We start from the raw sequence: 72,089 nt of genomic DNA, 5'->3' as shown, positions 1-72,089 counted from the left end.
CTGTGTCTCCCTCTCTCTCTGCCCCTCGCCCGTTCATGCTCTGTCTCTCTCTGTCCCAAAAATAAATAAACGTTGAAAAAAAAATTTTTTTTAATAAATGTAATGATTACTACCTATATGCTTAGTATCTTAAGTATATACTAAGCAATACTTTTATACTGGGAATGCTTTTTTTTTTAAAGTTTATTTATTTATGGGGGGGGGGCATGTGTGAGTGGGGGAAGAGCAGAAAGAGAGGGAGAGAGAGAATACCAAGCAGGCTCCGCACTGTCAGCACAGGGCTAGATCTCACAAACCGTGAGATCATGACCTCAGCCAAAGTCAAGAGTCAGATGCTTAATGGACTGAGCCACCCATTCCCCTATACTGGAAATACTTTTATAATGGACCCTTACACGAGGCCTCAATCAATTTATATACTGCTAAAAGAAGTATATTTTATTCAACCTTCACCTCTATCAAAGCTCAGAGGTGGTACTCAAATGTGCATTAAACAAACAAATGACGGAATGAACACAAAAATTAAGCACAGGATGCAATTTCAACATATTAGGGGAAGGAAGCTGAAGTTCTTGTACAAGCAATGTGGAGAATTTAACCAGAGAGCCTCACACATCTCTGCACCTGGGGAGCTAATGAAGTAGTTTCTTGAAAGAATCATGGTGCTATCAGCTTAGGACTAAAAAATAACATCTGGAGTATACTGATTTGGCCCTTCCACTTGCCTCTGAATTTTATCCCAATCATCCCAAATAAATCAGAATGAATATCATTAAGGTCTTACTTTTTAAGGAGATGCCACATGTCCCCTTGGAAAAGAATTCCATGTACCTCAGACCTTACAGTTGAAAACTTTTGGAAGTCTGTTTGAAATCCTCTCTCCTCCAGGACAAACCCAATTCTATTTTCTATTAAGAAAAGAAATGAATCTTTGTTAAAGAAGCCTCCTCTTTGCAAAAATACACGCTCTCCTTTCACAATTTTATGTGAAGTCTACTCCAGTTAAATAATCTGAATATTTTTAAAAAGGAAATTTAAACAATCCAAAACTAGAAACAACCAAAATGTCTATAGAGAAATAAATTGTAGGAATTCACACAAAGAAATACTAAATAGCAATAAAAAGAAGAAACTACTGAAATACACAAAACCATGGATGAATCTCAAGACACTGTTTTGTGAAAGAAGCTAGACACAATGTACACACTGGTTCTATGTATGTGAAATCCAAGAACAGGCAACACTATGGTTATGGAAATCAAGATACTTGTTTTTGAGGTCTGTGTGTGGAAAAGAGGGAAACCCACTGGAAAGGGACAAGAGGTAGTGTTCTGGGTGACAGAAAAGTTCAGATCTTGGTTTGTTTAGTAGTTTCATCAATGTATACAATTGCCAAAATTTATTGAACCGAGCACTTAATATATGTACATTTACATATATGTAAATTAAATTCCGAACAGAAAATTTAGAAAAGAAAGGGCTATCAGACATTGCCTATAGCCTTGCTAGCTAGCACTTTCCATAAGGTAAGGACCCTTAAGTTTTAATTGCCTTCCTGAAAGCTGAGAAGTTTGTAGCTTAACAATCAGTTTCTGGCTGGCTATAATATTTCTCCTCTGGAAGTAGTAAGGTTTACCAGAAGAGTAGGTGAATCAGGAAGTCAGTTTACAAATAATTCCATATTCCTAAGTGTGCTGGGCTCTGAAGGAAATAAAAGCCAGTAATGAATGGAGACATGCCCTCTATTAGCCAGGTTGTTTTTCTGATGTACTTCTCAAATAGGTCTAGAGGGCAATTGGATATGAACTTTTCACAGCTATTCACATCAAGGCACCAGATCAGTGAGAAGATTTCTCCAGTTGATAAGAAAATTCATAGCTCACCTTTTTTTTTTTATTTGCACAAGTACAGATCTTTCCCCAAGGTGGAGAAAAGGAGCTTGCTAGTAACTAATTAATCCCAGCCAGAACACCCCAGAATTTATGGGATGTACAAAAATACTCCTGTTCAATATTAATGACACTGTGCCAGTTTCCTTAAGTAGAACAGGCTTTGAAGACAGAAAGACTGTATACCACTAACTAAACAATAGTCTTGGCCAAACTTTTTCAAATGCCTCCACTTATTAGAGTGACAGTGTCCTGTCAGGCTCCACAAATAAGAGGTTGTTGGAGGGAGACTGCAAAGCTAGGGTGGAAAGAAGACATTCCTTTTGGTTCCAGCCAGCAGGACCCCCTGAACTTCTTTGATCCAGACAAGTAATTCATTCCATAAGCAATGGTTGGTTCTTGTTAGCAGATTTTCCAGGCTAGGACCTCAGAGCCTCATGGCATTCACTCAGAGACACCACTACCAGTTTGCCAATGTTGTCAACTGCTGATCTGTGTTCCTATTTCACTGTGGCACCTTCTCCAAGTTCCTGAGGTACAAGCGCCAGATAGGCAACCACCACTGAGTTCTGAATTCCAGATCCATGGGACAACAGCAGCATTTGGACAAGATGCGTGCCTCTCTTCTCTCCTTCTTGGGTTAGTATCTTTTTCCTTTTACTTTCATAACATTGTCTTGGCTTATATTCATTTAAATAAATAATAATGTCGAAGTTTAATATGGAGGCCATAGGGAGAAAGGAAGAAAACGAGGTGAAGGAGAAGGCACTGCTTCTGGAGTGAGCCAAACACCCTGGCAGGCCTAATGGAAGCTCTGGGGTCTTTGCAGCTTTGTAGCAACGGGTCTGATTTGGTCTGCTCTGGTTGATCCATTTTCCTCTCTCTTTCATTCAACTCAATTACCTGGAGCAGACACTCACTGAGGAGGTACTCAAGCCATCTTGCCAGTCAACAAGGGGATTCACAGATGAATAATAGCCCAGCTCTGTCTATCCAGAGACACGCCTCTCACATGCACGACCGCAGGAGACAGGATGTGTGCAAGGAACCAACTATGCAGTGTTTTTCAACATGTGTCACATACTGGCAAACAGAAAGTGCCTATATATATGCGGCACACTCATGTATAGTGACAGGTCTGATTAAAGCTGGAGGCAGCCTTGGGATGCCTGGGTGGCTCAGTCAGTTAAGCATTTGACTCTTGATTTTGGCTCAGGTCATGATCTCACAGTTCAGGAGATTGTGCCCCGTGTAGGGCTCTGTGCTGACAGTGCAGAGCCTGCTTGGGATTCTCTCTCTCCCTCTCTCTCTGCCCCTCCCCAACTCAAGCGTGTTCTCTCTCTCTCTCTCTCTCTCTCTCTCTCTCTCTCTCAAAACAAATACTTAAAAAGCTGGAGGCGACTTGACTGGGGTCATTCCAGATCTCAACACATACCTGGAGACCATTTGCTAAATCACCAATGTGTTCTGGTATACACCAACTGAAAAGCTATGCATTATTTTACATGAAAACAAACACATACATTATGAAGTGTGAAAAATATCATTTCCAAAAAGGTAGGCCAGATTATTTCAGACCTATGATCTCCAGGACACAGATTTATTTTCAACCATGAGGGTACTTAAACAGAACACCATATGTAAGAATGGGAGTCAACCCCCTCAGACATACAGCACAGGGAGGTGCCCAAGAGACATGCAGTCCTACCTGGATGATGAAAACAGGCTTTGTTGTGGATGTGGCATTTTCCAAGAGCCCTAGTGAGCAGTGCATTTTTTTTTAGCAGTGAATTTATTAAACCCTCATTTCAAACCTGAAAATACTACGAAGCTTCCATCAGGCCTGCCAGCAGGTGAGGTTTATTCCAGAAGCAATGCTTTTGCCTTTTATCCTTGGAGATTGGCAGAGAGGGCATCAAGAACATTATGCAAAAGCATGGGAATGGAAAGCTATGGACATATTGGAAATTTTCAAGTAAGTAGTATAAGCACCTAAAGATTAGCCACGTGTTCAGGAAAAGAAGAGGTTGAGTATGGTTGGATTGTGGAATGCAAAGAAACAGGCCCAGTACTGTGTTGTATTCTGGGCTTGCATGGCAGAACGAGGCAGTACTCCATCCACTGGCAAACCAGAGACTGGAATGTGGACTGGGTGAAGCCAGAAATTACAGATATACTTAGTCCCAAGTGGTGAAGAGCAATACCTCTCAACATGCTGTCTTTTCTCCACTGTCTCTTCCTCCTGCTTTCCTGATATCCCTTCACTTCATCACTTTAGATACAGCTCATAAAATAAATGGTCAAAGAGGTTATAGTTAAGAAAGTTAGGTATGAAATGATTTAAAGCCACCATTACTCATTCCTATATAGGGCAAGCCCTTGGCTTGGGAGCAGTTAAAGCCTTAAACTTGGGAAAAGTCTGGAGCACAAACTTTTTACAGGACACTAACTATAATAACTGGCAATTTAGTTTTCCACAGCCAACATTTTCTAGTCACAAAAAAAGTGCCAAATGATATGGGTTTTTAAGAAGGCAGTTTGCTGGTTATTGTTTTTGAAGGAGAGAGATATATTTTTAAGTTGCTGTAATAAATTTAAAGAGAAAAAACATGAAGCGCTCTTATATTCTATGGTATTTACATTTTATTGCTTCAGGATTCATTTAAAAATGTAGCATTAATTGTTCCTGGAAAGTGATGTGACATGTTTTCTCTACTTAAAATGTCATTTCTCTTTCTGTCACTTTTTTAATGAAATATAAAATTTATAGATGTCTTTATTTTACTTTTTTTGCATTTTAAAAAATATAATTTATTGTCAAATTGGCTAACATACAAGTGTGTACAGTGTGTTCTTGGTTTTGGGGTAGATTCCTATGATTCATCGCTTACATACAACACCCAGTGCTCATCCCAACAAGTGTTCTCCTCAATGCCCATCACCAATTTTCCCCTCTCACCCCCTCCATCAACCCTCAGTTTGTTCTCTGTATATGAGTCTTTTATGGTTTGCCTTCCTCCCTCTCTGTATCTATTTTTTCCTCTTCCCTTCCCCCATGGTCTTCTGTTGAGTTTCTCAAGTTCCATTTTTGATATTTGCAGCTGCATGTCTTCCATGCTACATTTGTCCAAAGTCAGCTACTCATTGTATAGGAGACCTGGGTTTCAAATCCAGGTTTGTTAATATCTGAAGCTTGTATTCTTTTTTAAATGATACGGAGAATGGTGGGCAAGGGCTACAGCTGAGTATTTCATTTTTTTAATTGTTTTATTCTTTTTTTTAATATGAAATTTATTGTCAAATTGGTTTCCATACAACACCCAGTGCTCATCCCAACAGGTGCCCTCCTCAATGCTCATCACCCACTTTCCCCTCCCCCCCATCCCCCATCAACCCTCAGTTTATTCTCAGTTTTGAAGAGTCTCTTATGGTTGGCTCCCTCCCTCTCTAACCTTTTTTTTTTTCTTCCCTTCCCCTTCCCCATGGTCTTCTGTTAAGTTTCTCAGGATCCACATAAGAGTGAAAACATATGGTATCTGTCTTTCTCTGTATGACTTATTTCACTTAGCATAACACTCCCCAGTTCCATCCACGTTGCTACAAAAGGCCATCCTTTCTCATTGCCAACTAGTATTCCATTGTGTATATAAACCACAACTTCTTTATCCATTCATCAGTTGATGGACATTTAGGCTCTTTCCATAATTTGGCTATTGTTGAAAGTGCTGCTATAAGCATTGGGGTACAAGTGCCCCTATGCATCAGCACTCCTGTATCCCTTGGGTAAATTCCTAGCAGTGCTACTGCTGGGTCATAGGGTAGATTTATTTTTAATTTTTTGAGGAACCTCCACACTGTTTTCCAGAGTGGCTGCACCAGTTTGCATTCCCACCAACAGTGCAACAGGGTTCCCGTTTCTCCACATCCTCTCCAGCATCTATAGTCTGCTGATTTGTTCATTTTATTTTTAAAAGCAAACATTCTTGGGGCACCTGGGTGGTTCAGTTGGTTAAGCGTCTGACTCTTGATTTAGGTTCAGGTCATGATCTCACGGTTTGTGGACTCGAGCCCTTCAACAGGCTCTGTGCTGACAGTGCAGAGCCTGCTTGAGATTCTCTCTCTCTCTGCCCCTTCCCTGCTCACGCTCTCCCTCCCTTTCTCAAAATAAATAAACTTTAAAATAAGTAAACATTCTTTCTTCCAAATGTAGTATATTTTCATGTAGATGATATCTTGAGATAGTTTTAGTTCAATATAACCCCCCTGAAAACATTCTAAACCTTCCCTAACATCTTCTTTCTTTTTTTTTTTTTTAATTTTTTTAACGTTTATTTATTTTTGAGACAGAGAGAGAGCAGGAACGGGGGAGGGTCAGAGAGAGAGGGAGACACAGAATCTGAAACAGGCTCCGGGCTCTGAGCTGTCAGTACAGAGCCCGATGCGGGGCTTGAACTCACAGACTGCAAGATCATGACCCGAGCTGAAGTCAGACGCTCAACTGACTGAGCTACCCAGGTGCCCCGCTAACATCTTCTTTCTAATATTAGGAATGCACTTGTACCCCAATGCTTATAGCAGCACTTTCAACAATAGCCAAATTATAGAAAGAGCCTAAATGTCCATCAACTGATGAATGGATAAAGAAGTTGTGGTTTATATACACAATGGAATACTAGTTGGCAATGAGAAAGGATGACATATGGCCTTTTGTAGCAACGTGGATGGAACTGGAGAGTGTGATGCTAAGTGAAATAAGTCATACAGAGAAAGACAGATACCATATGTTTTCACTCTTATGTGGATCCTGAGAAACTTAACAGAAGACCATGGGGGAGGGGAAGGGAAGAGAAAAAAAAAAGGTTAGAGAGGGAGGGAGCCAACCATAAGAGACTCTTCAAAACTGAGAATAAACTGAGGGTTGATGGGGGGTGGGGGGGAGGGGAAAGTGGGTGATGGGTATTGAGGAGGGCACCTGTTGGGATGAGCACTGGGTGTTGTATGGAAACCACTTTGACAATAAATTTCATATAAAAAAATACTAGGTCACTTAACATTTTTAAGTGAGAAAAAGAGATGAAACTAGCTCTTTTTGCCATCACTTGACTGAAATGCCCTTTGGATCCTTAACTTTCACAAGATGTTGATACTGAGCAATGAGGTGCTGAAAACAGGAACTCCATCAGCATTTTGCCCACATATCCTGTACTAGATCTGAGTGACTTTCCTTCCTTGTGCTGAATGAGCATGGGACTCCAGGAATCAGCAGAGGGCACTGTGACCCAGCCGTGATCTTGGTGATGCTATCATGGGTATCATGGCATATGTCCAAACTCATCTAGATATATATACTACATGTGTGCAATTATACCTCTATAAAGCTTTTTAAAAACCCCAATTATCCAAGGAGATACTATGCTCATGTTGACTTAATCAGTTGAGTGAGAACCTGAGGAGAGGTCAGGTGAGAGCAATGAGACCATGTGGCACCATACCTTAAGTTGGAGAAAGCCTGCAATTTTGGAGGCTATTAAAAGCAAATTTGGGGCACCTGGGTGGCTCAGTCAGTTGAGCTTGATTTCAGCTCAGGTCATGATCCCAGGGTAGTGGGGTCATGCCCGGCACTGGGCTCGGCGCTGAGCATGGAGCCTGCTTGGGATTCTTTCTCTCTCCCTCTACCCCTCTCCCCCCTGCGCTCTCTCTTTCTAATATTAAAAAAAAAAAATTTTTTTTTTAAAGCAAATTTATATTGGAGAGCAGGGTTACATTTATACAGGAGCCTTTGTCACAAATATCACCTATGGCTTTAAATCTTACCTTCTAGATTCTTCTCTAAGAGCCATGCTGCTACCAATTCAAGAAGTGTTGTATTCATCACTTATATCTACTCAGAGATGGTGAGCCAGGTTCACAAGGCAGGAAAAGTTGGACTATTTGGACCATTTTAACTCTTTAACATCCACGCACTTTCCTTTCATACTAAAATAGTTGGCCATTGTTAAATTATACACAAAAACAAATTTATTTTGCTTAAAACATGTTTAACCCATAACTCAATAAAAACAATCTCTAGCAAACAATGAATGGTATAAGCGGTTTTTTTGGTATTATGAATCAGAAGACAGCATCCATTGCCAATGTAACACTAATGTCTGCCAGTTCTTTCCTTCTAACAGCATTCCAGTTTCATGTTTAGATGGTGACCATTGCTCTTTCCCCAGCCCTAAGTGATAAACCATGTTTGGTCTTAAGTTAATCATTCCTCTTTATCAGTGACTAGCCAAATGATAGCAATGTGAGTCAGGTCTGCCCAGTAATATTTGGCTGGTAGTTGGGTTTCCCCACCCCTCCCACCCCCACCACCCCCCCTCCCAGTTAAAAGAACAAAGCCTCAGATGGAGAAGTAATTTTGCCTGTTTCCATTTTTTTCCTGCTCGGGAAGGGTTGATGAAATCTGACGTCTACAGCTGTTGGTAGCCATCTTATAACTTATTTATTTATTTTGAGAGAGGCAGAGTGAGCAGGGGAGGGGCAGAGAGAGAGGGAGAGAAAGAATTCCAGACAAGTTTCTCATTGTCAGCACAGAGCTCAACTTGGGGCTCATACTCACAAGCTGTGAGATCATGACCTGATTCAAAATCAAGAATCAGACATATAACTGACTAAGCCACCCAGGAGCCCCTAAAATCATTTTTAACTGATAGAGAATTGTTTCTCTTTTTAGGGGAGAGGGTAAGTGTGCTTTTACTTGTTTGAAGGTTAGTGTTGTATTACTGTTGCTAGGAATTTAAAGTATGGAATAAGTGTATGTGTTGGACAGCCAAGCAGAAGACTATGGGAAGACCCACTTTTTGACACCAAATACCTTGTGCACACTCTTTCTGTTTGGAGAATTTCACACTTGAAGTCCCTGCATCTCCAAAATAGAACACAGAATCTCACTCTCTTGGCTTCCTTTGTGACTTGGGTACAGGTGTGACTGGACTGTTCCCTACTGGATGTACTCTTATGACAATATGAATTTTAAGTCATTGCTATGGAGGAGGTGCTACGTGTAATCTGTTCCAGTGAGGGCGATGGCCAATACCCCCCAGCTTTCAGAGGCACCAGGGACACCCAGCATCTAGGGCCAGTACTGGACACTGTTTGCAGCCATAAAGGCCACAAAAATTTGGAAAGATTCCTAATGCTCTTTAATAAATTCATCTTCTGCTGAAAATAGCTAAAACTGATTCTAAACACTCAGACTGATATATTTCATTAACAATTTAAACATTCCTGATTTATCCTTTCATTGTTTTAGTCCAAAGCCAATCATCTATCTAGTACTAACTGAACTCAACAGACCACTGATCCCAACTAATCTGCAGCTGAATATCAGGATCTCACAACCTGAGAGCCATCCTGGCCCCGCTCATCCTCTTAGAGGATCTAAGAGTAATACTGATTCATATTCCAAATCTTGCAACATCAGGTTTTAAAACATTCTCAGAGAGAAGAATTGAGTGTTGCATAATATTTAATATATACTATATATTATATATACTAGCACCAAGAGGTGCTAGTATATATGCCAATCAATTAGAGCAGTAATTCTTAATTACTCCAGGACTTAGTGTAATTAGGACCCATTCACTCTTAAAAACCACTAAGAACTCCACCAAGCTTTGATTATATAGATTATATCCACTGATATTCCCTGTATTTGAAATACTGAGATCAAAAAGAGTTAAAAAAAAAAGTCAATTAACTTCTTTGTCTTATTATGAAATGGTTTTTCATAATACATTGCTGAACCTCTAAAAGGATTTCAGAAATCCCTAGGGAACACTGATGCACTCAATGAAAACCATGGAATTAGGTATTTATTGAACACTTATTGTTTGCCCAACATTGAAATGGATTCTGTAACAAATCTGGAAGTTCATTCGAGGGCACAAGCAAAGGCAGAACCATGAGAATATGACTGGCATATTGGCAGAAGAGGAGGAAACCAACCAGGGCTGAGCACACTGAAGATGAGGAAAAGTAGTGAGAGATACTTCTCTGTATGATCTAAATTTTACCCTAAGTGCCACTAGGCAGTGCTATTTACCCAAGAACTATATATAGTTCTATATATATAGTTATATGTATATAACTACATAAGAACTATAAGAAAAAAGGACCTTTGTTTAAAAAATATATATATATACACACATATATATATGTGTATATACATACATATATATGTATATATGTACATATGTATGTATATATGTATACATACATGTATATATGTATTTGGTATTTATATCAAATAGCAAATATACATTCCCATATATATGGATTAGTATTTGTTTTTAAAGATAAAATTAGATTCAGGGTGCCTGGGTGGCTCAGGCACTTAAGTGTCTAACTCTTGATTTCTCCTCAGGTCATGATCTCTGGGTTGTGAAATGGAGCCCAAATCAGGCTTCCCACTGAAAAGACCCTGCTTAAGATTCTCTTTCTCTCTCTCTATCTCTCTGCCCCTCCTCTGCTCTCTGTCTCTCTTTTTCTCTCTCTTTCTCTAAATAGATAGATAGATAGATAGATAGATAGATAGATAAAATTGGTTTCAAGTGATACAAGGTGTGGTATATCTGTTGAGTGATTGTCATTTCCAGGCAGGAAGGGGAATAGTAATTTCCTTCTTTGAGCTCTGGTAAAGGGTAAAGAGATAAGCTAACGTGAGAAAATGTCACTCTTTGACATTTAGTTCATCTGGAATCAAGTGGATTATTTGTTTATTGCTAAAGGAAAGTGAAACTCTCCACCCCGATATTCCTCAGGCTTTCTGGGAAACCCCGTGCCATTTAGGTGAGGATCTCTTCTGCCAACAGCTGCCCTTCCCACCACCTCCTGGAGGAGCTCCAGGCTCAGCCAAGCACTAGGTGAGTCAGTGCCACCTCCATGGGTTTCCTAACTCCAGCTCATGTCAGCCAAATGAGGAGAGAAGACAGAACCTGGAGACCATCTGCCCCCCTCGAAAAGCCAGTATCAGAGGCTCACATCCAAGCATCATCAGGTCAAGTGGTACCTGGAGGTTTGTGGGAACGTCAAACCTGTTCAGGAAGCAAACACAGTTGTAGCTTCCAGGGGTCACTTTCCAGAAGGAAATGAAATTCTGGCCAACCACACAGGGTATCTGTACATAATAGTGTATATACATGCATGTATGGATGGTAAGATATATGTAAATTTTATTTGAAAAACTAAATGAAGAGTAAAATAAAATGGAGTAAGTAAAAAAAAAAAGAGTATTGAAATGTATATGTAACAAAGCCCAGAATCGACGGTTGTTAATCAATCTGTTTTGTTTAATTTTAAATAAAACATACGGCAGAATACAGAAAAGTTAGCTTTCTTTGTACTGAGTTCAAAGGTCACTGGTTTCCATATATCCCAAAGGTAATAACTAGCAAGCATTTAGTCACTCCTGATTTTCCACTGCCCTTTTCATTTCCCTTCGGTCTCTGAATTTTGTCTCTACACCACCACCTGCCTGACACTCACCTTTCTTTCAAGATCCGTGGCAGTTGGCCTCTTCTCCACGTAATCTTCCCCGGCTCCAGAGGAGCAGGTGCTGTGCAGCCTCCCTCCTGCATGGTTTATCTCCTGGAGTTGGGGGTCAGGAACCTTGTCTCATTTGCATTCGTATCTCCAACATCTTGTTGAATTCCACACAGAATTACTGGATGAACCACTGAGGAAAAGGAATGTAACAGTTTGTGAGAGATAAACACACAATTCCAACATACACCTATTTTCTCACCCCTTATAGGCCCGGCTCGTGCAGTGCCCTTCACCATACCTCACCGTCCCTTGGGCAGTTACCCTGGGATCCATGGTCCGGGTCTAACAAGTAGGGCAAGGCCTGTTCCTCATCTTCGTTTCCCTGAATCTGGCCATCTGATACCAGCCACTTTCCTCCAGACAACGGAGAGGTGATGTCTTCCAAAAGGAGGTATTGTGGTGTTTTGTTTTGTTTTGTTTTCTCCCTAATTATTTTATCTCTTCGTATGCACTGCCTTTCAAAGTTACAATCAAATCCTTTGTTAGAACGAGAACGGCAGCAAAAAGCAAGCAGGGGTTTTGTCATACTGCATTCCCCCCGCACCACCATGCAAGTATGCAAGTACGTTCAGAAGCTACGTGAGACCGCCCCTACGCGCCACACGCACGCGCACACGCGCACACGCGCACCTCCGCTCACGCACGCGTTTTCCGCACTTTGAAACCAACTCCGGGCAATCCGTGTTTTGCAGAGTAACGGCCCAGAAACAATTTGTTTTTCATCTTTGCTCTAAAAGAGAGCAAAGGCAAAAGGGCAAGCAAGATAATATAAACAAATGAGCTAAAATTAAGGACAACAGTCCTTATATGTTTTGTTTTCTTAAGCATTTCAAGAGCATAAAACAGCATCTGAGACAGAGAAGGTGCTAAGTATGTGATGAGACAGAAGGAATAAATTAAGGAAGAAAGGAGTGCAACACCTTGCTGTATGGGAAGGCTGTCACCTTTGGTATATACTTCTTAGGGTGAATCCAGGCCCGGCAACCCAGTCACCTGCCACTCATTCGCCCACTGGGCTTGCATAATATTTATGCTAAAGAGCAGGGTGTGACTAGGAGTGAGGAAACATGGGCCAGAATTGTAGGACAAGATGCCAGACTTGGAAAGTTCAGATGACGCAAAAGAGCCAAAATAAATAAGTTGTAAAGACTGGAACTGAGTCAGAGATAGTGGAAAATATTTAAATGGTAGCAAAAAAACCCCAACCAACCAACCAAAACTCTGATTGGGAATACTCATTGCTGGACATAACAGCAAATAAATGATATTACTAAAAATTATTTGTCTAGTACTTATACCACTTATTTCTTTTCAGTGAACATTAAGTCATTGTATCTACATATTTTGTGGCCCAAATAAATTACTTTTTAAAAATGGAGATGAAAACTGTTGTATATACCTCTTTACAGGTATTTAGTAGAATTCAGCTGGATAACTGGAACTGGGAAATTCAACATATAGAACAGACACTGAAAAAATTCCCCATAAAATTCGTTTTATAACTGATAAAATATCATCCATAAGCCCTTATACAACTGGAGTTGGAGTAGGGGGTGGGGGTACAAAATTACCAAATAAAAAGTATGCTATCTCTTTCACATTAGCCTAGGCTTTTTTGAATAGTGAAATTTAATGTTCAAAGTTTCTACTAAGTCGGTTTCTTTCTTTTCAGTGCTCTAATCTGTGGAGTTATTTCTAGAAAGTGTATTGTAAGTCCTGAAGGGTGGATGGGGGTAATTGCTGAATCGTCAGCAATGTTCTGGTCTCAAGGCTGCCATACATGATAGCATTATGAGAACAGAGCCCCATGATCCCCCCAAATGACAGTTAGATACAAAATCCCTTGTAACTTCCTGGCAGTCCTTGGAGCTGCATGTACTTTCTGCATGTTTTCACATAACCACCAGAAGATCCTTTGTTTTCTTGTTCTATGCCTTGATATTCTTGAATACTGATATCTGATTAAAAAAAAAATAAAATAAAAGCTGCGTGCAGTTTGCTGCTGCTGCTGTTTTCGCTGGCCGAAGCAGCCCTGCATGTCAGCTCAGTCTAAGTGTCTGAGAACTTTTTCTTCGGTGCGAGGCAACAAGTGGCGCCCGAAAGGCAGCAGAATTGACTGCCTCCAGGCTGTAGCTGCGCATCTCATCTCTCAGGCCCAAAAACGGGGAAAGGCCATCCGCTCATCCAGGTAGGAACTAGGGCACTCAATGCTTATAATGAGATGAGAAAAATATCCTTGATCTTTTCTGTTCCAATCAGGCGTGCACAATCCCTTGTCTTCTTGTTTCTTTTGCTCTCACTGTACATCCTTCCTAATAGACTCAGGTTACTCTAACTGTATGTGGGGGCCTCTCCCTCATTCATTACCTGAGTTAATTAGACTATGAGAATTGGAGCCAATTGTCTCTGGTTAGTCTACCTCAGGAAGGAGGTTTTAAGGAATATGCCTAAGCTGCTGAAACTCCTTTTGTTTCGGAAAACTTCCCATTTCCACACAAACAAAAAAAAAAAAACAACCCTGCATCTGCTTATCTGTCCTAGCTGACGGGCATTAGGACTGGAGAACCTCTTTCTCTGTCCACTGGACTTTTATCCACCTCCAGCCTTCCTGGAGGCACCTCACCTCTTCTGCCTTCCCTTCACCCTCCTCCGGTTTCTGCACCACCTTGGGTGCAGCCTACATCTTCCATGCCTCTGGAACCATCGACACCTCCTCCCTTGGCTGTCAAGGAGCAAAGAGCATCCCCTTAGACTTACTCTACCCATTTCCAGTCTCCCCACCAATGTCCCAGATAAAACTGACAATGGTAAACAAATTGCTTATTTTCAAATGGACCCAAATTGAACATATTTGGTAGTTAAAGTGATTTAAGTTTATTGTTCCCATTAAAATACACCTGTCTTTAGAATTATCAACATTAAATATAAAACTTTTTCTACCTATGTTTACTGAAGGTCAAATAAGCTCATGTTATCTCTGTTGCAATTTGTTAACAAAAAGACGACTTAAAATGCTGGCTAATTCTATCTCAAAGATTTTCATGAATAATTGTTAAGATAGCTCTCAGGGTCTTTGATAACCTAAAACTTTAAAGGTTTGCTTGGATAATAAATTAAAATTAAATTCATTGGACATTTAGGCCTTTTCCAAATCAGATGGAATGCTGAAGCATTAACTATTAAATGTAGGTTTATATTTTTGACTTATTACTGGAAAACTAAGGATATTTGGGCCTGCCCAAAAGCTTAATGCTTTATGCTTAAATGATTCGTAAATTTGCCATTTAAAGAATTCTAACATTACATTTAAAGAATGTAACAGTTCACAATTGGTTACTACTTCAGTAGTACTACTTCCAGTTTTCACTGGAAACTAAGGTTTCTAAGAGTTAAAATTCTGCTAAATGTAATTAAGGCTGATGAAAATAAAGCAACTCTGTATGTAGAAAAGTAGGAGATATGTCAAAAAAGGTATAAGAAAAGGAAATATATTTTTGATGAAGGTAAAAGAAAATAATTTTGTCCTACATAAGCCTGGTGGCTTGAAGAGAAATGGCTTGGGACAAAATCTAAATGCAAAGGCAAGTTACAGGAGGTTCGTGAAGGGAAGTCTGAAAAGGAATTTTATGTATGGTCAAGACTAAGGTTAAAATGAATGGATTTTTAAAATACACCAATACAAGATTGAAATTCTGCTTTTTTCACTGTTCAAAAGAGAAGGTGTTTTTTTTTTTCTAGGTTCTTTTTTTAGGAATATAATTTATTGTTAAATTGGCTTACATACAACACCCAGTGCTCATCCCAACGAGTGCCTTCCTCTCCCTATTTTCCCTCTCCCTTATGCCCCCCCCCATCCACCCTTAGTTTGTTCTCTGTATATTTAAGAGTCTCCTATGGTTTGCCTCCCTCCCTCTCTGTTTGTAACTATTTTTCCCTCTACCCTTCCTCCATGGTCATCTGTTCAGTTTCTCAAGATCCACATATGAGTGAAAACATATGATATCTGTCCTTCTCTGACTTATTTCACCCAGCATAATACCTTCCAGTTCCATCCACATTGATGCAAATGGAATGATTTCATTCTATCTCATTGCCAAGCAGTATTCCATTGAATATATAAACCACATCTTCTTATCCATTCATCAGTTGGTGGACATTCAGGCTCTTTCCATAATTTGGCTATTGTTGAAAGCGCTGCTATAAACATTGGGGTACATGTGCCCCTATGCATCAGCACTCCTGTATCTCTTGGGTAAGTTCCTAGTAGTGCTATTGCTAGGTCATAGGGAAGCTCTATTTTTAATTTTTTGAGGGACATCACACTGTTTTCCAGAGAGGTTGCACCAGTTTGCACTCCCACCAACAGTGCAACAGGGTTCCTGTTTCTCCACATCCTTGCTAGCATCTGTAGTTTCCCGATTTGTTCATTTTAGCCACTCTGACCAGTGTGACATGGTATCTCAGTGTGGCTTTTATTTGTATTTCCCTGATGCTGAGTGACGTTGAACATCTTTTCACGTGTCTGTTGGCCATCTGGTTATCTTCTTTGGAAAAGTGTCTATTCATGTCTTCTTCCCATTTCTTCACTGGATTATTTGTTTTCTGGGTGTGGAGTTTGGTAAATTCTTTATAGATTTTGGATACTAGCCCTTTATCCGATATGTCATTTGCAAATATCTTTTCCCATTCCATTGGTTGCCTTTTAGTTTTGTTGATTGTTTCCTTTGCAGTGCAGAAGGTTTTTATCTTGATGAGGTCACAATAGTTCATTTTTGCTTTTAATTCCCTTGCCTTTGGTGATGTGTCTAGTAAGGTATTGTTGCGGCTGAGGTCAAAGAGATTGTTGCCTGCTTTCTCCTCTAGGGTTTTGATGGTTTCCTGTCTCACATTTAGGCCTTTCATCCATTTTGAGTTGATTTTTGTGTATGGTATAAGAAAGTGGTCTAGTTTCATTCTTCTGCATGTTGCTGTCCAGTTCTCCAAGCGCCATTTGCTGAAGAGACTTTTTTTCCATTGGATGCTCTTTCCTGCTTTGTCAAAGATTAGTTGGCCATACATTTGTGGGTCCAATTCTGGGTTCTCTATCCTATTCCATTTGTCTGTGTGAAAAGACAAGATTTTCTTGGATTGTTGATTTGCTCTTGAGAAAAAAAAAAAAGTAAAAAAAGGTCTTTTCTCTTTTGTCTGCCAAAAAAACCAAAGCTTTATGTTTTGTCTTTACCAGGTCTTTGATTACTTAGTTAAAACTTCTCAATGTTAATAGAACTAAATTTTGCAAACAACTATATAACCCTACATATTTGTATTGAAAAAATCACTTATTGCCACCTTGGTTAAATAAATAATTAAGACTTATAATGATCTATTGTAATCCTATTTAGGATGTGCTTTATAACTTTCTAAGGTTTCAACAAACTTCCCAAGATTTAAATTATAAGTGAAATCTTTTGACCAGTTGGGCCTTTTTATTTGGAATGTTACCTGGAACATACCACTCCACTGGAATTCCTTATAACCCACAAGGTTATAATGATGACAATGACCCCTCCCAGCGGGATCAAATCCATAGAAGAAGACTGATCACTTAGCCAATGGAGGCATCTCCTGGAGATGGAGGCCAATGTTAAAAAAACTAACCTCACAGGGTGAAGAGTTTCTAATCAACACGGCCATGCCCGTGACCCCTGAAAAGAGATGACCCTATCATCTCTTGCCTTCCTGCCAACTGAGTAAAGGTAATATTCCTGCTAATATGTCTGCCTTCTTTACCTGTTGATTTTGCTCACTCACATTCTACTTTTACCTACGGAGCTTATCTTCTTAGACTTCCTGTGTTTGATCTAATTTCTTGGGAAGATCCCCAAACTCCTTTTTTGTCTAATGACTCCTCTATTACTGGAAGACATTGGATTCCCATTAATGCTGATGACTCATCTAACTATCCATCACACAGACTCTCAATAAATTGGTCTTTTCCTCACTTGGGCATCCCTCTATGTTTCTGTTATAATCCTAACACTAGCAATATTAACAAAAGCCTCTGTATCCCTCTTGACAAGTGGTGGTATATTAATAGCATACTTAAAACACCAAAAGATGAATCTTGGCTAAGTACTATCAAATATCAACATTTTGTTCTCACAATAGTAATAGGAGGAAACATGACTAAGGGAAAATGAACACCAAAACCTCCAGTGCCAATATGCACCAGACCCTGGCTAAAGATGGAGTCCTATGATGGCTTTTCATGGAACCTTTGCCATTCTCATAATTTTACCCAAATATCCCTATTTAACAACACAATTCTTACAAATTGGGGACCCTAAGGACTGACGGTGATAAAAAGTAATAGAACTTGGGAAGGACATACCTGGAATTGGTCACTTCCTTTCCATTATGATGCTTCTAACCCCAGATGGAATCCCGGATTTGTGGGTCTGATACTTGGATGTAAATATTCCACTAGTGCCTATTCCTCTATTAAAACTTCCTGTTGGAGGACTGGCCTACCACTTGTTCAAAAAAAATTTAGACATGGTCCTGCTACATTTATGTATGCATGGCAAATTTAACTGGTCCTATACCAATGAAATTAACAGCATTATTATGTGTACTACAAGATCATATACTTTCTTACTTACATCTGCAACTCCAGATTTTAATAAGATACATACTATTTTCATAGGAAACAAACATGGGTGACCCCGTTTCTCTACTACAAACATATCACATTTACATGTAACCTTTGTTTACATCGCCAAACAAAAAGCACAACTCTGGTTGCTGGTCCAATTAAATAGACCTTGGCAAAGGGGGTTCCCATTGCAACAGCTTATCTCTGCATTAGAAGAAAAAGAACCAAGAAGTTTCTGGGCCTATTATTGATGGCTATTATTACTAAAACAAAAAAAGGGGAAAGGTCACCCCTACAGCCAGATTAATGAGAGCCCTATTTACATTAAATTATTTACAACTAGAAATTTTCCTTCTGCTATGCTCAGGTTATTTTCAAATGACAAAAGAACTCCCAAAACCCAAAGTATGGTACAGAATAAAGGACCAACTTAGAAGGGTCCAGTACAATTGTTCTAAACATTGATACAGCACTTGCAGTAACAGCAAATACAGCAGCCACCTCTTTAGCTATCTCCTTAAAAACTGCACACCAAATAAATCAATATCTGCATAATACTATATTAGATATGGAAGAACAAATGAGAATTATTCAACAAATCCTTGCCCAACTTCAGCCATCAGAAACTGCTATTGTCTGGCTAGAACATCAACAAGCATTATGGACCTGATCACAACTTGTATGTGGCTCAAGTTTCACGATCTACTGTATCATTCCCATTTAATACAATGAGTCCTGGAATCAGATGCATAGACATCTTAATCAGGCATTTGACTCGCCCCTAAACGTCTTCATTAACAACTTGGAAATCAGATTGCACAATTACGAGAGCTTCAACAAGAAAACCAACAGGCCACAATTGACACTCTAATTCATATTTCTAACTGAATCAATCCAAAAAATTGGTTCTCTGGGTTTAATCTATACTCCTGGTTTAACACTATTATAATACTGCTAATGATCTTGTTTTTTGTTGAAGTTATCAAAACGATGAGATCTCTTTGCTCCCCTAACAAGTCACCCAAGATGTTCTTTAGCAATACCCAGTTGCTCACTTCTATGACAACTCTTGGTCCTGCTAATAAAAAACAAAAGGGGGGAGATGTGGAGTTACTTCTAGAAAATGTATTGTTAAGTCCTGAAGGGTGAATGGGGTAATTGCTGTATTGTCAGCAATGTTCTGGTCTCATGGCTGCCACACATGATAGCATTACGAGAACAGAGCCCCATGATCTCCCCAGATGACGGTTAGATACAAAATCCTTTGTAACTTTCTGGCACTCCTTGGAGCTGCATGTATTTTCTGCATGTTTTCACATAACCACCAGAAGATCCTTTGTTTTCTCGTTCTATACCTTGATATTCTTTAATACTGATATCTGATTAAAAAAATAAAAGCTATGTGCAGTTTGCTGCTGCTGCTGTTTTTGCTGGCCGAAGCAGCCCTGAACATCAGCTCAAAGTGTCTGAGAACTTTTTCTTCAGTGCTCACAAACACCAATCCACTCCCGTCTCCTTTCCAAGGTGGCATGTGGGTAGAGGGAAAGCCATCTGTGTTGCCAGATTCTCCCCGCCCCTTCCCTCCACCCACCATCTTCATCCTACTTAGCCTGTGTCCTGAATCTCAGCCGACCTTCCAACTGGTCCCTGAAGTAGGATGGTACCGCTACAGCCTCCTATAGGGTTACAGATCACTCTGCCAGTGGCTCTAGAGATAGCCTGTTGGCGCTATACTCTCAACTCTGTGCCTCATTTCCCTTCAAGAAGCAGGTGGAAACTTCCAGAGTTCTCCAAATGTCACCCACATGGAAATGTGTGTGTAAACTTTCACTGGCCTCTCCCTCTGCTTAAGTATGTCATTATACGGCCCACCCCTCAACTACGGTTCAAAGTTTAACTAGACTTGTATTTCAGGATTTGTTTAAAGATAATCTCTAATTAGTTTATGGGGAAAACATGCCAATTCAGAGCGTATTACCTTAAGTTTTGATCATGTATATTTCTAGCACACAAAAAAGTTCTAGTATATAGTAGGTCCTCAATAAGTATCTGATGAGTCAGAGGATGAAGAGATCATGACTATACAATTAGCCAATAACGGCAGCGAAAAGGAGATCTAGAGAACCTGACTGATTCTTGAGAAATCTGTGGATATAGCAGTAGGTAAAGCCAACATTATCCCTGGACTTTGTATTTGACACTCATGTATTTAAGTTGGGTTTCTGTCACTTGGAACCAAGCAATTAATAAAAAAGCATAACCCTAATATAACTTACATTAATAAATTTCAAAATCTAGATTAAAGTCATGATTTGCAAGGATGTTGTAATTTACCAATACTGGTTTGTGAAGAGATAGAAAAACAAATTAGTTCAGTAACCATAGAAAAAATTAAATGGGCAAAAATCTCAAGACTTTGTGCAAGGGGCGTCTGGGTGGCTCAGTTGGTTAAGCATCCCACTTTGGCTCAAGTCATGATCTCACAGTTCCTGAGTTCGAGCCCCGCAGCAGGCTCTGTGCTGACAGCTCAGAACCTAGAGCCTGCTTTGGATTCTCCATCTTTCTCTGCCCCTGCCCTGCTCATGCTCTCTCAAACACAAACATTAAAAAAAAAAAAAAAGACTTTGTGCAAGACTTTTCCCCTTTGACTAAGCAAGTTTTAAAAAAATACCAAGGATAGGGGCACCTGGCTGACTCAGTCAGTACAGCATGCAACTCTTGATCTCGAGGTCATGAGTTCAAGTCCCACCATGGGTGTAGAGGTTACTTAAAAAAAAAAAATCAAGGATAACTCTTTGAAACAGAAAAATACACTAGTTTCATCTTACTTGGAAACATTTCTATTATCCTAAGAATGAAAAATAACTTAATATTAGAAATCTTTGAATAAAATTCACTAAATGACACTATAGATACTGATCCTCCAATATATGCAGAATAATCACTTAATAAAATTTTATACCTACTAGTTTAAATTTTAAGTAGAAAATCATAAAATAGAACCGAACAAAGGATATCTACTAGAAATTCATAGCATATATTATCCTTACTGGTGACACATTAAAAGTTTTTTCACTGAAGTCAGTAGCAAGACTATTATTTTCTAGACACTTCCAGTATCCAACATTCTGTGCTAGATACTAGCTAAAGCAATCTTAAGAACAATTAAATAAAATACGAATATTGTATAGGAAATAATCTCATCAATTGGAAAAGATGGGATTCTTGTGGATTTTTTAAGAATGTTGACACTTTTAAAGGAGTTCTGCAGCATCATAATAAATTAGTATATAAAAACAAAATTGCTTTTTTTTTTTTTTTCTTTTTTTCTTTTTTTTAAATTTTTTTTTTTTTTTTCAACGTTTATTTATTTTTGGGACAGAGAGAGACAGAGCATGAACGGGGGAGGGGCAGAGAGAGAGGGAGACACAGAATCAGAAACAGGCTCCAGGCTCTGAGCCATCAGCCCAGAGCCCGACGCGGGGCTCGAACTCACGGACCGCGAGATCGTGACCTGGCTGAAGTCGGACGCTTAACCGACTGCGCCACCCAGGCGCCCCAAAACAAAATTGCTTTTGCCATCAATGAGCAATTATAAAATATATTAGAAAAAAGGTCTATTTCACTATAGCAACAAAAATTAAACACCCAGAAATAAATCTGTCAAAAATGCATGTAAAGAAGTCTTATTAAACCAAGTCCACAAAAGATCTAGTTTAATGAATTCATACTGTTCTTGAAGAGAAATACTATTGTAAATCTCTCCAAATCCTATTAATTTAGCACAAAAACATAACTTCAAGATATGCTCACAAACAGTCAAGACATTTTTGGGAAAAACATTATGAAGATGTTAACCCCAACAAAACTGAAACTACATCAGCAAACTAGAAACAATTTATTATTTATTGTTACTAGAAGCAATTTATTATTTATTTGGGATATCAAATATCTCAAAGAATTTAGCACATAATAAAACAGCATTTCCAATCAGTGAGAAAAGAGTGGAATTCATTAATGGTTTTTGAATTTTTGAATAAAAGTAGCTCTATATCTTACTCTTCCAAAAATCAAGTCTCAATGAAGAACTGATGGGATGCACACATGATAAATGTCTTAGAATAAAGAATATGTTTTATATTTTGAAATAAGTAATAAAAATTATCAACTTGTATATATAAATATAAAACATCTATTAAGAAAGACACCATAAGTAAACTTAAATACAAGTGATCAATGAGTAAACATTGGTAACAGACATAAAAGACTAATATCTACACCATATGAAAAACAACAAAAAAAAACCCCATGAGATAAAGACAAATCATTCAACAAAAAAATGAGCCATGTTGCCAAAAGGCAAGTCACATAAGATATAAAAATGGTCTAAAATAAACATGAAAAGATGCCCATCCTTACTACTGTCAGAGTTTTGAATTAAAACAATAAAAAAAAACAAGTTTTTACTCATTAAATAAAAAATTAAAAAATCTAATATCAAGTGTCCTAGGAAATGGATACTCCTCCATTGCTGCGAAGAAACTGCAAATTGATAACAGCCATTTTGGAAGCCAACTGAAGTATCTCTTGAAATATCCCTTTAAAACTGCCTGACTTGGGTCCAACAATTCAAAGCCTAAGCATATACTACAGAGAAATCCTTTTATGCACAGTGTAATACAGGATGATGTTCCTTTAGCATTGTTTTGTAATCAGGAAAAAACAAAACAAAACTCCCTTAAGTGTCCATTTTAGACTAAATAATTGTGGAACAATCTTTCTTTTTTTTTTAAACAAAAGTAAAGAAATTAGGTGTGATTATACTGAAATAAGCCAAGTAGAAAAGTTGTAGAATGATATGCATATATTTAGGTAAAAATTGAAACTATACACTTCATTTCCTGTGCTTATATATAGCATGTATATACATTCATGGAAAAAGGTCTAGGTAGAAAGTTAACAATTGGTGCTTAACAGGGAGGGTATTGGGATTGAAGGTGATTGTCAAAAATGGACTTTTCTCTGATGTATTTTACAAGTAAAATGCAGTCATATGCCACATTTGTAATATGAAATGTAAAGAAAAGCAGTATGCACAAACCAATACATTTTAAGAAAAAATATACACTCAAAATTATTCTCTGTATTTCTTTCTCCCTTCCTACTTGATGTGAACATACAGGAAAGATTCTGGAAGATTACCTGCCAAAATGATGTTAATACTATCTAAAGATACCTCTGATAGAAATGATACACTCAACTCCTATATTCTCATTTGAAAGAGAGAAAAAAGTTCAGTTCAAGATTTATAAAAGCAATACAGTATCAACTTAAGCTATTATTTTGTTTTTTAGTTACTTATAAAATTCACATGGTACATGGTTATATATTGACATTTTGCCATATCTTTAGAATATAGTATTTGGGGCAGAGGGAAATAGTTTTTAGACTTAAGTCATTATTAACATTTCAGTCACTAGTTTTATTAAGCTTATAAACAAAAATGCTTTGATATTTAAAGTTATCACTGATAATCTTGTGAGGACTATTCTTTCAAGAGATTATTCTGTAAAACCTTTTCTAATGAGAATATTGGTATTCAAATACAACCAGCTGCATTTTATGAATACTACTACTTTTGAATGTATAGACTAAAAATTGTTTTCAGAGAACTGTCCTTTTAGGAATTGCTTTATCTTTTTTAAGTAGATTAAACTTTACAAATATTACATTATCAATATGGCTTCCAAATGTTAAACAAATTGCCTGTAGTAATATAGTTTTTCACACCTCTACAAGGACAAAAAGAACACCAAAGCAGTCACATCACATTGTATCTCGAAGATCTACCATGTAAGTGGCAACTGTCCTCTGCTTTTTTCTGCTATTTGGGAAAGTATTTGCATTTGTGATAGCATAATCCCACTATTAAGTCCTCTATCAACTTCTCATACTGATGGGGCTTCAGTTAACGGATACGAAGACTGAAAAGTTCATTCACTCATTTGTGGCCTTAGGTCCATCCTAAAAGACTTTTTTTGGTAGTAGGGAAAGCAGACACAAATAGGAGGCAAAGCAGCTTTCATGATGACCTCCAGCACTTTTCAAGGAGGAGGAACTGCTTCTTGTTAATTCACGTTTCGCTCAAGTCTTAAATCATTAAAAGAAAACAATGATGAGAGAAACTTCCAGAGCTATCTGGTTTTGAAATGGTTAGGAGAGAAAAGTACATAGTCAGTAGTTTCTTCCCAAATAAAAGGGTCATCTTTAAGGAAAAAACATTTTTGAAGGATATCTTCAATGGAGCCCAGAATTTCCCTCCCCTATCTTAGGTATGTAATTCAACTGTCTCCTATAGCAATTTGCCTTGTGAAAGTACCTCTCACCTTACTTATAAAAGAACAAGTTCCTTTAGAAAGGCTCTAACGGAGAGGGCACTGGGCAGTGTTAGAAAATCTGGATCTGTCACTGAGATCCCAAGATGACCTTAGCAGCTTCTTTTTCTGCATTACAGGTGGGCTGCACTCATGTCTGAGTCAATGATCTAACTAAGCTCTAAGAGTCAATGATCCATGTTTTCATCAAAGGCCACCAAGGAAGGAAACATGCCTTTTTCCTTCAAATCATAAAGGCACTTTTATACTATATTATATATCAGTTTATTTTCAATTCAGCACTTTTTTACATGAAATACCTAGCATCTCTTACATTATAGGTATTTAAAAAATAGGAGCTGATGATGACAATTCAAAAAAGTCATATACAAGGTAACTGATGTGAAGAGACTTGGAAAATAAGTCATTGAGTAGATTCTATAAGTCTTTAAAACAAATGACAGGTAAAATTTTATTTCAAGATAATATTTAGCATTTAAAGTGAAGAATGACTGACTAGTTAGTAGCACTGGCATTTCTTTTCATATGAAACTTGGAAAGTAAGGTATGACTTAAACGGAACCCATTTAATACAAAAGTCTTTGATTTATTTGGTAATTTAAATTTGTTTTTATAACAAAGCACTTTTTATATAATTTAAAATACACATGCTTTGATTGAAGAGTGACTGTAAATGGATCCAGTTTTCTTCCACTTGTGATGACAACTTTGTCAATTCTTCTAGAAGTACTGGTTCTGAAGGAAGCAATTTAAGATGTAACTGAAAGAAAAATATTGTAACATTTAAGAAAATTAAAATTTTGTTTATTCTAGATTTAACCTTCTTACCAAGGAACAGCAGAAGATACTATTCTATTTTTTCCTTAGATGCTGGTTTATTACCAATTTCCATTTCCCTCTCTTCTATCGAACTTTTATTATGAGTTCCTTTATGGTATTGTCTCTCCCTTAGTAGAACTGAAGCTGTCATCACTCTCCTCTACCTAAGGAAAGTCCTAATATGGATGCAGAAACAAGATCCTAGTTCTAACACTAACTGTATTTCTGTGCTTCTTTAAGGTTTCTCTTTTCATTGGAACCTACTGGTAATGAATGATTGAGGGCCCTTTGCTTTATCTTCTAAAGATTTATGTACATTTATATTCAGAAACTATACTTGATAATTTTGGAAAAAGATAGAGAAAAAATTTGTGGCATTCTATTTTTTTCATCCTATATTCTACCATCTAAATGTATACTTTAAGTTGCACATAATTAGATCAAGTGTAAACTCATTTTAGATACAAATAGGAAAGATGAAGTATCATTATCTGTTAACACAAGTCAGCATCATCTACTTCCTTCAATACAAACATGCTACTGCAATAAACAGGAATTTTCCATTATGTTAGTCATAAAAACAACTGTTCTTGCCAAATTACTTGAAACTCCTTCAACCAGGATAGAAGTATTTTGATTTCAGCAGCAGAAAAAACAAAAGCAAACAAACAAAAAATCAACACAAAACCTAACGTTCTCTTTATGATCATAGAAAAACTGCCAAAATGTGATGACTTGAAAAAGTTAACATTTCAATATACTGAATCAAATGGAGGACACAGAAAAGTTAGGTGGATGAATCAAAATTGTGCTAAGTAAAAGAAAAGACTACAAAGTTGTGCTGTCCAGCTGTCCAATAGTACACACAGCTATTTAAACTTAAATTAATTAAATCTCTATAAAATAAGAAATCTGGCATCTTAGTTTCATTAGCCACATTTCAAGTGCTCAATAGCCAAAAGCTCCAAGTGGCTGCCATGCTGGACAATGCAGAATAAAACACTGTCATCCTTGCAGAAAATTCTATCAGACAGTACTACCCTAGAGGAAGGCAAGCTGAGAAGTACTGTCTTACATCAGACTTACCTTTAGAAACAATGCAAGATATGCCTGGGCTAACTCAAAATCACGCTTTCTGTCCAACATCATCCCGATCATTTTTAAGAAGCTCTGCATCACTTCTATAGACCCACCGCAGTCAGGAGACAAGCTGCGCAGCTCTGTTTCAATTCCTGATGGGCCTAATTCTTTCAGAAGGTTAAGAGCAGCTTCATCTGCATTAAGTTTTAAAAAGAATCTCATTACTACTTACAATCACTTCACTTAGGAAACTATAGCTTCATTTCATACCCAAGCTACATATATTTAAATTGCACAGGAAATTCTTCCTGTGGCTTTATTTTTTCCTGTTAAATCACAGAATGAACCCCAAATTAAGTAATAATTAGTACAAATGATGAGAGCAATCACTTTAGTACAATAAAAATACTAAAAACACTAAACTTTTTATATCTTATTAAGTTTGTTTTTCCCTGCTGTTTAAGAAAATCTAATCAATACCTAGCAACAGACACTTCAAGATGGTCTTACAACAATCAGATGGTCACATATCAATCAAGACAAATCCAAATTATTATTTTTTTTTTTAATTTTTTTTTTTCAACGTTTATTTATTTTTGGGACAGAGAGAGACAGAGCATGAACGGGGGAGGGGCAGAGAGAGAGGGAGACACAGAATCGGAAACAGGCTCCAGGCTCTGAGCCATCAGCCCAGAGCCCGACGCGGGGCTCGAACTCACGGACCGCGAGATCATGACCTGGCTGAAGTCGGACGCTCAACCGACTGCGCCACCCAGGCGCCCCAAGACAAATCCAAATTATTAACAGTAGTTGCACTGAGAACAGGATGAGGTGGGGGAATTTATTTTTCTTTCCTTTTATTGTTACAAAAAACTTTAAAGTACCATATGATCATTATGAAACACTAACAATACAGAAATATATAAAAGGGGAAAGACTCTACACCTCATTCTTACCCATCCCAAATTGATACCTTTTCTCTAGATTTAAGGATTCTTGTTTCTTGTTGCTGTTTTCTTAAATGTTTATTTATTTATTTTGATACATAGAGAGAACACGGGCAGGGGAGGGGCAGAGAAAGAGAGAATCTCAAGCAAGCTCTGCGCTGTCAGTGCAGAGCCAGGAATGGGGTTTGAACTCACATACCGTGAGATCACAACCTGAGCCGAAATCAAGAATTACATGCTTAACTGACTGAGCCCACCCAGGTGCCCAGCACTGATTTTTATATGCATCCTATGAATATATATTCTATATACTTACAACTATTTTTACAACAAGCATTTGATATTACAATGGCAATGATTATGCTTTTAGCTTTTAGAAAGGGAATGACGCCAATGACAAAAGTCTAATAAATTTTATTTTCTGTCTTCCAGTAGATACTAAATGATAGTATCTTCTTCCTTGTGCACCCCCATATAACAAGTTACTCCTTTTTTGATTCTGCTATTCTTCAGTCATCTGCAATGGCCCATCAGTAGCATTATTTGACTTTTCACCAATGTGGATTCAAGCGATACTGGTATAAAAACAAAGCATTTGGATCCAAAAAACAAGAGGATAAATCAAACAGGAGAGTGACTGTTTATCGCTTATAGATCTTTTTTAAAATTATAGTTCTTACTGTTTATCACTATTAGCTACAAACTGTATCTTTCAAAATTTAAATCTAGTAGTACAATAAATAAATTTTAAAATTACTTTTTAATGGGAAAATTTAGGAAGATCTAAAAATCAAAGGAGACAAAAGTCTCTGCCATATTACAAACTGTATTTGTAAATAAAAACAAAAGCAAGAGACGGGGGGGGAGCGGGGAGCCCACTAATTTCCATACAGAAAGTACGAGAGGTTCTTAAAATATTATAATATTGACATTCATCTGAGTTCAGTGTCACTTGTTAAAAATATAACGATACAAAAGCTAACATTATTTCATAAGGAAATCAAAATTTTGATCTTTTTTAAGATTTTACTATGTTCTTTCAGCTACTGAAAAATATGCTAATATTTCATTCAATTTCTCTTCACACAAAGTGTAATACGTTGATGACACTTGGTAAAAGATTTCACAATTTAACTTACATTTATTATTTACCAGTCCTTCTTCAAGTTTCAAGCAGAAATCTGATTTTTGAGCCAAAATTCCAAGATTCACCACTTTAGACTTAAAGAAAAACAAATGCACATTATTTCAAGAATGCAAATGAAACAAAAAAAATTATACCTTATAATTAAAAGCTATCATTAATGTACTTTGTAAAATAGGTCTTGACAGAGAACTACAAATGCACAACATAAAACACATCCCATATACTTAGAATGTTCCAATTTGGTTTTTACCTGATGGGGATCATTATTTTGTTCAGGTGCAGCATATCTGGGTACAAGGCCAGGAATTGTTGGAATAAAAAATGGTGCTGATTTGGGTACTTTGGGTGGTTCCTTTGGTTTATTCTTTTTCTGATTAAAAGAAAATCAGAAAGGGGAAAAGACTATGAAGTAATTATTGTGACAAAAGTTTCTAATGTTTAATTCCAAACAATTTTAAAACAAAGTGCAAAAAGTAAAATAAAAGAACAAAACATTTTCAAATTTGAATACCAAAATAAAATCCCAACCAACCAATATTACAGATATCTTTACACTGGGTGTTTCAAGGCAGGCCTCCAGTACCTTTGCTGGTAAGGCAGAAGAAAAATGACACGGTTCATGAGAAGCTCTATGAACTCTCTTTTTCCTCCAACATGATTTATATGAATATTTAGGTGAAGAAATAACAATCAAATAATTCTGAACTTCTAAAACCTTTTTCACAAAATGGGCTAGAAAGCAAAACTTACATAAACGCTCAACAGTTTCTCAAGTTTTTTTTTTTTTTCTCCAGAAGAAATATGGAGCCAAAGGTAGACTTTGCCATTAGAAATAATTTGATAAAATTTTCTTGTGAAGAATATAGCCTGATTCTTCTAGTTTGTTAAAATTTCTACTGATTTTCCCTTACTTTGAGTCTTTAAGAAGCAAGAGAACAATAGTGCTCATTTACAAAATATTACAAGTGTTAGTAAAATTCTATCAGGAAAACCTCCATTGGAATTCCCACTGACAGAACTTAGTTTTGGTGACCACAGGCTACACATCACTACCTCAGGAGCATCTGATGAAAGGGCCTTTCTGTGGTAAACTGCCCAATAAAAGTCTCACAATTTTACCTTACATCATTCCTCCATTCTCTAGGAGCTCTGTGACCCTAGAGAGATTCATTTTTTGAAAGAAAACCAAGGATACTTGTGGCCTTGTGGAGGCACAGCAAAAAAGAAAGTTACTACATGAAAACAGGACAAGGGAATGCCAACTGTAGCATACGCACAGCCCTTCTTGGGGATGCTGGAGACTCTAGTAAGAGTCACAGTTACCCTTGTAACTTGCTGTTCTTGAGTTGGAAGGGAGAGAGTCACTGAGCTGTAAATAAGAACAAAAATCCTTTTGCAAGTGCTCCACAGGGAGCACTAGAAATAGTCTCATAAGTAAAACCAAAAGGAGAAAAGTTACCAATAAGACAAAATTCTAATTTCTTTCATTCAGTAAAAAAATAAAAATATTGGAGATGTTAGCATATTTCTACCATAAAGATTATTCACTTGGTTTCTAAAACAAAACTGTATCTAAGCAAGCAACAGAGTAGTCCAAAACCTTAGTTCAATTAATTGGGCATTATTCTGACTGCACCCTTCACACTAACCTACTTGTCCTTTTTAATGCATTGCTTTTAAAGCTATTCCATAAAGTACTGCCTTTATAGCTGACACACTGGATAACATCATAGAGATTTTTCACAACTATGTTCCTACATAACATACCTTCTGTGAGGAAAACTAACACATGAAAACTCTTTTCTTACCCAAGATACACATGTCTTTTCTGGTGCTAAGTAATCAGTTACAAAAATACTTACCATACCTTGTCATAGTTATCTATGTAAGTGTTCTTACACTTTCTAATGCTCATAAGACATGTAAGACGTTCATAAACACTTACCCTTATTATCAGATGATAACCTTTGAAGTTTTCTACTCTAGTCTATTCCTTTTAATTATTTTTGCTACTCACAAATGGGGGCCAGAAAATATGCTTTGAAAAACACTAATTTATGCCATAATCATTCATTTTTCAGATAAAATTATAAATTTCTCAAGGACAAAGGAGCTAGGTTTGTTGGGTTTTTTTTCACTGCTGTTGTCCTTGGGATATTATTCAGTACTTAGTTCATATTAATTTATGTGCCTGTACTTAACACAGCAAACTGTGAAGGTCTTCTTGGAGTTGACAGAGTAAGGAATAGAATGGCAAAGGGAGGCTGAAGCTTAATTAAAAGACCAGAGAAAGTCTTCTAGTACTCAAATGCCTAGCAACAGAAATATCACACATCATGATAGCAATTTTTTTTCTCATTTTAGAAGTTAAAAAAAGTATATTATTAGGTTAGATTTAAAACATCCAACTTCTAATGGCTCTGTAGTTGCAGGCTGTACTTCTGCTATATCAAAAGGTCTGCTCAGTGCTCTGAAAGTCAATTTCAATAGAGAAAGAATCTTGTGATAATCACTGGATCCAACAGCATTCAACTAAATGGTATGCTCTACTACCTTGGGCATTAACTGCTCCTCCTGAAACCCTCCAAGTAGAAGAAGCTATCTCTACTAAAGAAAATCATTCTGGAATGTGTCTTTAGGAACCAGTATTAAGTGTACTACAGCATTACCTTAATAACATCAAGATTAAGAAGGTTTTTCCACCGTGATTCAGGGAGGAGTGACAGAGTCACCAACTGCTCATTCAACTGTTCTGGGGAATCATACTCTATCATTTCATCACTTGGTTCTATGGTTTCTTCTGATAATTCCACATCTTAAAACAAAAAAATTTCAGGTGAAACATATTAATGCAGAATAAGATTTTTATCATATAAAAGCAACTTAATTTATTCCAAATCCATTTGTATTTCATAACATGCTTACTCAATATAGCCTTAAAAACTCTATTTACTTTTACTTCCTCATCTTGTCATATTATCTACAATTCCCATCACCAGAAACAAAACATTTCTCCACTGGTATACTATTAATATCTTATCAATACCACAAATTATATTTTTGCATTAATTCATGACATCTTTAAAAAATATTTCCTATCAGTTGGAAAATACTTTGATTCAATGCATTAAACTTTGCCTTCAGTAGTAATATCCCCCATGTTAGGTTTATGAGATTACATTTCAAAAATTATTTTACTATGTTGTGATTACCTTGGGTTTGACAAGTACCAGGAAGCATCACTACTGAAGGAACATAATCTGTGGGAAGTGGGCGTAGTGAAACAACTGAATACAGTGAAACATTGGACCTGAGAAATAAAAATATAAACAATATTTTAAGACTTTTAAGTTTTTCCAGAAAAACTTCAATTACTGGTCATTAATAATCTCTGCAATCTTGAATTCAGCTTGGTTCCAATCACTTATAAGTAGAAAAAAAAATCTCAGATAGTATTAATTTGAAAATGCCTTGATTCAGGTCATAAATGTCATCGCTAGAGAGTTGTGCATAAACTTTATTTATTAATGGAATCTTTATTTTTTTACAGTTTTTATTTATTTGAGAGAGAGACAGAGAGAGAGCGAGAGAGAGAGCGAATATGGGGATGGGGTGGAGAGAGAGGGAGAGAAAGAGAATCCCAAACAGGCTCTGTGCTGATAGCACAGAGTGGTGCAGGGCTTGATCCCATAAACCATGAGATCACGATCTGAAATGAAATCAAGAGTCAGACACTCAACTGACTGAGCCACCCCATGGAGTCTTTATTTTAATATAGTACGAAAAGTATTTGAGAGATCAGTAATGAATACTTGCATAAGATAACATAACCTCCAAACATTTAAATTGTTTTGACAAATGGCAACCTTCATTTAGGGAAATCATTTTTTTTTTTTTTAAGAAAGTCTTTTTTTTTTTTTTTAATTTGTTAACATTTATTTCTTTTGAGAGACAGAGCATGAGTGGGAGAGGGGCAGAGAGAGAGAAAGGGAGACACAGAATCCAAAGCAGGCTCCAGGCTCCTAGCTGTCCACACAGAGCCCAACATAGGGCTTGAACTCACGGACCGTGAGATCACGACCTGAGCCGAAGCCGGACACTCAACCAATTGAGCCACCCAGGCACCTCCGTTTTGGGAAATCATAACTAAAGGAAAGATGGACTCAGTTAAGTCAGACAGCATATATGCTGTAACAGTCATGGTCTTTACCTTCTGTAGAACGGTCCTCTAAAGTGATCATGGTTCTGCTACTTGACCCTGCACCATAGCCTTGGATAACTAATCCAAGATACCTCCCCCAAAGGGCTAATCAGATTCTCTTCCCCATACATTATAAATCTGGAATGTCATATAATAATTGGGACTATCAGGGGCACCTGGGTAGCTCAGTTGGTTAAGTGTCTGACTTCAGCTCACAGTCCATGGGTTCAGGCCTCGCATAGGGCTCTGTGCTGACAGCTTGGACCCTGAAGCCTGCTTTGGATTCTGTGTCTCCTTCTCTCTCTGCCCCTCTGTCTCTCTCTCAAAAATAAATAATAAAAAATAATAATAATAATTGAGAGTATCAGGTTCTGAGTTATATTAAGCGTGACACTATATATTCCTGCTGAGGTCCAATAGGTATTCTACTATTTTCTTGTCTTGATTATTCAAGCTTCTTAGATTCCAGGAGATATTCCAATTTGCATGTTAAGGTGGCCAGAGTCTATTTCTATTATATATTGAATTTATTTTCATATCCTAAAAATCCAGTTATAAAATTTTATAATTAGAAAAGGGATCAATTTTTTTCTCTTCCTTAATAGTAAGAGTTAAAGGAATTATACAACTAAATTCAGGAAGCAGATAAAACTTTTCTAGACTCAGATGATGGACCTTTATTTTGAACTCTTACATGTTCATCATAATGGAGTTGGAAGATCATCATAAATACCATTTCATGGTTATAAAGAGTTATGTAACTAGAATGAATCTTAGAAAGCATTTTGCCCATACTTATGCCTTATTTTGCAGATAAAGTACGCTGAGTTGAGAAGTTGGCTAAAGTCATAAAGTGGTAATAGGGCTGTGGCAGGAAGGCCAGACCAGGCCTTTTAAATTTTAAAATTCACTTATCCTTTCTGCAAATAAAAACCAAATATAACTAAAAATCAGTCCTGTGGTTTAGAATACACACTGAAGCAAAGCTATCTAAATTATCAAGTAGATGTTAAATATACTCATGGTGAATTAACTGTTTATGTGAAATTTCCATTTTATAAATTAAAACAAAAACAAAAACAAAAACCTAAATGGCAATGTTAGCAACTATGATTTTCTGACAGTATCATCATCCTCTTCCCTACCCAGAACAGAAATGTATATAAGAACTTACCAAAGATAAATTCCAAGGTGGTCTACGTGGGAAGTAGCCAGAAAGTCTCCAGTAGGGGACATAGTAACATTGAGAGGAGCAGAGTCCAACAAAAAGCTGTCTATAAGGCTATAAAATGAATTAGAATGTTAAAGTATTTTAACAAATACCAAAAAAGGACATAACTCGCAAAATATATTTTTGCTAAAAGAACAAGGTATGAAAGATGAAGAAAATATTCATGTTTTATTTCACAAATCAACACAAGAAAGCCATCACTAACAAAGAGCTTTGTCAAATACGTTAATATGTGAAAATAATCTCTCTTAATGAGAAAGACCTAGAACCCTAAATAGACCAATTAACTAGAGAAAAAGTTTCAACAACAGGGAAAATACTAGAGGAAATGCTCTCTTTTTCTGGAAAGCCACTTTGGTAGACTGACTTGGGGACAAATTCTGAAGACGTAACACATTTAAAATAAGTCTTATTACCAGTACTCTCCTGTATTTTTGTTATTTCAGTGAAATTTTAAAAAGGCTTAAGCAACAAAAGAAAATAATGAAATGGCTGTGAATAAGATTAAGAAATAGTAACGGAATAACTGTTGTGCAAGTCTACCTATTTTTCTAATAGGTAACTATGCTATATGTGAAACATGAAAATTCAGTCTACAGAGCATAACCACAAAGCCTTATAGAGCTTATGGAACCCAGTCTCACAACTTTAAAATGCTGGAGGAGTTGAAAAGTTGGGGAGGGAGAGGAAGCAATTACACACAGGTAGGAGACACAGAACAGGATCCTCAGAGAACAAAGTGACAGAGATGAGCCTTACAAATGAACAGGATTTCAATGGATGCTGTTGATAAAGTATTTCCTGGCTGAGAGAAATGGGGAGGTCAAAGTGAGGTCAAAATACAATTGGGTGTAAGTGAGAAGTGGTTTGATAAATTAGCAAGTGCATAAGCATAAGGCTGCGTACAGCACCTTGAATACCATACATCTGAGTTTGCTTTTTATCTTTTAATCAAAGGAAAAATCACTAAAGGCTTTTGAGCAGATATTGGTGTAATCTTCACTTTCATAACAAAATGTGCCATCAGAATGTAGAAGATATGTGAACAGGAAATATATAGTGAGATTATGGTAGCAGTCATCTAACCAAGCAATAAAGAGCTGAATTAGAATGGTGGTGGCAGGAAGTGACACAAGGGGATCTAAGGAGCAGAAAGGTCTAACCCATTGGCATCTTGCAGTGGAGGCTTCTTACACTGGCTGAGTGTGAACACTTTGTATACTTTAAGAGAAGCATACTGGTTTTAATCATGGCTGTTTTAAATACTACTTTATTCACTAAAGCCAATACATTATCCACGAGAAGGCACAGCAAAATAACTGAAGTTTCAAATCCACATTAAATAAAACAAATTAAAAAATAACAGCAATTAACACTTTTTTAGCGCTCCATGTTAGAAAGTACTCTGAGCACTTAAGTCTACTCAATTTAATCCTCACAACCCTCTAAGGCAGATCTGTCCTTACTATACAGATCAGAAAAATGAAGCCCAGTAAGATTTAAAAATGTGCTCAAGATAGAAAGCAACTGAGCCAAAGATTGTCACCCAAGAAGTCTGAACACTTAATCACTATCAACTGAGTAAAACCACTACTGAAACTAAAGATACAATAAACATCTAGATAGCAATATAGAGACCCAGAGGATGCCTACACTGGTGATGCATGGAACATACTCTAAGCAGCTCAAATATAAATGAAGACTCTCCAGTGGCGACATTGAGTGACTTTTTCATGATAAAATCTTTCTTAATTTGCTCAGAGTGCTTGAAAATATAAAGTTTAAATAATGAATGCAAGATAGGAAAACAAAACTAAAATTAGGAGCAATGAAGACAAACACACAACAAAGTGTGCTCAGGACAATGACTGCTGTTTAATTCTTAGTTACGGGGGACAAGGATGAGTAATAACCTGTCTGATTTCTGTTTAAACCTACTTTGGAAGCTTACAAAAATGGCTGCTCTTCGATCAAGGGGACCTGGGAGAAAGGAAACGTTTGCTAAACACTTATTATATACCAGAGACAAATTATTTATGGTAATTCACTTAATGCCAACAACCCAGATGGAAACATTATCTCAGCACATACAGATGAAGATTAAACCTAAACACAACAATTTCAGATCTTACTATTTCTTCTTTCTTGATCAATACTTGCTCTTTAAAAGTTATACGAGGAGTGAAACTTCCTAACACATTTAGAATCGGTTAAAAAGAGAATCTAATGCTTGAGCAAATTTATGTTACTTGATACTGTATTTTGTCGAATTCACTGTGCAACTTGACTTCCACAGCTGTTATGTGTGGGTGGATTGGCTCTCCGTTATGTAAAAGCATCAAATTAAAGAAAGGTGGTTTCCACATACACAGTGTATTTTACACTGCCACCTTAGTTCATAAAGCATAAGTGTACAGGCTTAATCTCAGACCTAACGACCACACTGTCTTCTGCTAATCCCACAAAATGAAAAGCCCCAGGTAAATTATAATTTTTTTTGAGCAAACATTAACAAAACTTTAAGGGATCAGATTTTCAAGCACAGAGACTTGCATATACAGGTTAACAGTAAGTAATTTCTGATTATATTCTGAGCAAATGCAGACAGCATCTAACTGTTCAATCTCCAAAGGGACAGAAATAGCTTACAAAAGGCTCTTAAAGAATAGAAACAAAAGGGATGGTTTTTGCCTCAGTGAGAAATGCAAAACAATGTTGTATTCCAACAATTTTCATGTAATGCTCCACAGAGAGCAGGGGTCAGAGGGTGAGAAAGAACAAAATGTAAAATTCTATTAACTATTTACTTTTATATTTTCCTCACCCCAAAGGGGCTCAATCTGAATTTCTAATAGATGAAAAACAACCAGAAATAAGTAGTAGATGCCAGATAATTTCAGAGAAAAAAATTTCAACTCTACTTCTCTGAGAATCCTATAAACACAAGGAAATTTTCAGCACTTTAAAAACATTTTACAGAAAACAGTTCAGAATGTATGCCATTTGCTTTAGATAGGTACTGCAGATGGATACACATGTATGTTACCACGCCCAAAGGTTTGCTCATACTTTCACTTTTCAGACCGTAAGTCAATTCATTGTTTAAATATTTAACATGTTGTGTAAATGATGAAACTGCTTGTTGAGCAAAGAACTAGGAATATCCAAAAGTTACCTCGGGTTGTAAAATGAAATACTGATCCTCACTTCCTTATTATCTCTACAAAATCAATTCATCCCCAGAGCATGACGCAACTAAGCAAAGTTGATATCACAATTATTGGGAAATCTGTTTCTTTCTTCTGTGTTTATTACAGCAAAATGTCACTTACAAACTATGCAACCTTGGGTAAATGACTTCTCTCTGAGCCTCCATTTCCTCATTTGTAAAATGGGACTAATAACAGCAGTACCTACAGCTATTAGGATATGAAGGAAGATGGAAATACAAGCACATATGAAAGTCAGCTTAGCTGCAATCAGGCAGCAGCAGCTGTTTGACGTTGCTTTTCAAGCTTTCTCATTCACTGTGCCTCATAGCTGAACCAAGTAAGTATTTACGGTTTTCTTTATTAAAATATACTTTGGTCCAATCAGGGTAGAAATTATTAGATTTTCTTTTAACAATCCTTACATGACTGACTCATTTCTTGCCCGTTTGTTTCTCCCAGCTTCCCTCTGTATTCACTTAATGTGTCTCACAGTTCATCTAAAAATAAGGTATCAGAGTTGAAAACTGGTCAGATTTAAATCCATTCAGCTTTTTACTGAAATAAGAAATTTAGCAAAAAGGGTAAACGTTGAGTCAAAGACTGGTAGATTTGAATGCTGGTTTAAGAACCTAATTCTTACATTCCAAACATAAGTTTATCACTATTTATTTATTGTTTGTTTATTTTTGAGAGAGAGAGAAAGAGACAGAGCGTCAGTGAGGGAGGGGCAGAGCAAGAGGAAGACACAGAATGCGAAGCAATCTCCAGGCTCTGAACCGTCAGCACAGAGCCCAAAGCGGGGCTTGAACTCACAAGCTCCGAGATCATGACCTGAGCCAAAGTCAGAAGCTTAACCGACTGAGCTGCCCAGGCACCCCGTGTTTACCCTTTTATTTTTTTAATTTATTTATTCTGAAAGTGAGAGAGAGAGTGGGGGAGGGGCAGAGAGAAAGGGAAAGAGAGGATCAAGAGGATCAAGAGGACAAGCAGGATCTGCATTGTCAGCGTGGAGCCTGATGTGGGGCTCGAACCCACAAACCGTGAGCCCATGACCTGAGCTGAAATCAAGAGCCAGTTGCTTAACCGACTGAGCCACCCAGGTGCCCCTTACCACTTTTAAAAAACATTTTGCCAGTTTAGTACTATTCAACATTAACCCATCTCTCCCATCTAATGTGAACTGAAACTAAAAAGGTGTATACCTTGTACAACTTTCCTACTGTAAGGCAATTTAATTATATTGTTAATTTTTAGAAGATTGTGAAAGTCTGAAGAGCACAACCAATATTTCTAATGTAGCCTTCAAAAAAGGAGTTTTTAAAAATTAAGGAAGTACAAACTTTAAGTGAACTTTTAAAAGCTACAAGACACAGCCAACTAATTAGATTTTGTTTCACTATATTTTGAGTGAAAGAGAGACACACCTATAGAGAAGGTTCCTAGTTATTAGAGCTGGACCCCTTAGACACTCTTGTTGTGCATGTTCCAAATCTGGTGCGTATGCTGGATGGACAGCTGTGCCTCATTCCTATACCAACTTTAAAGGGAAATGAGTCTATCAGGGTTTCCTTTCTAAAGGTCAAACTGCTTTCAGGTATAAACTTATCAATTCCTGAGAAAAGAGGAAGTACAATTGGACAGAGCTTAATTTAGGAATTTTTCAGAGGTTTAAAAAGTGCCATCTTCCTTCCCATTTTTCCCCACCTTATAGTATGTTCCTGTTAAAATAGATACTTCATTGTTTCCATCACTACTTTCATACTCTAAGCAATTCTGTTAAGTGATATGATTTTAAATTGTATCTATTCCTACATAATTTTTAACAACAAAGCTAGCTCCCTTGCTCTCACTCTGTAGGTCTCCAATGTTCAAATTATTTAACAGAAGTAGGTAAATTTTCAATTTAAGTGCTGTTTTTGTAACAAGTTTCTATCTACGAAACCAAACGGATTTCTGCATCTGCATGCTGCTGGGTTTTACCCAAATTCTAAGAAACACGTTATCTAAAACAAGAATTATGTCAGACACAGAAAATACATAGTATATAAAAGTAAAGTTGGGTTTTGGACCTTTTAACTAAATACAATAACAACAACAACAAGACACTAAATAAGAGTTTCCAGTCCTAAAGTCTGAACTCTATTTTCGAGTATCAAAAAGGTCAAATGAGCTTTTTTAAAGTTTATTCAACTTGGGGCGCCTGGGTGGCTCAGTCGGTTAAGTGTCCGACTTCGGCTCAGGTCATGATCTCACGGTCCGTGAGTTCGAGCCCCGCGTCAGGCTCTGGGCTGATGGCTCAGAGCCTGGAGCCTGTTTTGGATTCTGTGTCTCCCTCTCTCTCTCTGATCCTCCCCTATTCATGCTCTGTCTCTCTCTGTCTCAAAAATAAATAAACGTTAAAAAAAAAAAAAAAAAGTTTATTCAACTCACTTTCTATGTCTCAATTTTGCAAGTACAGAAAACCTAAGAGAGATTGCATTTTCCTCACTATTACCTTTTATGGCACTACTCCTTCCCAAAAAACAGGTTTTTGATCTAACAGTAAGGTTAGAAAAATCCCCAAAATATATTCACATTCAAAAGGCACACAAACCATTAACTATAGGTAAAAGTTACACGTAAAGACGATGACTGAGAAATCTTCTGACAGAGGTTAGGGGTTTAAAAATAAACTCACCACCCAGATGGAAGGTCCCAAGTTCTAACAGTGCAATCCATTGAAGCACTTATTAACCAACGACCATCAGGACTGAAAGCCTTCAAATTAAAAGAAAAACAAGAATACACATATAATGCGTGTGTGCATTTATGTATGTATATTTGTGCCTGTATATTTAACAGCTTAAAGAATGCAAGAAATGAAAACAAGATGCAGGCTTCATAAAAAAATAAGTCTGAGTAAAGTTTAAATTGCTGCATTTTATAGAAAAAAATTCATTTCTTATATGCCACTGTTTGGATATAAATAAGAAATAGGTTTTTACATGTATCATAAAAAGTTTTAAAAATTAACAGTATCATCCAATTTTCAGTTTTTACTACATAACCACCTACATTTATAGACAGTTAACAAATGACTGCAAACATTTTCAGGATAAAACTGCTAGCTATTCTGAGAACATTCAATGAAATATTTTGTTAGCCTAATTTCAGTTATAAAGTTCTGTGAAAGAAACAAAACCTATATTTCACTAAAGAATCTATATATTAGACTGGCTTTCTTAGAGTCCAAAATGATTTTGAAAACAAGAATGCAAATGCCCTTGGGCGCCTGGGTGGCTCAGTCGGTTGGGCATCGGTTGGGCGTCTGACTTCGGCTCAGGTCATGATGGTACAGATTATGTGTTTGAGCCCTGCATTGGGTTCTGTGCTGACAGCTCAGAGCCTGGAGGCTGCTTCAGATTCTGTGTCTCCGTCTCTCTCTGCTCCTCCCCTGCTCACACTGTGTCTCTCTCACAAATAAACAAACATTAAAAAAAAAAAGGAATGCAAATTCCCTTAAAATATTAAAGTTACTACACAAGAACTTCTATTTGTCGCTTCAGTTAAAGATCCTTTTATAATGATGTTTTCATTCCAAAATGTGATTTAACACCACAGTAATTAGAATTGCAAAATAAAAGTAAATAATAAACTACTTATGGCGCCTTAAAGAAGCTATATATCTTTTCTGTTGATATAAATGGATAAATAGCTCTCATTTTCCTGTAGCATATAAGTGTTGTGAGGCTTAGATCAGGCCATATATGAAAGAAGACTCCCCCCCCAAAAAAACTTTAATGTTTATAATGGTAGATTATTCATCCAGGAGTTTAAACACACCACAAGGATTATCACCATCCATATTAACAGATGATACTGGGATAAGTGGACTCCAATCTGTTCATTGGGTTGTAGTGATACAGCAGAAACTCAAACCTTAAGGTACAGTGAGTTTAATTTACAGAATCATGTATTTAAGGACAGGGAAAATGACTCTGATAGGTAATCTGTGTTATACGCTCACAGATTTAACTGAACAGGAATAATTTATTGCTGAGTAGGAGAAATTCCAGACATACAAGTTCAAAATAAGGTTTGAAAAGGAAAGAAAGAAAGGGCAAGCTGGCACCGACTGGTTTTAAAAATGCATCAAAAAATTTCATCAAAATCACTCCACTCCTGCCCTCATTTCTACAGATGATAACACAACAAATTATGTTGCCAATTTCCTATCTGCAGAACAACAATTTCCTGGATTTTTCCCCTATATTTTTAAGGGAATGGATAAACTGCTGATTTTTGGTACAAGAATGGATAAATAAATATAGATGTTAGAATTGTCACTAAATAGCCCAGATTTTAATTTTTTCCTGTTTTCAAGTGAATCAAGATGTGAGTGACGAAAAATAACAATATATAAACTTAATGTAGCCTCAATATATATTTTTCAGACTAGAGTACTTTTTGTATCTTATATCCCACTATAAAAACGTAATAGTAAGCCAAAACACATTTTTATTGATTAAACTCTTTTAGAGTTAAGAAATCTAAACTCTAGAAATAACACTAAGCTAGAATAAACCAGATACCAGATATTCAAGGTCCCCTACTATTCATTTGTTATGCATTCAGAAAATAAGAAATGAATTCTCCCAACCTAGTTTAATACTAAATACTTATGTTTCAATAGATCATTTATTCTCCAAAGGATATTTTAGCGTTGTTTAGAGTTTAGGAGAAAAAGATGAACTCTGAGATTTATTTATACTTCAATCTGATGGCATTAACTTCTTTATATTCTAAATTTTCTTTAAAACTGTATTCTTTGAAAATTAATTTCCAAATTATTTTGAATATCCCATATCAAAACTTTAATTCTATTAAAGGGCAATAGTTTTAATATATTTTAACCTAAACAGAAACAGAAATTAGTCAAGTTTTATTTAAACATCAAAAGTTCGTTTTACCAGGTCATTTATTTGGCCGTGGTGTCCAGAAAACTCTCTGACAATCTTCCTAGTTTCAATATCCAGAACACTAATGGAGAAGTCATCCAAGGCAAGTCCCAGAATGCCACTAGTAAGATAAACACACCAGTTTTAATAAACAAACCAACAAACCTTTCACATTAAAATGTCATAGTCATTTTAATTTTTTTTTTAATAATCAAGCATACCTGTGGGGAAATTTAAAAAAATTCTGTTCCTTTACATTAAATGTATAATTTTCCCACCTGATAAATTATGTACTTACATTATGACTTTTACCAAAAACATCAAAAATAAAATCCGTAATCATTAAAGGAAAAACTTTACCTGTCTCTATGTAGCAGCATCATATTCGGAGACGAATCAAGGCTCATAGAGTGTATTAAAATTTTGTTTTTAAAGTTCCAGAACTTGAGTAATCCTTCACTACCAGTTGTAATTGTCAACTGGTTTAAGCCATCCACTGCAACACCTCTAACAGATCCTTTATGAGCTTTAAACCATATGTTAAAAGGAAAAAGACATTAAGAAAATGGCACTGCCTCTCTAAACACTACACAGAGTGATTCCTTCATTTAAATTTCTAAGTTCCCTCTATTTAGCTCCCTTAAAATCTTAAAATTAATCTGGATTTCAGAAGATTATTATATTGCTGTAATTAAAACAATATCAATCCGGTTGATGCCAGAAAGCTTAAGATTTTCTGCTTAATGAAAGGGGAAGAAAACGCAAATTTTAATTTGTATAATATCCACTTTCCTCTAATCTATCCATAACTTCATTCTATTTAAGTATTTCAACATGGTGTTTATAGTAGGTGTAATGGCAGTAACTGCTAGATAGGGTTGACGGTAACCCATCTACAACCTTACCAAAATGCCTGGCACTCAAGAATTTAATAAATGCCAGAGACAGTTAGTTATTAGCCTTGTATATTATTATTTTTTTTAATAAAAAAAGGGAAAAAATTCATTACCTTGATCCTCGCCAAAACTTCCTCGATGAATACCAGACTGCATATTATATACATCTACAGTTCCTGATGACAGACCAATTACAGCGAAGTTTCCACAAGAAGTTATATCTACTGCCTTTGGAAAAAAAAATTTTGTAACACAAATTATACAAAAAATAACTAATATTTTTACTGAACTTTATGGTTTCCAAATGTCTTTTCACCTACTAATTACCTCATTAAAAAAAAAAGAAGCATTCTAAATGAATTGCCTCATTAATTTTCGTAAAGATAATGTCATTGTACTTGGGTGTATAAGAAATAACTGCTTGATTCTATGTCCATTCTCTAAGAAGTATACAGAAATTATTATCCAAGAAAATAAAACATAACCAAAGTTAACTCAATTGAAATTTACAAAGTCAGAAGAATTGTATTTCAGCTGGCTTTCAATTTTAATTTATTCACAATACTGCTAAAGTCAAAGTATTCCACCGCCTAATTTCTTTACCTTACCTTATGTAATTGCTTCTACAGCAGATATAAAACTGAAAACATATCATTAGGATGGTCATCATTATTATATTAAGCTTCAACTTTATTGTCTATAAAAACAGGCTAACAACAGAAAACATCATAGGATTGTTGCAAGAATAATATAAAATAATGCCTGTTAGGGGCATCTGAGTGGTTCAGCCAGTTAAGCATCTGACTCTTGATTTTGGCTCAGGTCATGATCTCATTATCGTGAGACTAAGCCCCATGTCAGGCTCCACACTGTGCACAGAGTCTGCTTAAGATTCTCTCTCTCTCCCCACCCCCATTCTGCCCCTCCTCCCCTCACGTGTGTGCATATGCACACATGCTTTCTCTCTCTCAAAAAAAAATAATGCATGTTAGGCACAGAGCCTAGAAGAAAGTAAGCACACAAAAAATGTTAGCTGTAATTATCGTTACCACTACTAGTACAACAGCTACTCAAAACTGTGCAGGTAAACTTAAGGGGCTTAAGATAAAATCTCTATGGTTTACAAAAACAGTATAAAAGCTTAAAACTGGATTTTTGTACTATAGAGAATAGAGCATACATACTTTCAAAATGCCTTGTACAAAACAGAATCGACTATGTAATTATACTTTCAATAAGTTAAACACAGGTATTCACTAAAAAACAGAATAGATAAGTTCATCAAGGTTACATGATAGATCAGTACACAAAAATTAATTATATTTCAACACGCTAGCAATAAACAATCCAAAACAAAATTAAGAAAGAACTCCATAATAGCATTAAAAACAATAAGATACCAGAAAACCAAAGAAGTATGAGACTTGTACACAGACAACCACAAAATACTGCTGACAGAAATTAAGGATCTAAATAAATGGAAAGACATCCCATGTTCATGGATCAGAAGTAATATTAATATGGTAACACTCCTCAAACTGATTTACGGTATCAACAAAACCCCTACCAAAATCCTAGCTGCTTTCTTTGCAGAAATTGACAAGCAGATCCTAAAATTCACATGGACATGCAAGAGATTAGAAGAGCCAAAACAATCTTGAAAAAAGAACTTGGAGGATTCAATTTTTCTGATTTTAAAACTTAACACAAAGGTACCATAGTCAAGACAGTGTGGTTCTGGCATAAAGACAGACATATAAAACAATGGAATAGAACTGAGAATCTTGAAATAAAACCTCATATTCATGTCAAATTTATTTTTGGCAAGCATGCCAAGACTATTCAATGGGGGAAAGAACAGTCTTTTGAACAGTGATGCTGAGACAACTAGATATTCATATGTAACAGAATGAACTTGGACCCCTACATACATCATACACATAAATTAACTCCGAAAGGATTATAGGCTTAAATGTAATAGCTAAAACTATGAAACTCCTTAGCACAAATCACAGGAGTAAATCTTCATGGCCCTGGGTTAGGCAACAATTTTCCAACAACCATCAGCAAAAAAAAAAAAAGAAAGAAAGAAAAGATAGGTTGGACTTAATCAAAATAAAAACTCTTATACTGAAAATGATTATCAACAAGAAAACGAAATGACAGCCCACATAAAGGGGAAAAAACACTGCGTATCTGATAAGGGATTTAGATCCAGAATACACAAACAGCTAATACAACTCAATATAAAAAGACAACCCCTTTAATGCGCACAGAATTGAAAAGACATTTCTCCAAAGAAGACATACAAACAATCAGTAAACACATGTAAAGAGGCTCAACACTGAGTCCGAAACACAAATCACAATGAGATACTACTATATACCAACAAGGATGGCAATAATCAAAAGAGCAATCACAAGTGTTCATTAAAATGTATAGACATCAAAACACTTATACATTGCTAATGGGAGTATAAAAAGGTGCAGCCACTTTGGAAAACAGGTTGGCAGTTCCCCACAAATGTTAAACAGAGTTGCATTATGACCTAATGATTCCAGTCCTAGGTATAAATGCAGAGAAACAAAAACATATGTTCACATAAAAACTTATGTGTGGTAGGGTCCCCTCCCTAAGAATGTGAAAACAAAACAAAACAAAACAAAAAAACAAAAAACCTCAAGGCAACCTGGCTCTACCCATACATGATAACAACATCCCTCATGACCTTGTAACGTAAGACCACTTAATCAGACTGCATGTTTCTGTGTTACCATATATGGTAGACAAAGAAATAGAAAATGTACAAAACAATGCCACATGAAGTTTGGGGCTCAGTTCTTTGGGTACAAACCCAACTGAGCCATGCTGGCACAAATAAAGTTACTTCCTGGAAAGAAAAGCCTGGGAGTCACGACTTCTTTTGTGAAAATCCTGCTACAATGCACTAATGTTAGCATTATTTATAAGAGTCAAGAAGTAGAAACAACATAAATAACATCAACTAATCAATGGCTAAATAAAATGTGGTTTCTACACAAATGTAGTAGTGCCCACAATAAAACAAGTATGTTATAAATGCTATAACATGAATAAACTTTGAAAACATTATGCTAAGTGATGGAAAAGCCAATCAGAAAGACTATATCTTGTATGATTCCATTTACATTAAATGCCCAGAATAGGAAAATCTATAGAAATAAAAAGCAGATTGTGGTTACCTACGTTAGGGAGAAGGGAGAGAAGTGAGAGAATAGGGTTTCTTTTTGAGTTGATAAGAATATTCTAAAATTAGACTGATTAGATTTTAGTGATGATTTCCCAATCCTATGAATATACCAAAAATTACTGGACTGTACACTTTAAAAGAGAATTTTATGGTTTATAAAATATATTAATAAAACTGTTTCTTACAAAGTAGAAGGAGGGCACCTGGGTGACTCAGTCGATTAAATGTCCAACTTTTGATTTTGTCTCAGGTCATGATTTCATGGTCCTAAGATTGAGCCCTGCGTCAGGCCCTATACTGGGCACAGAGCCCGTGTAAGATTCTCTGTCTCTCCTTTGCCCTTCCCCACACAGATGTGTGCTTTCTCTCTCTCTCACTAAAACAACAACAAAATCCAAAAAAGAAGCAACAACTCTGCAAACCAGAATATAACAATGCTTCTTTATATCTGAAAATCTGACGCAACAGAAGTGGATTAACATATTAACAAAAGCAAACAGAAACAAAAAATTTCTAAAGAGGAGTAAACTCTTAAGTAAACACTGGAATTTAAAAGCTGTATTTAAGGGGCACCAGGGTGGCTCAGTTGGTTAAGCGTCCAACTCTTGGTTTCAGCTCAGGTCATTATCTCACAGTTTGTGAGTTTGAGCCTGGCATTGGTCTCTGTGCCAAGAGTGTGGAGCCCGCTTAGGATTCTCTCTCCTTCACTCTCTCTGCCTCTCTCTCAAAAATAAAGTAAAAAAAATATACATAAAAAATGAAAGGTATATTTAAGAAAGGCTTAGAACTCAATTAGAATTTCTCTATAAGGCACTTCTCAAGAGACAAATATAAGAAAATAAAGGCTTTACATAACTTCTATACCTATAAGTCATTAAAGAGTTAGCTAAATCTTACTCCTATATCAGAAGAAATCAAGAAAGAAAAAAAAAACCCTTAAGATTCACATTCATTAAATATAGTTCTGTATACTCAACATAATTAAGGTAAGAAAGTTCATTGATAAATGCTGAATTCATCTTCAGAGGGTATTCTGAGTAATCCTACTTAATTAGAAAACTAAAGCAACTAATATACATCTAATTAAGCAAAACTTAACTTAAACCTAAAATAATTCTCTACAGTTGGAAAACCTAACACTATTAGAAAATAATTTAAAAATGTTAAACTGCTGTTTCAACCCATATGATCATTAATAAACTTGAGTGTAACAAGATTGCCGCAGGACAATTTTACAGGAGAAAATGCTCTTATCAACAAGCTCAAGCTCACTTACTGTTGCGGTTATGTCATCTGTCTTCAGCTCTTTTGGCTTGAGAAAGTAAGCGCCTATGGTAGATCTCTGATAGTTCCAAGTTGAACAAGACAGTTTACCTTGATGGCAAGCAATGATACTATCCCAGTCACTTTCACGAGCCTCCTCTAAAATATAATGAAAATCATAAATCAAATTATTTTTCATTCCCTCACTCATTCATTTACCTATTACTTATTAAGAATATAATATTCTATGTTATCATTAGGCACTAGGGACTGATGGTGTACAGGTAATTTCGGATAGCAATGAGCTTCTAATCTAACAAGAAATTCTGTGGGCACCTGGGTGGCTCACTGGTTGAGCTTCATTTCGGCTCAGGTCACGATCTTATGGTTCATGAGTTCAAGCCCTGTGTTGGGCTCTGCACTGACAGTGAGGAGTCTGCTTGGGATTCTCTCTCCCTCTCTCCATCTCTGTTCCTCCCCTGCTCACACACTCTTTATCTCTCAAAAATAAATAATAAACTTAAAAAAATTTTTTAAAAAAGCAATTCTGATTAGAAGAAATTATAATAAATAATGATAGTGTCTTATAAAAGCACTCAGCGAGAGTTTACAAAGAGACTTGAGGACAGTAATAAATGGCTCCCTGAAAGAAGCAATAAAACAAACATCAATTAATTGGGGGCAGGGACACAAATAGGTTCAAGAGTAACTTGAACAAAAAGAAGTAAGTGATGCATTTCCTGAGAAGGATGGGAAGCAGACAAGGCAACTGGGGCCATATCACAAAGTCGTGAAAGCTGTGTTCATAAGAGGAGATTACATCCTACAGGCAGTAAGGGGCCTCTAAAAGATTTTTAAGCAGGTGAGTAACATGATTCAGATGTCTGAGATCACTCAGGTTCTAAGATAAAAAATGGAAAGCAGGGTGGTCAAAATAAAAGTTTAAAAAAAAAAAAAAGGAAAGAAACCATCATCAGGTTGATATAAGAACCTCGAAATGGAAATGGTGCCTTATTTCTATGGTAGTTTTCACTCAACAATCAACAATTCAATTCTGTGAATGAAACACCACTCTAATAATGTAGCATATAAGGACCTCAGTATATTCTGATTTTGATTACAATAGAACTTTAAGTTCTCTATTCTTACCTTTTTATATTAGTGACTTTCATTACACCAGACATATAATAGAATAAAAAGGGCTACAAAATGAGATACCAAATACTGTTTATTAATAGGTCTTACAGAGAAGACCAAAACCTGAAATTAAAAGATAACTGCAAATTATAAATAATTCTTTTTCAGTCTTCACATTAGATTAGTAGGCACTTGGGGTACTTCCAAATGCTTATTAATGCCTGCAAAAACATTCTTTAAAATGAAGAAAACTTAAAAATAGTAGGAAAAATAGAAAAACAGAACTTCTTGGAATACAGTGTTAAGTTACCTACCAGCTGCAAAATTTGTGATGGGTGGAAGTCTTACTGACAAGGCATTCTGAAGTCCTTTACGTTTGACTCTCTTCTTATTTATTAATCCTGGAGTTGAGGGAGAGAAGAACATAGCTATGGATCCTTCTTAATGAAAAATGAACATAAAAGAGAAGCACAAGAGAACTACACAGCTCAAGATACTCTTATTTAAGTTAGGAACCAAATAAAGATGATGTTATAACCACTATTACTTAAATCATTTTTGAAATTTAGTCTATATAATTAGATAAGAAAATAAACTATGAGATATAAATAATTGAAAAAAAGGTTAAAAAATCATTTTTTACAGATGATACGATGGTAATATAGTCATGTCAATCAAGAGAAACAACCAAATAATTAGAATAATCATTTTATTGGACAAAATACAGAACCAATAAAAAAAAGTGAGTTCTACAATGCAGTAATATTTAAGATCACTATAATTATTAGTTGGTAATTATAACATATTACATATTCTTATATAGTAATTACTAAATACTAAATATTGCAGATAGAAATATGATGAACAAAGATTACATCTATAACACTAGCAAAAAAAAATGTTAGCATATTATAAAAAAATACATAAGATACCACTGAATAATCTCAAATATGGAAGACCAACAGGAGGAAAACTAAAAAACAAATAAACAAACAAACAAAAACTTCATTAAAGCACTAAGGAAAATAAAAAGTAACCTGAATGAGGATATATCATATCCCTAGATGTGAAGATTCTTAAAGATATCAAATCTCTCCAATTTAATTTCTAGAAGTGTTACTTTGAATGCTGATTAAAGAATGATCCTTAAAAAAAAAAAGATCTTGTAACTCATCTGGAAGTATATACAAACATGAATAGCCAGGACAGTAGCTAAAAAGAGGAGTAATTATGAATAAAACTGAAAAACATTTTTTTTTATTTATAAAATCTTTCAAATGCTGGAAACTATGGGAAAAGATACAGAATAAAGTAAGTTCTTTCTGTAAAAAGATGGGACACTGCTTACTTCAATGCCTTCTCTAATGTCCCTTCCATGTTTAAAATCCTGCATTCTACACATGGCTCAAGATAAGTCATTGATGTCTTTTGGGTGGCAGCAGTATGTTTTTACCACCCAAGCTGTCTAATTCTTTTCAATAACCTTATAGCAGCACCTCAACCACTTCTACAGCAACACTGATGTTAAAAATCTATTACTCTTCCATACAGGGGTTTTTTTAATTTTATCCAAGAAAAAAGGAAATTTATCAATGAAACCTCATCTGGTTGTCTCACAGTATCTTGAAACGTTTTTTTTGTGACCAGTAGCTTTTTTTTCGTCTTGCAAATGACCTACCATGTCCCAAACTCTTGTTAAATTTTTCATGTATTGTGGAAAATGATTGAAGAGTTCCATCTTGACCTGTTGATATATGTAGAAAATACCTATCAAACTTCATCAAAACAATGGATCATTTGAATGACAGATCTTAATGATTTAAAACTTGAAGTTACAGTTTGGGATACTTTAAAAGGAGAGCTAAATTGCAACTACTTCATTATAATATTCACCTGTACAAAGAATGCCATTTAGTAAGAACCAAGGATAATATGAGTTACTAATAATTTTCAGCAGATTATGAGACTTGGCAAGGGCCACAGTTTCAGAATCCAGCCACCTGTCTGTGAAGATCAGTAAATAAAATAACATTCTAAATGAAGACAGTATCTACAGTGCTTCCTGAAGTTTTCAAAAAGAATCTCCTCATTTACTCAGATTTCCAAATCACTCAAATTCAAATCTGAATCTGAAAATTCAATACCAAACCTAATAATTATTAAATACCCTGCTCTCAATACTTTCTGGGATAAACTAATAGGATGAAGCAGAAACTCACTTGCACTAAGAATTTGCTGTCCGTTTTGTCCATAATATCTGATTTTGGTAAGAGGAGCACTATGTCCCATTCTGAATCTCAAAAGCCGGCCTTCACCTGTAGGACCATCAAATATCCATATCTGCCAAGAAATAAAAAGGTAAGGTTCTTTCACAATGTGTTAAATGATTTGTAAGCAGTCAAATCATCTTCTACACCTATCAACTGGCACTGGGTAGTGCTGACTCTGGAGAAGGGGCTGGGGAAAGATGAACTGTAACTCTTTTTCACTTCACTGCAATCATGTAACCTGCTGTACTTTTGTTTCATCTATACCATTACCGTATCCCATTTTCCTTTCATCGTCTAGGTTTTAGGCTGATACACTAAAACAGGCTTGCAATAACCCCAAGGGTAAAAGCCAGGAAAATGATAACAACAATAATAATACCCTCAGAGCATTGTCGGCACCATTTGTGACAAGAAGGGGCTCTCTATGGAGAAATGTCAGTCCGGCAATCGCTGTAGAATGAGCATTTCTCATCTGATTGATTAACTTTTTGTCTTCTAGATCCCAGAGTCCAATATGGCCACATGGGCTTCCAGCTGCCATTATTGGATGACCATCTGTTATTAAAAATAAAATACATTAAGAAAAACATGCTCCATAAAACAACCAAACGTAACAATTCTTCTCTCCATCCCTTTAATCCATAAACATCAGGTTAGAAAAAACTATGCACCAGTAATCTATCCATATTCCTATGGCTATTTGTAATGCAGTATTTCACTTATTTCTATTAAATACATTAACTTGCAAGAAAACATCCACTTGGAAAATTTCTATAAGCTTCAAAGTATACATTTTAAACATTCTTAACTCTTACTAATAATTAAGTTAAAAGTTACCTGTACGAAATGAAATTGAAGTAATAGGTCCCCAGTCTTGACGAAACTTCATTAATGTTTCATCGAATTTAATGTTGTGAATGATAACCTGACCTGACATAAGACCAACAGCAACAACATCCACAGCTGGTGCCTGAAATTTAAATTACTCACTTTTTATTCTTAATCAAAATAGCTTCAATAATCCTGACGTTATGCATCATTAATTATGTAAAAGAAATAATAGAATATCTTCTTGAGGATGGCAAAAAAAACAAAAAACAAAAAACAAAAAAAAACCAACCTAGTAAGTATTACCATTCTAGCATACTTTGATTGCTATTCCACATGGCAATATTTAGGAATGATTTTTTCAAGTTACTTCCCAGCTTCAAATCTGGTAGTCACCATCAATCCCCTCATTCCTAAAACACAGCTGACTCAGTAAGAAAACAGCCATAAAAGAAAAGGAATCTGATGTATGAAATCACTACAGATCAGTGACTGGAAAGAAACAAAAGAGATACAGCTCTTAGAAAACATAAAAAGGCTTGCCATATGCCTGGCAACATAAAAGGCCAACTACAAAGGGAGTGAACAGTTCTTTATCCAAGGAAACAAAAACCTATAAAACATGTTAAAAGGCAAAAAAGTCTTAGGATTAGTCTGTCCCAGCTCTAATATTTTATGAATAGAATCTTCATTTTATCAATGGTATTATATACAGGCTCTATAATAAGTTTCTCTATTTTAGCACAGAAGATCAATGTTCAATACCATTACAGAATAGAATCACGCTAACCATTTTATTAATCTACCATCATGTGACCATGATGCATGAGACCCTGGGGATATTAAAACAAGTATGATTCCTTGCCCTCAAGGGACCTAATCCTCTGATACCTCTGGGGTCTTATGGGTAGGCAAAAGCACAGCAAGGTTGATGGTACTGAGAGAGAATGAAAGAATGAATAGAAGTTGGGCAGGTATAAGCAAGAGCTATTCAGAAGGACAAGGATATACTGGCAGTATACGTGTCCAAGATTCTCTGCAGACCTACATCATTCATACATGTTCCGCAGTCTCATGAAAACAAAAGCAGTTATTTATGGAAAAGTGCAATTAAAAATGTTAGGATTCGGGTCCCAACTATTCCAAGCTACAACCTTCAAAATTAGAACAAATTTCTCTGCATGACCTACAATCTCCCTTGCTTTACTGAACAACTAACTCATCTCCATCATCTCCACTCTGCACAAGGCACTGGACTACACGCTTACAAAATGATTGGTAAACATTGTTCCATAGCAACTATAGGTTTAGAGCCTAATTCCAGGTAAAAAGATTTCCATAAATGTTTATAGACAAAGGCATTATTGTTTTCAATGACATTTCCAAAACACTACCTTTTAGGGCAATATTTATAAAAATAAACTACTTTGTATATTATTTTTGTCTTCAGGTCTAAAAAATATGGTTGACCCCTAAAACTGAAAGATCACACTACTAACTTCATTTCTTCTCTGACTTAACAAAAAAATACTAACCTGCTGAAGAGCTGTGACTCCAATTTTCCATCCCAGAAACGTATACAGAAGCTTACTACAGGAAGAAAAGTAGTTGAAAGTTTTTATTTTTTAGGGAAACAAAATCGACTATATATTAAAAAGCAAAATAATAATCGGTCATATTTAAGTTGTTTCTCTGACCCACAGTATTCTAAGTACATATATATTAACTTATTTAATACTCAAAATGATTCCATGAGGTAGATATTATCACCATTATCCAGATAAGAAAATAAGAAACTTAATTATGTGAAACAATTAAGCTAAGGTTCTATGGCTAATAATTCATAGAGCCCAGACAGACCAACTCCAGATCCTATGCCCCATGCTGCTAGTAACTACTATATTATGCGAACTCTTTAAGAAACAGAAAAAAAAAACAAGCTAAAAATCATTTTATATTACAGACTATGACAAAAAACCATCTTAGAATGTAGGTGGATCTTGTTTTTTCACTGCAATGTGTTTCTAGAAAAATATTACCAATGGGAATATAACTATGATACTTATGTTATATAACTGTCACATGACAATAGTGATGCTGCTCTAAATTACAGAATCAAGCCACAAATGATAAAGTCCATGAAGAAACAGATTCTGAAATTGTTATAATGATATTCAATAAAGTATTAAATCATATAGTAAATTTAGTAAGTGGGCACAGATTACTCAATGATTATCCAAGGAATATTTAATGTAAAATAGTGTGTAAACATCACATAAAGAGCCTCAATATATAATGCAGGAGCAGAGACAATACTTCTGTCATTATCCCTAAACCTACAAGGGTAGGTAGTCAATATTTGCTAAATTGAATGAAAACACTGATTTAAAACTACGAACTAGGATAAATGTTAAACCTTTGAGAATCTTATTTTCCCTTTCAAATTTATGAGGGATTTAGAAAGTACAATTTGGATGGTCAAATATTTTTGCCTTTTTAATGCTATACAAAGATTGAACTATCACTTTTTTCTCCAGATAAATGTTCAAATAACAGGTGGAGGTATTCAAAACCATTTACCTAGCCCTCCAGCTATACCAATAATATTATAGTAAATGTCCATCAAGTTTGTGGTTGATAATACAAGGACTTTTACCCTAAAAATGATTCCTAAATGCTAGCACTAAATTAATACTGATTGACTTTGCCTTCTCCTACTTCTTCAGTTTATTGAAAACTAGATGCTGTCCAGTGACCAACACATAATTACTTTCTTATGTTACTTTACTAGAGTCTTCTCTATAGTTATATGGATTCTTTACAGATTAGGGCCATTAGTATATACTTTTAAATGGATACTTATGAAGCTGCCTACCATATGCCAGGACCACATGCCACCTTTTGCCTATGTGATACCGTGAGTAACAACACCAAAAGTAGGTATACTTATAGAAGGCCCTCAGGTAAACATATAAAGGCAGGGAGAATTGAGAGACTTAAGTATGCATTAGGGAGTAGTAGGTAAGGATAAGATGGGAACCACCTACATTATATTCTAAATAAAGTGCTTACTTGGATTTTACATTCCACAACTGTAGGCTTCCTTGTTCACTGCCAAGAAGTATTTTATTCAAGTAGGTACTTGGGTGCAAAATTGCAGAAATTTTAAATACTGATTTATCAAAAGTCAATTGCAGATATTCCTCTACAAAAGTAAAAGTTATAAACAACATGTAATTATTTTTCATATATCCATATATCTAGCCCTTAAAGTAAGCCTACCATATCAGAGATGTATGTCTTAATATAAACCAAAGACTTACATTCGAACCTTTACACATTCCTTGAGAAATTAAATGTGATGAGGGGCAACTTGTAAATGTAATTTAGACTGTCAAAAGTTTTCTAAAATTCTAATATCAGTACTATTAAAAATTCCACTCATTGCTGAACTTGTCTATAGGAATAAAAAATAAGGCTTAAAAAAAGGAATCAGCCTTACTATTTTTATAATTTGATCAAGAGGCAGAGTGAATATTCCAAAGTGAAGTACTTATACTGAACTCTTCCATGGAGTGAAAGGCCAAATATCTAGGGAGATTTATGGGTCTCTCAAAGATGTAAAAAGTAAGAGGCAAATCTTGGTGAAAGTAAAAACAGTGATGCTCATACATTTCCACCAAACATAGCTTGCTACCACTGTATAAGACTATCACAGTTAAAGAACACTGACTCATATTCTTAGAGAAAGGATGTATACTTTCCTTTAGGTTATAGGATCTTTACAGGATCTTTAGTTTACTACCACAATCTCCTTTGCGGAAAGTTGAAAATACAAACCAAGAGTTACTCAGGTGTAATCATATACCAAAATGCACTCTACAGAGAAAATAATTCACGCATCACTGAACTTGGAGAACTGCAATGGAAAATGTATTAGCTGAAATTAATACATTAAACAGGTTATAAATACTATAGTTAGCTCCTAGCTGACTAAAATTATCTATACATTTTTTACTTACAACCTTTTTCTTCATATATATTAAAGAGTCTAAATTTTTTTCTGATTACATGTGAAACCTGACATGGAAGTTGTGTTTACACAGGTTTTTAATTTTAGCTGCACACATACTATCCGCCATGATAATGCAATAAATTGGCTCATTCTTACCTTCTGAATATATGTGCCAAATAATAAGAATGCTGTCAGTATCAACAGAGATAATGTGATCCCCAAAGGGTTGCAGCAGATGGATTTCTGCTTTATGACCCTTAAAGGTGTGTACTACCTACAATGTTAAAGTTCAAAAGAATTTAATATTATTACTCATTCAACATTTAACATTATTCATATTAACCAAAAACATGCTAATCCTAAAGATGCTCTCATTAAGAAATGTAATCCAACTTTTGATTATCCAAGGTTAGATTAACAAATGGCAAGGAACCAGGCATTTTCACCTGCTCCCTCAGCCAGTCCAATAATAAGGAAGCCTAAACTAGAAACATAGAAATGAGACCTCTGAAGTTCAACCTCACAACTGACTTAGGGAGGACACATACAGCCGGGTTGTTCACCCAATCTAACCAGCACTACTCCATGCATCCTAAAAAAATGGTTATGTTCTAGAAGGCTAACTCTATAAGCTCCATTACCAGCTGGCTTCCAGATGAGATAGGGAGGATAGAGTACTTCTGTTTTGACACACAGAGACCCTTATCCTTACAGTAGCTGCATTCCTTAAGAACTACAGCCCCTTCTCCATGATTTCAGTTCTCACCAAATTCTAGAAACGTTATTTCTTCTCCTTGTCCTTTGGACCTAGAAGTGGTAACAGCTTCCTACAATTCCTGCAATTAGTCTCCCATGCCTTGCCACCCTTACTTTCTCTCTATTTGTATCTTCCAGGGAAAACTACAAACTGCAGTATTTTGTATTAAAAAAAAAAAAAAAAGATATTTTTCCTGACTCTAAAAATTCAAATAAGTCCCATTAAAGACCTCCACAGGTAAACTGCCCTCCTCTGCCACAGGCAGTGATGATGGAGGACCCTGGGAACAAATGTCAGTCCAAATTAGACCTTAACAAGTACACTGATCCAAATCCTTGGCTATCTAGGCAGCCATACTGCCACTTCCCTTTTCATTCGGGACCTCCTGAGCCAGGTCATCTCTCAAGGCTGTTTTTCCAGAACAAACTTAGAAACTGAATGAGAGATTAAGAAAAGACCCTTCCTTACCAGTGTAGAAAATAGAGAATCTAGTTTTCTCTATACAGAGAACCACTTGGTTCTTAGAAAAGGAGTCATGGGCTGAGTTGTTCATAATGAAAAAGTCAATCCACATAAAGTAGTGGCATAAATAAAATGAAAACATGACAGTTCAAAACCTCAGGAATACAGCAAAGGCAATATAAGAGAGAAGTATATTATCAATTCAGGGCTTCCTAGAGAAGGAAGAAAGGTCTCAAATACATAACGTAAACTTTCACCTAAAAGAGCCGAAAAAAGAACAGCAAATGAAGCCCAAAACAGCAGAAGAAGGGAAATGATTTTAGAGCAGAAATCAATGACAGCAAAATTAAAAAAAAAAAAAAAAAAAAAAGTAGAAAAAAAAAAAATCAATGAAACCAGAAGCTGGTTCTTTAAAAGAATTAACAAAATTAATAAACTACTAGCAGGACTGATCAAAAAGAAAAAAGAAAAGACCCAAATAAATAAAATCACAAATGAAAGAGGAGAGATCACAACCAACACCACAGAAATACAAACAATAATAAGAGAATATTATGAAAAATTATATGCCAACAAATTGGGCAATCTGGAAGAGATGGACAAATTCCAAAACATGTAAACTACCAAAACTGAAACAGGAGGAAACAGAAAATTTGAACAGACCCATAACGAGTAAAGAAATTAAATCAGTAATAAAAAAATCTCTCATAAAACAAAAGTTCAGAGCCAGATGGCTTTCCAGGGGAAATCTACCAAACATTTTAAGAAGAGTTAACATCTATTCTTTTTAAGCTGTTCCAAAAAAGTAAAAATGGAAGGAAAACTTCCAAACTCATTCTATGAGGCCAGTATTACCTTGATTCCAAAACCAGACAAAGACCCCACTAAAACGGAGAACTATAGACCAATTTCCCTGATGAACATGGATGTAAAAATTCTCAAGATAATAGCAAACTGGATCCAACAATACATTAAAAGAATTATTCACCATGATCAAGTGGGATTTATTCCTGGAATGCAGGGTTGGTTCAATATCTGCAAATCAATCAATGTGATACATCACATTAATAAAAGGATAAGAACCACGTGATCCTCTCAACAGATGCAGAAAAAGCATTTGACAAAAAACAGCATCCTTTCTTGATAAAAACCCTCAAGAGGTATGGATAGAAGGAACACACCTCAAGATCATAAGGACATATATGAAAGACCCACAGCTAATATCATCCTCAATGGGGGAAGACTAAGAGCTTTTCCCCTACAGGCAGAAACATGACAGGGATGTCCACTCTCACCATTGTTATTCAACATAGTGTTGGAAGTCCTAGCCTCAGCAATCAGGCAGCAAAAAAGAAATAAAGGGCATCCAAATCAGCAAGAAGGAAGTCAAACTTTCACTATTTGCAGATGACATGATACTCTATGTGGAAAACCCAAAAGACTCAACCAAAAAACTGCTACAACTGATACATGAATTCAGCAAAGTCAAAGGATATGAAAACCAATGTACAGAAATTGGTTTCATTTCTATACACCAATAATGAAGCAGCAGAAAACAAAATCAAGGAATCAATCCTATTTACAATTGAACAAAAAACCATAAGATACCTAAGAATAAATCTAACCAAAGAGGTAAAGATCTATACTCTGAAAACTACAAAACAGTAAGAAACAGAAAAATATTCCATGCTTGTGGATTGGAAGAACAAATAGTGTTAAAATGTTGATACTGCCCAAAATAATCTACATAGTCAATGCAACCCCTATCAAAATAACACCAGCATTCTTCACAGAGCTAGAACAAACAGTTCTAAAATTTGCATGGAACCAGAAAAAAATCCCAAATAACCAAAGTACTGTTGGAAAAGAAAACCAAAGCAGGAGGCATCACAATTCTGGACTTAAGCTGTATCAGAAAGCTGTAATCAAGAGAGTATGGTACTGTCACAAAAACAGACACTCAGATCAGTGGAACAGAATAGAGAACCCAGAAATGGACCCACAAACGTATGGCCAACTAACCTTTGGCAAAGTAGGAAAGAATATCTCATGGAAAAAAGAGTCTCTTCAGTAAATGGTGTTGGGAAAACTAGACAGAGACACGCAAAAGAGAACCTGGACCACTTTCTTATACCACAGACAAAATAAACTCAAAATGGGTGAAAGACCTAAACGTAAGACAGGAAGCCATCAAAATCCTAGAGAAGAAAATAGGCGACAACATCTTTGACCTCAGCTGCAACAACTTCTTACTTGACGTGTCTCTGGAGGCAAAGGAAACAAAAGCAAAGATGCTACTGGGACCTCATCAAGATAAAATGCTTCTGCAAAACGAAGGAAACAATCAGCAAAACTAAAAGTCAACCAATGGAATAGAAGATATTTGCAAGTGACATATCAAAGAGTTAGTATCTGAACTCTATAAACAACTTATCAACCTCAACACCCAAAAAACCAATAATCCAGTGAAGAAATGGGCAAAAAAACCATGAATAGACACTTTTCCAATGAAAACACGGCTAACAGACACATGAGAAGATGCTCAACATAACTCATCACCAGAGAAATACAAATGAAAACCACAATGAGATACCACCTCACACCTGTCAGGATGGCTAACATTAACAACTTAGGCAACAACAGATGTTAGCAAGGATACGGAGAAAGAGGAACCCTTTTGTGCTGCTGGTGGGAATGCAAACTGGTGCAGCCACTCTGGAAGCCACTCAAAGACTCTTTTTTTTTTTTTAATTTTTTTTTTCAACGTTTATTTATTTTTGGGACAGAGAGAGACAGAGCATGAACGGGGGAGGGGCAGAGAGAGAGGGAGACACAGAATCGGAAACAGGCTCCAGGCTCTGAGCCATCAGCCCAGAGACTGACGCGGGGCTCGAACTCACGGACTGCGAGATCGTGACCTGGCTGAAGTCGGACGCTTAACCGACTGCGCCACCCGGGCGCCCCATCAAAGACTCTTAAATACAGAGAAGAAACTGAGAGTTGCTGGCAGGGTGGTAGGTGGGGGGATGGGCTAAAAGGTAAATGGGTGATGGCCATTAAGAAGGGCACTTGTTGGGATGAGCGCTGGGTATTTTATGTTAGTATGAATCACTAAATTCGATTCCTGAAATCATTATTAGACTATACACTCACTAGCTTGGATTTAAAAAAATTTTTTACCTTTTATTTTACTGTTTTAAGTGAGAGAGGAACACAGCATGAGCTGGGGAGGGGCAGGGAGAGAGGGAGACAGAATCCAAAGCGGGCTCCAGACTCTGAGCTGTCAGCACAGAGCCTGACATGGGGCTCAAACCCACAAACTGTGAGAGCATGACCTCAGCAGAAGTCAGAGGCTCAACTGACTGAGCCACCCAGGCGCCTCTCACTAACTTGGATTAAAAAAAAAAAAAAGAAAAGGAAAAAAAAACCAATCTCCTGGGAAAGCATTTTCAAAAGTATTTTCTAAATCCTACCCCACCGAAAAATACAAAGTAGAAAGCTCAGGATATGAGACCCAACTGGGCAGGAAAATTTTGAAGAAGCTGCCCAAATAATTCTGATGTTCAACCCTGATGAAGAAAACTGAAGTGCCAGTTTTAACTAGTTTTGAAAATTTGATGAAATCAACTTTCTCTTCCTCCAGAAAACCAGATAAATGTTTAAAATAAAACAAGTACATGTCCAGAGCATTCTAGTAGAAGAACAGCAACATTAAAGTTCCCTCCACTTTCACTACAATTAACTATTAACTGCAAAAAACACATTAAAATAGTTCAGTGATACAAACCTCTTTATTACGGGCAAATGCAGAGAAAACATTCCCATAAGCAGCAAAGACTAGCCTCCCATCAGCTGCCATACAGCAGATATCCTGTGGGACAGAGTTACCTAGGTAAAAGACAATATAAAAGAAATAAGAAATTGTAAGATCTTGGCACAGATAGAAATCTCAAGTATACATATACCATTTTCCATGGCTATAATTAAAAAATATGCATCTATGTGTAGATACATGAATAAAAACTAATAATCGGTATAAACTTGACTTCAATGTTACTTTATACTTCTAATAATAACTACCAGACTGAGAATATTAAATCACTTGATCTTCCCTAAGAGAATTAAAATCTAATATTTACAGACATTAAAATGTAATCCTAAAGAAATGAAAAGCATTTTGAGGTTATTTGGAAAAAATTCACACTTCACATAAAAAAACTGGCAGATAGTTATCAACCCCTCATGTAAATGCCTTCAGGAATGTCACATTTACTTATAACTCTAGGAAAATTTTTAAAGTAAATCAAGACCTAATCCCTATTTAAGTCTATGCTTTGGGAAAACCTCAGAAAAATTCCCTATGATACTCTAAATCCTGACCCTTTAAGTGAACAATACAGTTATCTACTCAGTCTTCTCCAAGGCAAATATGCCTATCACCTCTAGCCATTTCTCACACGATATGATTTCTTTATTCCTCTCTATCTTGGTCACATTGGCCTTTTCTTTTTATTCCTTGTTTTAGGGGCAGGAGAGTTAGAAGATAGATGATTGTTTTAAGTATTTTTCATGCTGCATATTCTACTTTAAGATTTCATTCCCAGGACATCTGGGTGGCCCAGTCTGTTAAGCGTCTGACTCTTGATCTTAGCCCAGATCATGATCTCACGGTTCGTGAGCTCAAGCCCCACACTGGGCTCTGTACTGACAGTGCAGAGTCTGCTTGGGGTTCTCTCTCTCCCTCTCTCTGCCCCTCCCCCACACACGTGCTCGCCTGCTCTCTCTCAAAATAAACAAAACTTAAAAAAAAATTTCATTCCCCAAATACTATTTTCATAGGTTTATTAATCACTTTGTATTCAACTTAGGTTATAGTGCCCTTCTATAATCGTTTTAAAATTTTAAGTTAATCAGACACATACACTAGGTTCCTTATAGCTCTCCTCTGTTTCTGTTACAAAGATCACATTTCATGGTTCTACTACAGTCTCTCAGCCCTGGCAGGCCCTTTATTCTGTAAAACAGTTTCCAAAAAAATAAATTTTCCTTCTATTGGAAAAGTATCAAAACGTAGGAAAAGGGAAAACCCTTCCTTACAGTAGAAGGAATGATGGAACCCGAAAATCACTATTTGGTAATCATCATTCTAATAACTGGTTCAGGCAAGTACCATCACTAAGTGACAAAACAGTGGGTAAAACTCTCAAGAGTAACAGGATATTTACACTGTCTCACTGTATCTAACCACAAGATACTTATTAATTACAAAGAGTAAAACTTTAAAATGGAGCCTCCTGACAAATCTTACCTTAATAAAATGATCAAAGTTACCACTGCCAGGAATAGAACCAATCAACAGCATGTGCCTGCTAATAAAATTCACTGAGAATTCTGAATTATTTCTTTGTTATTCTTGCCATAGTGCATAACCTGAATCTAATCATGAGAAAACAGCAGAAAAGGTCAAATTGAAGGACATTCTATAAAAGAACTGGCCTATACTCTTCAAAAATATCAATGCTGTGAAACACAAAGTCTAATGAACTATTCTAAATTTAAAAAGACTAAAGAGATGACAACTAAATGTGACATCTGATCCTATCCTGAACTTATTTTTTAACTATGTAAGTTTATCAGAAATACACAATGAATTTCTTATATATTCTGTGTCTTAAAATTAATGACAAAAACTTAATATATTAAAAAAAATTTTTTTTAACATTTATTTTTGAGCAACAGAGTGATACTGAGCATAAGTGAGGGAGGGGAAGACTGAGAGGGAGACGCAGAATCCAAAGCAGGCTCCATGCCTCAAGCTGTCAGCACAGAGCCCAACATGGGGCTCGAACTCACGAACCACAAGATCATGACCTGAGCCAAAGTCAGACGCTTAATGGACTGAGCCACCCAGGTGCCCCCCAAATTTAATATTTTTAAAAGACACTAAACATGAATGAATTCAGGATGAAGTTTATACTTACTTACTGCCACCAGACTAAGTTTCTGAACCTGTTTTTAAAAAGAAAAAAATATATATTAGATTATAATTGCTTTTGTTAATGAAAATTTAACACTTGAAAACTAAGATAATCTCATACATAAATCTGCTATGCTCTCTTTCCTAAAAAATATATTTACTGACCCTAATTTTTCATTATTAGGAAAACTTACATTTTCAACTATTTCATCAGGAGTGGTGATGGAAGGGGGACATAAACGTTTTCTACAAAGGGTCATATAGTAAATACTTCAGGGCTTGGCAGGCTATGTGGTCTTTGCTGAAACTATGCAACTGCTAACAAAACTTGAAAGCAACCACATATAATATATAAACAAATGTGTATAGCTCTATTCCAATAAATTTGACTTATGTATACAGAAATTTGATTTTCATGTAATTTTAATATGTCACGACATATTATTAGTTTTTATTTTTTCTCCAACCATTTAAAAATGTCAAAACTGGGGCACATGGGTGGCTCAGTCGGTTAACCGTCCAGGTTTGGCTCAGGTCACGATCTCACAGTCCGTGAGTTCGAGCCCCGCGTCGGGCTCTGGGCTGATAGCTCAGAGCCTGGAGCCTGCTTCCGATTCTGTGTCTCCCTCTCTCTCTGACCCTCCCCCATTCATGCTCTGTCTCTCTCTGTCTCAAAAATAAATAAACGTTAAAAAAAATTTTTTTTTAAATGTCAAAACCACCCATCTGTGAAGCACAGAGTTCAGTGAGGTATAAGTGTAAATTCAAATCCCAGAGATGCTAGAATATTAAGACTGAAAGGGCCCTTGGAGATCAAATTACATATCCCATATTTCTTTTTTCTTTCTTTCTTTTTTTTTTTTTTTTTACATATCCTATATTTCTTAAATGTAAACACACACAGGTCTCCATACCATGCAAAATTTAATTATACTGTATTCTACTATTGTGGAAAATTTTACTTAGAGATCATTATATTAGAATAAGCTCGAACAAATAAACTCAAAACACTTAAACTCAAAAAGATAAAAATGTCACAGATATACAAAAACAAATGCAGGATAGGACTGGCTTGCAGGCTGTAATTAGCTGATCCCAATCTATGGTTACTGATCCACCAACATGACCTTGACAAAATTAATCAATCTCCCTGTGTCTCAAATTCCTCCTCATCTGTAAAATAAGAATTAAAATAAGTACCAGGCACCTGAGTGGCTCAGATGGTTAAGAATCCGACTCTTGATTTTAGCACAGGTCATGATTTCATTGTTTATTGGATGGAGCCCCTCTTCCTCACAGTCAGTGCAAAGCCCAAATGGGATTCTCTCTCTCCCTCTCTCTCTCTACCCCTTCACCACTAGCGTGCCCGTGCTTGCGTGCTTTCTCTCTCTCTCTCTCAAAATAAATAAACTTAAAAAAAATTAAATAAAATAGGTACCTGCTTTATGGAGTTGTTATGAGTATTCAATGTATAAAATGTGTTAACGGAGCCAGGCATAATTAACGTTTAATAAACGTTAGCTGCCATCACCAGCACCATCTCCACTTTGGGCATGTCCCTCACTTTCCTCTTCCACTAACTCAACCAGCTACCAACAACCAACTCTTCTTGCTACTAACACATTTGCTTCCCACAATCCTTAAAAGAATGCAACTTCACAGCTCAGCTTCCACAAAAAGCGCTTCATCAACACTGGCTATTATCATCTTTATCATAAAGAAAAGCTCCCTGCTTTCACAGAGCATACATTCCTTCGGAGAAGATGAAGGGGAAAAAGTAAACAGCAACAAAAGACTATGATTCATAAGAAATTAAAGGAGAAAAACCATCACTAACAACCAGGAAGCCCTGGGACAAATAACTTAATTTCTGAGATTGTTTCCTAGTTTATACAAGGGTGCTACGGAAAACGGTATACGATACATATCTCACAAAGAAGTTGCTGCCAGGCTTAGACTAAGAAGCACCGTACGAGACCCTCAAATGTTAGTAGAAAATAGATGCTCATGGGAAGTTTAAGGAAACTAGTTTGCTACCAAATGTGAACAGTCCCCAAAATCATAATTAATCTCACCCCCTCCAAGATCTTCCAATGTATTTTAGTCTGAATTTCTAATCCAACGTGTCAGAAATTGCACAATAAAATGTCTTACAAGTCCTTCTCGTTAAGAGGGGGCAGAAACTGGTCTTAATCACGTTTACATCTTCAAGGGAACCTGAACAGATATTTACTGAACAAATACATTGCTATAGAACTGAAATGTTCTCTGGTACTTTTCCCTAGCTGGACAGCCTCCGAAACTCGCCCCAAGCGGATTGCAAGGGCTACAACAACAGCACGTGGATGTGAAGTCGTGATGAAACTGGACAGGTAGGAGTTAGGGAAGAGACGGCAGAAACGCAAGCCCTTGATCAGTGGGGGAGCAGAGCAGGACTGCCCCTGGAGAGAGCTGAGGCAGCTCTCAGCTGGAGGCTAAGAGGGTGGTTCCCGGGAGGCTGGCGAAGGAAGAAGTCACTCACGTCATAGGTGTGGAAGCTCTTGCCCACGCAGGTCGTCACATAGAATCGGCGCTTCAGAGCACTGAACCGCACCACGTGTGGAATGTCGTTGCTAAAAAGCCCCAAAGCCCGGAAACCCGCGAAAAGCGCGCTGCTGGTTCGACCTCGCGTCCCACCCTCCATCGATACTGCGGTCCAGGTTCCTCTGAGCTCCAGTCCCGATGAAAACCAGCGGACCAGGTCCTTCACTTCTTCTCGTGGCAGTTCTTTAACCGCTCTACAAACTCACAAGCGCTTCCGGTTTCCCCTGCCAATCGGTTAGCAGACACGGCTCTTAGTGCAATTGAAAAAGAACTCCCACCAGAGCTCGCAGAGGAGGCGCGACTTCGGTTCCGCGGGCGGTCGTCTCCAGCGTTCCAGAGATGTTCCCCACGTCTGGTGGGGTTGAAAGAAAACTGCAACAGGGACCTTGGAGGAGGGCGAGCGGCAGGGGAAGCGGAACGACCCGGACTGTGAAGGGAGACCAGGTGTAGTGTTGACAGAGTCAAGTTAAACGTGCAGTTATAAAATTGCATAAAACCATGAGACTCTCGAGAAAATCTGAACACTGGATATTTGATGATATTAAGAAATCATTGTTGGGCCGCGTGGGTGGCTCAGTCGGTTGAGCGTCCGACTTGGGCTGAGGTCATGGTCTCGGGGTCGGTGAGTTCGAGCCCCGCGTCAGGCTATGTGCTAACAGCTCAGAGCCTGGAGCCTGCCTCAGATTCTGTGTCTCTCTCTCTGTCTCTCTCTGCCCCTCCCCCACTCATATTCTTTCTCTCTCTCTCTCTCTCTCTCTCTCTCTGTCAAAAGTAAACAAAAAAATTTTAATAATAAAAAAGAAATTATTGTTAATTTTTATATGTGATATTAGCATTGTGATTATGCTTTTAAAGATTCTTACCTTTTGTAGATAGATACCGACATATTTACGGATGAAGTGATATATCTGGGGTTTGCTTTCAAAATAACTGGGGATGAGGTGAAGCTTTTAGATGAAATAGAGCTGGTAATTGTTTAATCTGGGGATTGGGTATTTGAGAGTTCACAATACTATCCCTATGCTTGAGTATAAAATTGAAATTTTCCATAATACAAAGATTTTTTTGTTTGTTTTTTACTGAGTTTGTTTACAGTAAAAAAATGTAATATTAATGTGTTACTTTAAATCTCTGACTGATGGAAATGTTTACAAATGATTTTAACTACTAGACAGGCATTTTTAAGAGTTTTGTAAATTGTGTGCAATGCAGATGTTGCTTTTATAATAAAACTTAAGATGTCTGCATGTATTGACAGTTTGGGAAGAAAATTGAAAAACGTCTTCAGGCTTTACAGTTCACAAGCCCGTGACACCCATTATTTAATATAATCTTCAAATTAAAGCTGTGAATTTAGGACAAATATTATATTACTGTTTTCTAAATGAGCAAACTGGTTCATTGGGGTTAAGTGATTTGTACAAAGTTGTGAGATTTTTTAGCATCCAAATCCAGACTAGCACTAGGTTTAGAAAAGGAGAAGAAGCTTGGGGGGGGGGGAGGAGGTGTCACTGAAGGGCAGCTGGATGATAGGAAAATACGCATCCAGCAGTCACACTTTCAAGACCAAACTTTCAGTCACAGAATGGGTGTGGATTCACATTAGATAAGGAACCTGAAATTCCCAGAGATTACCTAATTTACCAAGGGTCGCTTAATTAATAGTAGTCAGCAGTTTGAATTTAGCTCTGACAATCAGATTTATGTTCTTTAACCTCCATCTGGACAGTGAGGCAAAAGTTTAAAAAATTAGAGCCATCATTGAAGATTTAGTAGTATAGTAGCAGTAGATACACATGCCAGCTGTTGTGCTGTGATTTTTTAAGGGGGATGTTAGTGGTTGATTGTGAGTTTTCCAGTTTAACCGTTGGCCAAAGTTTATTTCTCCCCACAAGTTACCTCCCTGAGTTGCTTCCTATTCAGCTGACAGCAAAGTGTGTGAATGTGTGGTGGGAGAAAAGGAACTAGCTATTACTCTTTTTGCTTAGAGATGCCCGTAAGGATACTAGTCACAAAGAATAAAAGAAAATGGAAATGTAGTAGAGCATTGACAAATGATGGTTTTCAATTTGATTCAACACACTGGGGCTTCACAAGATTCAGGTAAATTAAACATACAGCTGTGTCATGTTGTCATTTCTAACTTTTTAAAAAAGTTTAAATATGACTGTTTCTGTATAGTTTTTGTAATAAAAAGGCCATGAAGTCAGTGACTCCATGTGATGTGATCACCAACCTCCAAGATGGCCCTCAATGATTTTTACTTCCTGGTATTCATGCCCTTGTAAAGTTCCCTCTCACGCTAAATAGTGTTGACTTCAGTAGCCAGGCTAGGTCATAAAAGATGTTGAAGATTTTGACTTGCTCCTTTTTGGGTCACTTGCTCTGTAGGAAGTCAACTGCCATGTTGGGAGGATACTCAAGCAGTCCCATAGAGCATTTCATGTGGCAAGGAATTGAGAGCCTCTTGCTAACCACCAAAACTACTTCACTGTATGTGAGAGTAGAAGCACCTTGAAACCAGATTCTTCAGTCCCAGCCAAACCTGCAGCCTTCAGATGACAGCAGCTGTGCTGGTATCTTGACTTAAATGTCATGATATAGGAGAGGTATATCCAAATATTTCAAAAATAAGAAACTGATTTTCCTAAGAAAACTCTCTTGTTTTGCCCTTATATATCCTCCTCAATCTCCTAATACTCTTTGTATCTGTATTATTTAGAAATATTTGGGTCAGAGGGGCCTGGGTGGCTTTGTTGGTTAAGCATCCAACTTTGGCTCAGGTCATGATCTCACGGTCCATGAGTTCGAGCCCCACATCAGGCTCTGTGTTGACAGCTTAGAGCCTGGAGCCTGCTTCAGATTCTGTGTCTCCCTCTCTCTCTGCCCCTCCCCTGCTCACACTCTGTCTGTTTCTCTCTCTCTCAAAAATAAATAAAGATTAAAAAAAATATTTGGGTCAGAAGCACAGAGAAAGCAGCAACCTTTAAAACAAAATGATTCTGCCTAGTCAATGGGGTGGGGATAGGAGCTGAGAATGCATATAGAACTAAAGGAAAAACTAGAGAACCATGCTTTAGAAAAGACAGGCACCGGACCTGCTCCTACTAACCTCTTCTTTTACTCTTCTTGCCCCTGCCACCTTGACTCTGCTCCTTTTGGGTCAGGAAAAGGAAAATGTAAAAAAACATTGTATTTCAAAGGTACGCTTTGTACTAGTCTCTTGACTGTCAAATGCCCTCTCTGTCATACATCTTGACTAACTCTTGATCTCTCTCAAGATCCTAGTCATTGCAGAGTCTATTCTGACCAGTCTCCTCCCCTTAAGAGTTCTCCCAGTGAGAGGTGAACCTTGTTTTTAGGCACTCTCATAAAAATGACTATGACTCATCTTCAAAGACACATTTGAGGATCTTCCAAGTACCATCTTGCATTTCATTTAGGTGGACTTGGTTTGAGCCTACAAAATTCTGCCACTCAGTAGGCTGGGAGTAAATCATCCATCTGACTTGCTTGTACATACTCCTAATCTCTGTAAGGGGGGGGGGCTCATCATTTAGCTTTAGAATTGCAGGTGTTGGACAACTCAGTTCCCCTCTTCTTGGTGAGGACTGGTGGAAAAACCACAGCTCTCTCTACCTCTACAAATTCTCTTCAATGAATCCTCTAATTACTATCTGGCATTCTCTTTGTTTGTGATCTGGTTACAGTCACCAGATCAGTTTGGCCACCTCTTAAGCAAGTCCTAAATGAATGACTTGCAAGGTTTCCTTAGACACAGGGAGACAAAGAACCTCCTGTTCTCAGCTTTGAGACTTTAGAAGAAGTTTCATTCCGTACTATATTGAGTTTCCAAAAATGATCACAACAATATTGCCTATTCCTTATGCTCTTTTTTAAAAAAGTTTATTTATTTTGAGAGACAGATCACAAGTGGGGAGGGGCAGAGAGAGGGAGGGAGGGAGGGAGAGAGAGAGAGAGAGAGAGAGAATCCCAAGCAGACTCTGCAGTGCAGAGCCTGATGCAAGCCCCAAACCCACAAACCACGAGATCATGGCCTGAGCCAAAGCCGGCTGCTTAACTGACTGAGCCACCCATGCCCCCCTTCCTCATGCTCTTAATACAATGTGATCTTGACATTATTACTATCCAGTCTTGGGATTTTTTTCTTCCCCTTGAGCCTGGGTGGGTCTTTTTGAATTCTTCAAATAATAAAGTATGGTGAGCATGTGACTTTCAAGACAAAATCCTGTACATTCCCACCTTGCTGTCTTGCAATACCCACTTTTGCAGTTAGCCTCCATGCAGAGAAAGCCCAAACTAGTTCATATGGAGAGACAGCCATGTGGAGAAGCCGTGTATAAGTATTACAACCTATAACCCATCTGTAGTCTAAGCTCACAGCCAGCATTAACCACCAGGCATGAGACTACAGATGCCTCTAGAATATTTCAGCCCATAGGTGTTGAGTCACTCCCAGATTTCCAACTGACAATTCCATCTCTGCTGTACTCTTTCCAAATTTCTGAACCACAGAATCAATAACATAATACAGTATTTGTTTTGGAGTGGCTTATAACACAGCAACAGTAACTTGAACACATTAAATGTCTTGTAACAACAGTTATTCCATTGCTTAAGCTCTTTTCTCTGCACAGCATCCCCATACCTTCCTTCTGGATAACAGTTCCCTTTTATTCCAAGCCCAGTTCAAGTTCTACTGCCTCTGCAAAAGTCTTTTCTGAGTTTTTTATCCCACAAGTTCTCCTTTCTCTGAACTCTTCAGTGTCACTTCACTTAGTGCTTGTTTTCTGTGACAGATAAATACTTTCTTTTCATTCTTTTTTTTTTTCAACGTTTATTTATTTTGGGGACAGAGAGAGACAGAGCATGAACGGGGGAGGGGCAGAGAGAGAGGGAGACACAGAATCGGAAACAGGCTCCAGGCTCTGAGCCATCAGCCCAGAGCCCGACGCGGGGCTCGAACTCACGGACCGTGAGATCGTGACCTGGCTGAAGTCGGACGCTTAACTGACTGCGCCACCCAGGCGCCCCTCTTTTCATTCTTAATTAACAGAATCTCCATTATGTTCCCATAGCAGGTGGTGTAATGGTTCAATAGAGGCTAACCCCCTCCCCAGCTCCAGTGAGTGAACATTAACTAATCTAAGCTAATTGTGGAAATTAATATTTTTCTTGCCAGAAATTGGCTTAGGGAAAGACTTGAGACCTAATTCTGGCCAATGAGATTTTAGAGAGAGGCTTCTGGGAAAAGTCTGTCTAGGTTTTTGTTTTGTTTTGTTTTAACAGTTGAATGCAGCTATTCTAAAAATAGTATGTAGAAACAAAATGTCAAGTTATGAAGAGTAAGAAAAGAAAATCTTTTCCAGAATTCCTGCAGCAGACTTACCTCGGGTCCTATTGACCAAGGCTGCATTGTATGTTCATGTTTTAGTGGTGACAGAGAGTGGGAAAACAACTTTTCAGCATTTTCAACATCTTTAGAGGGAGGTGGTCTCCACCACCAGCCACAGCAACAGCCTTCAAGCATAAATAAGATTTTTTCCTTTTGTATTATGTGATATCACCAACTGGAGAACCTAAAAAATACCCGACTTAGAGATGCCATTCATAATAGGTAAAAATGGAAGTAGGGCTCTTTTTTTTATGGAATGAGATCTTAGGAGAGTTTTTTGTTCTATCTTTTCATATTATCTCTCTCAGGAAATTAAAACTCTTATAGTTTTGAACTAAAATGACAAACTATAATACTTTCATAGCAATATTAACTAAAAATACCACTAAACTGTCAATATCTTGTTCTAAGAAAAACTGTAATGCACATTTTTAAATTTTCCTTCCTTGTAGCTACCCTCTCTGTACCCCCTCCCTGACTTTTTTGAAAATGGCACCAATCAGAATTATAGGTTATAGAATTGACAATAATTTCTAAAATTTTCAGTCTTACAAGAGCTTTCCAACCCAAAACCACTTCCCAAACCAGATTTTTAGTAACAGAGGAAAAAAGAATTGATAAAATTTGTGATTATTTACATAAGCCCATATATTTCACAGGAAAACCAGATTATTCTTGTGAAAATTTATGATATGATGTTTAATCAAATCAGATTCTTTGAAATAGTAAATGACAAAGAATGATCTCTCCTCTTCTGTGGGTGTAGGGGTGAAAACGCTTCTTTATCTTCATCTAAGCTTCCTTTTGATAATATAAAAAGCATTCTGTATTATTGCATTTTAAGGCTAGACTCTGATGTTACATAAGTTAGCATTAACAGCACAGAGATGATCTATAGAGCTCAGTTTAACTTGCTGAAACCGAGAAAAAGTTGAATATGATTTCTCTTTTCTCTTTCCAATAAAAAATGTTATATTAAACTACTTATGGAAAACTGAAAAATGCTTTTGCAATAGACATTCTTTTTCATACCAACCAGTTGGGAACAGTATACTATTTTATTTTGCCAAGGTGGTGTTGAATTCTGACTCACAGTACCAACAAACATCATTACCTACAAAGCAAAATTATTCATAACTCCAAATTTCGCTTGCAATGTTAGGTTTCACT

The 72,089-nt window shown here is 36.7% G+C and overlaps 1 protein-coding gene across 1 annotated transcript; it reads right to left on the bottom strand.

Moving 5' to 3' along the window:
* Nucleotides 1–22,005: 22,005 nt before the first annotated feature.
* On the bottom strand, nucleotides 22,006–65,830 carry WDR36 (WD repeat domain 36). The gene is made up of 23 exons (XM_043595255.1): nucleotides 65,442–65,830; nucleotides 62,925–62,952; nucleotides 60,731–60,831; nucleotides 55,881–55,998; nucleotides 54,782–54,914; nucleotides 53,245–53,299; nucleotides 51,719–51,851; nucleotides 51,261–51,436; nucleotides 50,831–50,951; nucleotides 50,290–50,355; nucleotides 48,926–49,012; nucleotides 47,488–47,633; nucleotides 43,096–43,210; nucleotides 42,447–42,612; nucleotides 42,099–42,207; nucleotides 39,827–39,906; nucleotides 33,881–33,988; nucleotides 31,718–31,815; nucleotides 31,175–31,320; nucleotides 28,756–28,875; nucleotides 28,498–28,579; nucleotides 26,418–26,605; nucleotides 22,006–25,272 (listed from the first exon to the last, which is right to left on the bottom strand). Exons 1-23 carry the CDS (start codon nucleotides 65,601–65,603, stop codon nucleotides 25,123–25,125), a joined length of 2,688 nt encoding a protein of 895 aa, XP_043451190.1. The 5' UTR covers nucleotides 65,604–65,830; the 3' UTR covers nucleotides 22,006–25,122.
* Nucleotides 65,831–72,089: the final 6,259 nt, after the last annotated feature.

The sequence above is a fragment of the Prionailurus bengalensis genome, chromosome A1 (genome assembly GCF_016509475.1).
Source record: "Prionailurus bengalensis isolate Pbe53 chromosome A1, Fcat_Pben_1.1_paternal_pri, whole genome shotgun sequence".
Lineage (NCBI taxonomy): Eukaryota > Metazoa > Chordata > Mammalia > Carnivora > Felidae > Prionailurus > Prionailurus bengalensis.
Note: the sequence above shows the minus strand (reverse complement) of the source record. Positions and strands in the feature narration are given on the sequence as shown.

Excerpts from the sequence above, each read along its gene's own strand:
- WDR36 (XM_043595255.1), bottom strand. The coding sequence starts at position 65,603 with ATGGAGGGTGGGACGCGAGGTCGAACCAGCAGCGCGCTTTTCGCGGGT. Across the intron at positions 55,999-60,730 it reads CATTTGCCCGTAATAAAGAG|GTAGTACACACCTTTAAGGG; the intron begins GTTTGTATCACT and ends TTAACATTGTAG. Across the intron at positions 50,356-50,830 it reads ACAGCAAATTCTTAGTGCAA|GTCAAGATGGAACTCTTCAA; the intron begins GTGAGTTTCTGC and ends ATATATCAACAG.